Genomic DNA, 72,089 nt, shown 5'->3' with positions numbered 1-72,089 from the left:
AACCGGCTGAATAAAGCACTGGTGTTCGGACCCCGGGGTTAAATCAGCATTACAGATCCTGCATCTCGGCTCCAGACATTTGTGTGGTTTAACCTCATGAAAACGGTACTGGAGGCAACACTGCGGGCAATATTTAGTTTGATCACAATAACTCCGTTTTTTAACCCCCTCAGCAGCGGCCCTCTGTACCTTATGCTCGGAAAAACAGAACGCTGAGAGACAAATCCTTAAGCAATCTTTACATCGGATGGTAGGGGCCAAACCCTTACGACATTGCGGATTGAAACAGACGTTACAGTAACCGTCACATCGGTGCTTAAGCTTATCATTGAAGGCCTTATAACACCAATGACAAACATACGAACAACCCAAAAAAGCCGTCAAACTCTTTATTCCAAAGTAATGACTATCACTTAGGAAGAGAAACAGTGTCTGTGTATGGGTTTCAGGATGTGTCTGAAATTTCACAAATACTTCCTTTACCTCACAACGGTACCACACAACAATTTTTAAAGACAACAACTCCTCAAACTTGGTGATGTCTGAAAAGGCAACCATCTGTTGAGAGTTTAAGCCGGCCCTCTGATGAAGCATTAAAGCTTCTTGCAGAGCTTGGGGTTCAGGCATGTCGGGGGTGAGTAGTTTTATTAAACTGTAAGCAAAACAGAGCTTATTGTCCCCACTGGAACTCACCACTAATTGCCTGAGCTTGGTCCTAATTATGTCGTTCTTCAAGCATTTCGACAGTCTTCTAAGCGCCCCACCCTCAGGGTTACGAACCACATTCATTACCAGAGACAGACTTTCATCAGCTATGATGGCTGCGTTACTTTGCAATATCGCTTCGATTTTAGCCAGACGTCTAAATTATCTCCACTCAGCATTACAGATAGGTTGCTAAACAAATCATCCCCTCTGAGTTCTAACTGTACAACATCTCGAGGTCTGACCCTTTCAGCAACCTGTTCAAGCATTTTCTGCAAGGCCTCGTGTATGTTGACAAATATTTCTGCATAATTGTCACAATTTAAAAGTTCTGCAAAATTAAAACGCTGAATCATTTCAAAATTGTTATAGGCCGGTCTATCTATAATCACGGGATCACTGGTACTCTTGGACACATCATCATTTTGAACAAAGCCTTCACCCCCTACATTCTCACAGAGCATGTCCTCCACAGCCTTATCAGTCTCAGAACCCTCCACATTCCGAACACCCCCACTGCTGACATCTACAAAACCCCCTTTTTGAGGAGGCTCATTTAAAGCCTGTAAAAGTCCTTCAAAGATATCCAACCGGTTAATGTCAAGACCCTCCTCTATAGTGATGGCTGCTTCTGCCGCCATCCTGTGTTCTAATTGTCTCAAATCATTTATAATAGGGGCAGAATTTGGTCGGGGTAGCTCCTCCAAAGCCTCCACCATTTCAAACAAATCGGGGTGAACTAGGGGGTGAACCTCTATAAGCGCTACCGGTGGGAGGTGGTTATTTAGATCATTGAACATCTGTAACAGGTCGGGGTTCACCGGTAAGTCTGTTAATTCACATTCTATCGGTGGTAATTGGGGGTTATTTAAATAATTTATCATTTGTAATAGTTCCAGGTTCATTGGGACATCAGAGGAGTTCACAACAGGGCCGGGGATGTTCTCTCGGGAAGGTCTTTTTGGGGCCCTAGCTTGTTCATAATCCTTTAGTTTGTGAGTTCTTTTACCAAGTCAGGACATTTTTTAATTTATTTTTTATTTTTCCAACAACCCACAATAGTAAGGCGTTTTGTGTCTATTAAAACATTAAATACGGTACAATTCGTTAGTAAGGGTATTAATAAGGATGTTTTGGCTCTCTATCACCAGGTTTTGCCCCACTAACACAAGTCTTTGATTTTGTAACAAAGTATGTAGCAACTCATGCCGACCTTCAGGATGTAGCTCCGGGGGCTGGTGGCCTGGCTCAGCTTCAAAGGATGGTCGCTCCGGTAAATCTCGGTCGAAGGAGGCAGGGAGCGAGCGTACACTCATGGACGGAGACCAAGAAGGCCTTTGCGGTGACACCCTGGCCAAGCGCGGGGTACTGTTCCGCGTTTCTGTAGCCAAGAAACGGGTCTGGGGGGACGATGTTGAAACCAGGCCGTCGTTGGGTGGTGTGTCAGCCCTGACTGACGGCGACCCCTGAGGTTGTTGGATGCCTGTATTTGTTCCGCCCGACAATGCGGCGGGCTGAATCTGGGGTGTTGAATTACCCCCAGAAGGCTGTGGCCTGAGTAGATGTTGGGGGGTCTCCAAGACCACCGTGGGGGATCCTCTCGGTGATCTCACCGGGAAAGATGTTTGATCCCACTTAGACGGGGTAATTGTCCTCAATAGCTCATTCACAGAATGACTATCCCAAGAGTCTTGGGAAGAATAAAAATATACATTACATTTACATCTTTAAACGGCGACAGAAATCAAACTTAAAACAACATGTCCAGGACATTCAAAACCTTTAGCTTTTTTAGACCTTTGAAAATAGCCTTAGACATTCACTACAACGCCTTATTATTTACAGACAATATATTTATTAGGACTTGATAATAAATTTAAAACAGAGAAGCCGCTGTAAATAAACTGTTTCTTAAATGTTTCTTTAAAAACTGTAATATTGTTAATAAAACACACACACACACAACAACATTTCATTTTTAAACGAACCTTCCAAGTGTAAACGCTTCCTGATCCCGGGACTTCCTGTTTCACAAACGTTTTCACGATCTGTTTAAATATTAAATACAATGAACACCTTCAAGCCTTTTCCTACAACCACTTTAAAACAGAAGTATAATAGCGGGAGATAAGCCAAACAACTTACTAAACCCTTTCGGACGGCTTTACTTCCTAACCAGACGGTACGGCAATCGGTCATTTCTAAACACGTTCCCCAGAAACAAGCCTAGACCTGTCCGGACTTCTAAAGATCTTTCCCAGAACCCCCCGCCCTACAGGAAACGGTCACCCATCGCTTAAATATTAGCCCTCAACGGGCAAACAAAGCCCTTTTAAAAACATTAAAGTTTGAAAGATCTTACTTACCTCCACAGAATAATCGTTTCTTATGTTTTTCGGCTGGTTTAGCTTTTTGCACCGCTGTGAAGGTAAGAGACATGTTTAACCTTTAACCACACCGCTTTATAAAAAGCTTTAACCTCTTACAGGCTGCAGATATATACTCACAGCTATCAGATACCGGGGCTGACGGCCTTTCAGATTCTTGAAAGGTTACGGTTCTCGAAGGTAAAACGAAACAAGCCCTCGATGTGGAAGGCCTTTCGTTGTCTCGAACCACGTTTCTTAATACTGTTAGACAGGATAATTTTTTTAAATTAACAAAACTGGACTCAAACATCTTACAGAAACGTTATACAAACAAACAGGGGTTTAGTTCTTACCCGGTCGGCAGACAGCCTGTCTAGGGACAACCACTTCTCTTGGTCGATCCTCGGAGACATTAATCACAGGCCTTTCGATAGTTTCTGTGTAATTAAAGAGACCGGCATTAATATATATTAAAACGTTTTCATAACTCTAATGAGCCGCTTCAAAACCACACACACCCATGCATAAGAACCCATGAGCGCAAACACAAAAATCTTACCGTCGTTGTTCCAGATGATCTCCTCAGCGTTGGGAATTAACTCCTGTTGACTGGCTGAAAAATAATTTTACAGAACTTAAAACAGATGTTATAGCCTTATTTACAATACATGCACACAACATGCTCTGAGTCAATGAAAATAATCTGAAGACTTGCCTAAAAACTCGTTTAAATCGAATCGCTGATGTTGTTTCCGGACATTGTTGATCTTTAGTCTTAAATCGAAAGGTCAGTGTGAGTCTGTCGAGCTGAAGACCAGACCTTCATACTTATACTGATGGCCACATGCCGGATCTGCTTGTAAGGCATTGTTCTGGTCTGGCCTTTGTGCCACCCTGTTACCAATTAACATATCAAAACCAACCAATAAAATGACACTGCATCAAATTTCAAATAGAAACCAAGATGGAGACGATCTCTCTCCTCTCTACTCTAAACTTTTATTAGAACCTTTTGGTCTCTCAAAAAAACATTTTTAAGCATCAAGACCTATAGTCAACAACCACTAAGAATATTTCAGGCCTTTATATGCGCTAAAAAACAACCTGAGCCTAGAAAATAACTATAAAGATCAAAAATAACTAGCGCTTTTACAGTGATTTTTTTATTTATTTTTTATAGCGATGCTTTGTTTGGTATTAAACAAGTCACAAACTACTCAGAACAGCGTTTATCCCCGCAAAAGAGATATTTGGGTTTATTTTACAAAGCTTATAAATTATATAGGTTAAAAGTATTCTGAATGTTTTGATATCACACGCCATACCTACTGTTGTCTTCTACACCTTACGGTAGCAACAAATCTAACTACTGCTTTACTTTAACAATAATAATGACGGCGACCACGATGACAACAAGAACAACAACAACAACATCATCATCATCATCAGATTTTAATTAAAAGTGGCTACACCAGCGTTTACAATTTCAACCTGTCGACGGACGGACGCTCTGAGTGCATCGATTGCGGGCACTCCAATGAAGAAAAGACACCCACCGCCTCCGGGGAACCACGAGGGCAAGCATGACGAAAAGGGCACAGTAGGCTGTTTCCGCCCGGTTTCGAACCGGGGACCTTTCGCGCGTTGGGCGAACGTGATAACCGCTACACTACGGAAACTGACACCGCTGCCTCTTGCTTCAAATGGTTACCGTTAAAGCCTGCTGGTAAAACGGGCTCAGGTGTTTCAGGTCGGCTAGGCTGTGAGATGTCGTCTGAAGTGCGGCGAAAGGATGCCATTTTCACTGACCTGTTTGGCATTGCTAAAGGGCACATCAGGACACTTTGGAAACTCTTTCAAAGGAAGAACGCCCTGAGCTATGACAAGACTTACACTTACCCCAACAAGGTGATGCTCAATGGCTTGTTCAAACAGCTGCTGCTTGTCTTGTGCCACCATCAGACAATCACAGAGCTATTGTGCCTTCTGCACCTTACGGTAGCAACAAATCTAACTACTGCTTTACTTTAACAATAATAATGACGGCGACCACGATGACAACAAGAACAACAACAAGAACAACAACAACAACATCATCATCATCATCAGATTTTAATTAAAAGTGGCTACACCAGCGTTTACAATTTCAACCTGTCGACGGACGGACGCTCTGAGAGCACCGATTTCGGGCACTCCAATGAAGAAAAGCTACCCACCGCCTCCGGGGAACCACGAGGGCAAACAGGATGAAATGGACCGGCCCACAGCAGGCTGTTTCCGCCCGGTTTCGAACCGGGGACCTTTCGCGTGTTAGGCGAACGTGATAACCGCTACACTACGGAAACTGACACCGCCACGTCTTGCTTCAAACGGTTACCGTTGAAGCCTGCTGGTAAAACGGGCTCACGCATTTCAGGTCGGCTAGACTGTGAGATGGCGTCTGAAGTGCCGCGAAAGGATGCCATTTTCACAGACCTGTTTGGCATTGCTAAAGGGCACATCAGGACACTTTGGAAACTCTTTCAAAGGCAGGTCGCCCTGCGCTTTAAAAGGGATCCCAGCTATGTTGGAGTGGAGCTTTTTGCTTTAAGAGAGAAGGAGGGTACGTTGGAACCTTTTGAGACGGTAATTGAATACTCTTATGAGGACTGGTTGAAGGTGATGGCCTGGAGAGATCTGGGGCTTGTGGATAAGACTCTAGAAGGCTTGCAAGAGGGTCCAAGAGAATGCGAAATGGAGTCTCCGACTCAGGGTTTTGAAAGGTGTGAATGGGAAAGCTTGCAGAACTACGGTAGAGTGGTGAAGAGTCTATCTCAAACTACAGATCGTAAGGTTTTGTTTAGCAGTACCCTGATTACAAACCCTATTGAAGGGGGTGTGGAGGATCCAGAAAAACAGGTTACTGAAATTATGTTTGACGCCGTGGACTGGCCGTTCTTGAAAGAGGTCATAAACTGTATAAATGATGGTTTTGACATCTTGACCAAATGTTCGCAACTGGATTTGGTTAGAAGGAGAATATGCTGGATTATGGATTATATATCCCCCTTGAATGACGACGACGATGATAAAACCGACGACGTGTGGGGTTTTGGAGGGGGGTCTGACGGCTCAGGGGCTACTCTCTTCTAAGAGGGCGGTGTGTCGTGACGTAGTGAAGAGATAGGATAAAAGGCGCAACAATTCATTCATGGTTTAAAATTAAAGAGAATGTCTTACCCGAAAGCTGCGGACGTCGACAGGCTCTACAGGCCTCTTCAAACCCGGGATCACCCCTGGTTCTATTCCCCAGATTTTATATACACTCTGGAACCCTCTGACTGCGGTTACCCTCCAAGACCTCAGACCCCGGTCCCTCAGGACGAAACAACATGCGGTGCGATGGATGTCCAAATGAGTCTCGGGGATCCCCAGCCTCTGGAGCTCATGGAGGGCCTCGATTTTGCCGAACTGTCTACCGTCTGTGCGTCTCAGGAGGGGGTCAGTCCAATGGATGTAGAAACACCCCACAAACCACCAGGCGACCCAATGAGCATCGGACTGTCCCAGGGGCGTGATGAAGACGCAGGATTTATGCCCGGGGTATGTGACCAAGTAAGCAGAGTGGTTAAAAGCACCCTGGTGTATATTCTGAGTGCTCTCATCGACCGAGCTCTGAAAGAAGTCTGTCGGGGGTGTGAAGTGAATCACCCCAGTCAGTTGAGACACAGTTGTTTGTTTGAACCAGACCGTTACTATTTCCTGTTCTATTTCAACGTGTTTTACAGAAGACTGAACAAACCGTGGCTGAAACCGGCACTAATCAAGGCGCTGTCTTACTCCCACATACATGTCACTGCGGGACAAGTCCAGAAAATCATAGATGAGATTTTGCTGGAGCTGAAAAAGGAGCCGTTTATAATAGAGAAACTTGGGCAGCTGGTCAATGACCTGGATGAGCCGAGTAGAAAAACCGCTGGCAAGCTAAAAGCTTATTTCTTCAGTAAAGAAGTTAAAGCTGGGGGCAGCGACGAGGAATTCGACATCTACGCCACTGATTCAGACTCTGACCTGAACTAAGGGACTTTGAACATGGGGAATGTTCTGGACTGCTTCTGCAACTGGTTCTGTCATCAACACTCTGTAGCTAACCTGAGAGCGCTATTACACCATGTGCTTGACAGAAAAGTAGCCAACGCGAGCCTTTTCTCTACAGATTTAACCATCGATGAGGATCAACTTTCAAACCTGGAAAAGTGAATGGCTGCTGTAACAAAGACCGGGGGGTACGAACACTGGGATGAAGCGCTCAAGGGGGCCAAGAATGATATTAGGCCATATCATCAACATCTGTATGACCTTTTGCTGAGCATGTTTAATACACCTCTGTTTACTTTTAAAATAGGTCATATTGTTGTTTTATTTACATATGTAACTGAGGTGTGTGCCTACAAGATAAAGAAACAGGTATATTTGTTGATATAGATCAAGTAACCAATCATCTGATTTCTTTTTGTCTGGACCGCAGAAAAAATTGTTGTGTATGTTATACTTTTCTCAAATGTCTAAAAAGGGGTATCTGCTCTCCTGAAGTTGAATAAAAAACCTTGTATAAAAACTTTGCGCATAGTGTGGGTCTGTTTGGTTATTTGACAGAATGACTCGGCAAGCTCCCCAAATGCAGGAACTATACTACAACCCAGCCAAGATTGGGGGTTTGGCGGGTAAGAAGGGTTTTCAAAGAGGACTCGCTGAGGCCGGAGTGAAGGTTAATGATGTGGTTGTTTCAGAATGGTTACGGGAACAAGACGCCTATACCTTACATAAACCTCTCAGGATTAACTTTAAAAGAAACCGCGTATATGCAACTGACATAGACTCACAATGGCAAATGGATCTAGTCGATATGTCAAATTTATCAAAACATAACAATGGTCACAAATTGATGTTGATGTGTATCGATGTGTTATCAAAATATGCCTGGGCTCGCATTCTACATAAAAAAACAGGTCGGGCGGTGACAAGGGCCTTTGAGGATATATTGTCCCAGGGTCGATGTCCTAAAAAACTGCAGACTGATAAAGGAAAAGAGTTTCTCAACAGAGAATTTCAGAATCTACTGAAGAGACACAAAATACATCATTTCACCACCGGTAATGAGCTTAAGGCATTGGTAGTGGAGAGGTTTAACCGCACCATGAAGACCAAAATCTGGAGATATTTTACAGCGGTCAACACGTTCAAGTATTTTGATAAAGTTCAGGATTTTATCGATGCTTACAACCAAGGGTATCACACCAGTATTAAAATGAAGCCTATAGATGTTGATCAAAGTAATTCTTTTAAGGTCTATAAAGAATTATACGGACCATTTATTAAGAAGGGAAAAACTACTTATAAGTTCAACATCGGTGATGTGGTTCGCGTTTCAAAGCTAAGGAGTACTTTTGCCAAAGGTTATGAACAAACATTTTCTGACGAATATTTTACAGTTACCGAACAGTTGGCTTGAGACCCCCCCGTGTACCGGTTAAAAGACTATGACGGGGAGGATATAGAAGGAACGTTTTACGAAGCCGAGTTACAAAAAATGATTGTGGGTAAAGACAGTGTATACAGAGTTGAAAAGATATTAGCTGAAAAAACCCAGAACCGGAAAAAATACGTGTTGGTGAAATGGCTTGGATGGCCTGAAAAGTTCAATAGTTGGTTCCCGGAACAACAGGTTTGCGATATTCAATCCTTATAACAACATGCCCGTGGGTAGGTTGGGGGCATTACTTTCGGTACTCAAGATGGAATCAGGAGGCTTCTACGTGACTCTACCCAGTAACGCCTCTCTCGATATATACCCTAAAAATGAAATATCCAGTTACACGGTACAATTTGGAAAATCTATAGATCTAAGGGGGTCGTGGGAAGTGGGGTTGGCGGAAATACAGTATCCTTACACTTGGGCTGTTTTACAAGATAAGGATGCCACCTTCGCCATTTTTGATGATGTTAAAATCAATGGATATTCACGATACAAGGAGGTTATTATGACAATGTGGATAAAATATTAGATGAGATGCATAAACAGTTCTCAGAAGGCACCCCCAACATCAAGCTATATTACAACCCTATTAAAAACAGAGTGTACAAGGTGTCAAAACCAGGTATTAGCATTCAAACCAGCGGCCAACTGGGGCGTATATTAGGGTTCTATTCTGACACAGAGAGCAGGTTCTCAGAAGTGGTGGGGCGGCTTTTACACTCTTTATGTGTATACGGATATCATAACCCACCAGAGGGTCGGGGATAGTTATGTCCCCCTTTTGAGAAATGTACTTATTAAAGGTAAAAGCAATGACATGGTCACAATTACTTATGACAAGCCACACTACGTACCAGTCTCAAAGACCCACTTTGACAACATCACGATCGAAGTCAAATCGGATCAGAATATCAACGTACCCTTCCGCTTCGGTAAAGTTATTGTCAAACTACATTTTCGACCCCTGAAACAGTGTGTACATTATTAAAATGGCTACCTCGAGGGGTTATGTAGATCCTAGCGCCTATGTGGATTATTACAAGATGCAAGCCGGGAACGGCTTGCCCGGTATTGTAGGAGCCCCCACAATGTATGGCGCCGGTCTAGGAGGACTCTTTCGTGGTCTCTTTAGAATGGCCGTACCCCTGCTTAAGAGAGGCTTTGCTATAGCCAGACCCCACTTGAAATCAGCGGGTAAAAATATTGTTAGTGACGTGTTCACCAATGTTATGAACCGGGCAGCTAGCCATGAGCATCAGGAGGGTTCGGGTCTCATGGTAATGGCGAGGAGGGGGGGTAAAAGAAGAAACAGCATGTGTCCACCAGGGGGCGACGAAGATCCGTGGCTAACAAAAAACGAAGAATCTCTCATTCTCCAACATATCGTGGAAATTTCAGACACGGCCCCTCTGGAGTTTTTTATAGCTGGCAATGGCGAGGATTATATTGATTTGAATAACACATTTATTTTAATGAACTGTAAAGTGACTGATGAGGATGGCGATGCAATCGAGAAGACGGCCAACGCTGGGGTCATCAATTACCCGGTGGCCACCATGTTTTCACAGGTGGATGTGACCCTGGGAGATCGGCTCATTAGTCAAAGCAGCAATACTTACCCCTATAGAGCCATGATGGAGTGTATCCTTAATTATAGTGAGGAGACCCTGAGCAAACAGTTCAGCCCCGGCCTTTTCTTCAAAGACATCCCGGAAGCTATGGACGACAAGGATCCAGAGGGACTCAATAAGGGTTTTCAAAAAAGAACGGCCTCTTCAACAGAAGGGAGGACCTTTGAGCTAATGGGGCATATCCATGCAGACATATTTTTCCAAGAAAAACTCATGCTCAACGGGGTAGACATTAAAATTAAAATGATCCGTAGTAAAAGTGCTTTTTGTCTGATGACCCCTGATACTGAAAAATATAAACTGACCATATTATTGGCCTCGCTGTTTGTGAAGAAAGTGTCTGTCTCCCCGGCGGTTAAACTAGGACACACGCAGGCGTTAATAACGGCAAACGCCAAGTACCCGATCGAAAGAGTCTATATGAAAGTCCACAGTATCCCCGCAGGGACACGGGTGATGAACCAGGAAAATCTGTTTCTAGGACAGCTCCCAAAACAGGTTATTATAGGTCTCGTGGATAATGATGCATTTACCGGGGTTTACAACAAGAACCCCTTTAACTTTAAACATTTTAACGCGGAATTTATAGCGTTGTACGTCGATGGTGTGCAGGTTCCATCCAGACCTTTTCAACCTGACTTTGAAAACGGCAATGCGGTTCGTGAATATTACAGTCTAGTACTGGCTACGGGTCGTCATCTCAAGGATCAAACTCTGCTGATCGATCGCCGGGAATACTGCAGCGGTTACACCCTGAACGGTTTCAACCTGACCCCTGATGAAGAGTGTGGACAACATTTTTCACTGATGAAGACGGGCAATATGCGTTTGGAGATGCGTTTCAAGCAGCCTCTACCACGCACTGTAAATATGGTCGTGTATGCTGTGTTTGACAACATTATTGAGGTGAATCAGAGGAGAAACGTTCTGTATGATTATTATTAAAATGAACACCAGAGAGCTCAACCACATCATGAATGCCCTGGCCGACTCACGGAAACTGTTTCAAGGAGTCTACGCCTGCGATCAGCTGCCTAAATTTAAGATCAAGAATTTACCTGCAATGTACATAATCAACACACACCCTAAAAATATGCCCGGAGAACATTGGCTGGCTATTTATCTAAGGGAGGACCACCGTGGTGAATTTTTTGATTCCTATGGAAACCCCCCGGATTTCAGACCTTTCCCTCGGAAGATCAATAACTTTCTGCTCAACAACTGTCAAGAAACCATTTACAGCGGTCGTCAAGTACAAAGTATTCAGACCTTCACTTGTGGTCAACACTGTGTGTTTTTCTTATATCATAGTTCTAAAGGAAGGTCATACCCCGATATTATGGCCTTGTACAGTGAGGATTTAGGCCAAAATGATAAAAAAGTGGCAGAGTTTGTCAGTACACTGTGGACCCCCCCTTATAACACAATGACTTACGACCCTAGCCAGCCATGTATACAGATGGGGTGTTCTTGTGAGGATTTTAAAAGATGTCATGCGTGTTAAGGTGAAAAAATAATGAAAACAGCCTTTGAATCATTAGTTTTGTTTTTATTCAAAACAATTCTAATACAAAGCAGGGGTTATGTTATAAATAAATGTACAACATTTGAAAATAAAAAAAATTAAATAAAAAATTGTTTGTCGGGTCATTATTTACAGGGGAGACAAATAAAAACATGAGATTAATAAGCTTCCCAACGATGGATTGATCCTGAGGATGGTCGCTCAGCACGGTCAGAGTAATGAGATATCGGAGTCAGATCAGGCTCCACCTCTTTACACAGATGGAATTTTTGTCGCGTTTCCTGGTTAGGAACTGTGGATTGGGGCATGTTCAGACAGGCCATCGCCTGTAGGAAAGCATTCCAGCCTACAGGTCGGCGACTATCGGGTACCTTATTAGTGCTAGTGACACTCTTCAACAAATCAAACATGTGTGAACCTTTGATCAGTTGTCCTTTAAAAACAAATTCACCCTGTTCATTCCAAGCCGTTACCCGCGGTTTCTGAACCATTTTGTGCAGGATATATTCTGCATGTCTTTTGCTTCTGGCCGGCATGTTTCTCAAAACATCCGTTACAACATCTCCCTCTGAACTCTCAACAGGTTCGGTCACCGCAACATCTTTATCAACCGTACCCCCCGCATCAGCCCCAGAACCATTTTCTTGAGAGGCCATGGTTAAAGTTAAAATGTTTTGATCTTTTTCACCCTGTCTAACCAAATGGAGGTAGCGCTGTAACGTGTTGGTATACAACTGGGCTTTGGAATACTGATTTAAATCGGCCCTGGCCTGTATAGCTTTCATTTCAGAGTCCAGGTTGTTTTCGGCCGTTTGTCTAATGGGCTCTGGCCCGACAACATTTTTTCTCAGTTTCTCAAGCTGCTCCTGAGGGATCAAAAACATTTTCTGAGCATATTCCATTATTAACCCACTCTGGAAGCTAGAAGACTGGTTAGGAAAGGCACGGCTATGCTCAACAGCGGTCCTATAAAACCCCCGGTTTGATTAATCTTCTTTCTTTTTCTTTTAATAGAATACTTCTTATTAGCGATGATCTTGATAACCGCTTTTTGTTTTTTGAGTTTAGAATGTTGAGAAGGGGTTAGGGGTATATTACCACGTAAGATGTTAAAAGCTATTTCACACAGGGTCTCGATCAAATCCGAGGGGGCCCCTGCCAGCACAGCTTTCCTATGGCGCGGGCTCCCCTCAAATAACATTTGCAAAAGTGGCAGATTTCTTTTAATCCGAACAGACATTCTTATTTATTTCCTTTTCTTTAGCACATACACTGCCGGCCAATCGGGCGGGCACAAACCTGTTCTGAGGCGAAAGTCTTCTGGGGTTTGTGCTTTTAAGTCTGCAATCAAGTACCCGTAGGGTTTTTTGGTGGCATCCTCAAATGCCTCCAAAAAGAACTTGGTCTGGTTAGGGTACATTTGACGAGCCAAGACGGTGACCTGTAGTTTATCTCTGGGGTTTTTAAAAAGAATTATATAATTGGCATTTAAATTAATAGTGCGGCTTTTTTTACCTTTGAAAAAATAGATTTTGAACTAAATAAATAATACTTAAATTCCTATGATGAGTGTACTTTGTGAAAGCTTTTTCCACTTCACTGTTGTCACCGGCCTGCTCCATCAGGTCATCAAGGATCACTAGATTAGTTTGACCGGGCGGGAACAAGTCATCGTCACACAACAAGGCGGGGAGACCTTGCACAAATTTCAGATTATTTTTTTTCGAAGCCAAATCATCGTAGAGAGGTTGCCAGCAAGAGTAACACCACACTATGTTGTCAAGAGCTTGGGACTTGGTTGCGTCCACATCTTCTATGATGTTCTTTATAAGATAGCTCTTCCCCGAATTGGAGGGACCAGCTATAATACAGGAGAAAGGGTGTTGAAGTCTGTTATCAAAACCACCGCTAATATCCATAAGGCAGAGTGGTATAATCAGTCTTCAACACTCTTTTATTGTACACCACCCTGAATCGTTTGTTTAGTGATCTATTTTCCAACATTTACCCCTTTTTATTGCGATAGATCTGATTTCCGGCTGTAATAATCTCACGAGGAGGCGCGTCTTTCTCGGTTACAAAACTTTCTACCAGGGTCGTCAGAGACTTGATGTTAATGAGCTTGTTGTTACAATGGTTCAGAGTGAAACCCTTAACTTTCATACAGGTCTTACCCGCAGCCGTTCTGTATGCGTAAGTCTTAGGACCCCCTGAAACAAACTCCACTATGTGGTCCTGAGGATCTAGTTCGCTCGTTAACTCCCCAAGGTAGTCCCCGAGGGGAGGGACCCAATCCCCTGGCCTGGTGACAAAGATTACAGAGTCAGTATCATGATAGAGCGTGCGTTCCTGCAACTGATCCATTAAGTTGTACAGTTCAAGCCGGGCGTAAGCCGTGGTAAAAACCGCTATGAAAACATTAACGTTCCCCTGTTTGGTGGGGAAATCTTTAGGGGCCCTCCACTGGACCTGTGCCACGTGGTCATTTAAGAATTGAAAGTGTGATACTGCATGTTGTTTGGAAAACATAAATTCTATAAACTGTTCAGGGGTTTTAATCAAGGTTGTGTTTAGACGGTAATTTCTTTCCCCAAACTTACCCCACAGACTGTTTAAAATCTGTTTGGACATTTGTCTCTTGGCGGGGTTTACAGTTATGTTCCCCGGCTCTAGACGGATCCCTTCCTTTTCAAAATATTGCTGAACGTATCGCTCTTTGGCCGCGGAGTCAACACACCATGAGGGATAGCCCGATGCCTCCTGTTTCCCTTTCAGATGGGTCATAATGTAATCAGCAAAAAGAGTATCAGATTTTTCAGAAAAATGCCAAACCTCATTCACCTTACCGACTCTGTAACCTTTCTACACCGCCTTGTCAAGCTCAATGCTACACCAGACACCCGTCAGCGCTCTCTCTTCATCACTGTGCAGACAAGAGGTAGTTTGATTTTCAGTTTCCACACACGTTCTACACAGAGGGAACATCAATTTTCCCGAACACCTGTAAGGCAACATGGGTAAGAACAGCTCGCGAGGAGGGTACATGGTGACTTTGATCAAACCAAAGTAATGTCCGATTTCGAGAAAGTCACGATAAACAATGGTTGGACGCCCCACCGGGTACATTTTGGTCTTGTTGACATAAGGGTACAGACTGGTGAAATCATAGTAATCTACTCTCTCACCCTCCTTTACCTCATAATGTAAACAGAGGGCGTTGGTACGACCCCCAAATAACGCATCCCGGGGCTCTAGACGTTCAGGAAAGTCCAAGGTTTCCATAAACCGTTGTACCCCCGCTTCCTGTTGCTTCAGGGTCGTCCACTCGTGTTTCCAAATCACCAGCACGTTCAAACCATAGGTGTTTTTTAAAGTTTCAATTCGTTCCTGGAAATCATAGTACATATCACCGCAGAGTTTTTGTGTTACGGGGTTAAAGGTGTTTGGGTCGAAGCACTGAGGACAGCCATGGTAAATACAACCTGCAAACTCATAAGCGGTACGCCGCCCGGACACGTCGCTAAAACCGTCTAAGTAGTAAGGCCCCATTTTGACTTCCCCTTGATTTAAAGCATGTCTGATGAAGATGTTATCCCGGGCACTCAGGTATTCCAGCCACTGTATGGAGACAGTCGAAAAGTTCTTTTGTCTAGCACGATAGTTGTCAGAAGTGGTGACCGCTATAGTGTTTTTCTGCAAGAAATTGGACCGATACATTTTCATGCAGAGAGACGTTATGGTCACACTTTGCAAAGGGTCGAGACCCGATGTGTTGATAACCTCGGCGCAGAAACGCACACAGGCTTCTTTAAGGATCACCACATCATTTTTACAATAAGCGGCCATCTCTTCTCGGAAATCAAAAACACCTCCCTTAACCGTATTGTACCATTTAAAGAATTCCTCCCTCTCATGAGACATCATAGTATCAACCCCATAATAAGAGGCGGGCGGGTAGGACCCTCGATAATTTTGAGTGTCCTTAGTATTAAAAAAATGGCAGAACCAACCTTTCTTCTGAGCCTCAAAACCCAGAGCCTTAGGCAAAGCGCTCAATTTCATGGGGAGGAAATTTAACGAGTCTATGTAACGTTAGTTGAAAGCTTCGTCGGTGAAACACATGATCTTGCTACCCTGAGCTATTATTTTTGGGGTCACCCCATTTTCCACCAGATACTTCATCAAAATGTAAGAATCATAACCCTTAGCATTGTGGGCAATAAATGTGTAATTGAGGTATTTTGGACCGCGATACCGCGTAAAGAAATCCCTGACACAACTCTCACCGCTAGCTGACCACTCACGATCCAACATGTCAATACAGTGTATATAATTAGCAACGTGGACCCCGTTTTCTTGCCGGCATTCAAAAGCAAAAAAGACATACCGGTTGTGCGGCGGCTCCTTTTTAACCGGCTGAATAAAGCACTGGTGTTCGGACCCCGGGGTTAAATCAGCATTACAGATCCTGCATCTCGGCTCCAGACATTTGTGTGGTTTAACCTCATGAAAACGGTACTGGAGGCAACACTGCGGGCAATATTTAGTTTGATCACAATAACTCCGTTTTTTAACCCCCTCAGCAGCGGCCCTCTGTACCTTATGCTCGGAAAAACAGAACGCTGAGAGACAAATCCTTAAGCAATCTTTACATCGGATGGTAGGGGCCAAACCCTTACGACATTGCGGATTGAAACAGACGTTACAGTAACCGTCACAGCGGTGCTTAAGCTTATCATTGAAGGCCTTATAACACCAATGACAAACATACGAACAACCCAAAAAAGCCGTCAAACTCTTTATTCCAAAGTAATGACTATCACTTAGGAAGAGAAACAGTGTCTGTGTATGGGTTTCAGGATGTATCTGAAATTTCACAAATACTTCCTTTACCTCACAACGGTACCACACAACAATTTTTAAAGACAACAACTCCTCAAACTTGGTGATGTCTGAAAAGGTAACCATCTGTTGAGAGTTTAAGCCGGCCCTCTGATGAAGCATTAAAGCCTCTTGCAGAGCTTGGGGTTCAGGCATGTCGGGGGTGAGTAGTTTTATTAAACTGTAAGCAAAACAGAGCTTATTGTCCCCACTGGAACTCACCACTAATTGCCTGAGCTTGGTCCTAATTATGTCGTTCTTCAAGCATTTCGACAGTCTTCTAAGCGCCCCACCCTCAGGGTTACGAACCACATTCATTACCAGAGACAGACTTTCATCAGCTAAGATGGCTGCGTTACTTTGCAATAACGCTTCGATTTTAGCCAGACATCTAAATTATCTCCACTCAGCATTACAGATAGGTTGCTAAACAAATCATCCCCTCTGAGTTCTAACTGTACAACATCTCGAGGTCTGACCCTTTCAGCAACCTGTTCAAGCATTTTCTGCAAGGCCTCGTGTATGTTGACAAATATTTCTGCATAATTGTCACAATTTAAAAGTTCTGCAAAATTAAAACGCTGAATCATTTCAAAATTGTTATAGGCCGGTCTATCTATAATCACGGGATCACTGGTACTCTTGGACACATCATCATTTTGAACAAAGCCTTCACCCCCTACATTCTCACAGAGCATGTCCTCCACAGCCTTATCAGTCTCAGAACCCTCCACATTCCGAACACCCCCACTGCTGACATCTACAAAACCCCCTTTTTGAGGAGGCTCATTTAAAGCCTGTAAAAGTCCTTCAAAGATATCCAACCGGTTAATGTCAAGACCCTCCTCTATAGTGATGGCTGCTTCTGCCGCCATCCTGTGTTCTAATTGTCTCAAATAATTTATAATAGGGGCAGAATTTGGTCGGGGTAGCTCCTCCAAAGCCTCCACCATTTCAAACAAATCGGGGTGAACTAGGGGGTGAACCTCTATAAGCGCTACCGGTGGGAGGTGGTTATTTAGATCATTGACCATCTGTAACAGGTCGGGGTTCACCGGTAAGTCTGTTAATTCACATTCTATCGGTGGTAATTGGGGGTTATTTAAATTATTTATCATTTGTAATAGTTCCAGGTTCATTGGGACATCAGAGGAGTTCACAACAGGGCCGGGGATGTTCTCTCGGGAAGGTCTTTTTGGGGCCCTAGCATGTTCATAATCCTTTAGTTTGTGAGTTCTTTTACCAAGTCAGGACATTTTTTAATTTATTTTTTATTTTTCCAACAACCCACAATAGTAAGGCGTTTTGTGTCTATTAATACATTAAATACGGTACAATTCGTTAGTAAGGGTATTAATAAGGGTGTTTTGGCTCTCTATCACCAGGTTTTGCCCCACTAACACAAGTCTTTGATTTTGTAACTAAGTATGTAGCAACTCATGCCGACCTTCAGGAAGTAGCTCCGGGGGCTGGTGGCCTGGCTCAGCTTCAAAGGATGGTCGCTCCGGTAAATCTCGGTCGAAGGAGGCAGGGAGCGAGCGTATACTCATGGACGGAGACCAAGAAGGCCTTTGCGGTAACACCCTGGCCAAGTGCGGGGTACTGTTCCGCGTTTCTGTAGCCAAGAAACGGGTCTGGGGGGACGATGTTGAAACCAGGCCGTCGTTGGGTGGTGTGTCAGCCCTGACTGACGGCGACCCCTGAGGTTGTTGGATGCCTGTATTTGTTCCGCCCGACAATGCGGCGGGCTGAATCTGGGGTGTTGAATTACCCCCAGAAGGCTGTGGCCTGAGTAGATGTTGGGGGGTCTCCAAGACCACCGTGGGGGATCCTCTCGGTGATCTCACCGGGGAAGATGTTTGATCCCACTTAGACGGGGTAATTGTCCTCAATAGCTCATCCACAGAATGACTATCCCAAGAGTCTTGGGAAGAATAAAAATATACATTACATTTACATCTTTAAACGGAGACAGAAATCAAACTTAAAACAACATGTCCAGCACATTCAAAACCTTTAGCTTTTTTAGACCTTTGAAAATAGCCTTAGACATTCACTACAACGCCTTATTATTTACAGACAATATATTTATTAGGACTTGATAATAAATGTAAAACAGAGAAGCCGCTGTAAATAAACTGTTTCTTAAATGTTTCTTTAAAAACTGTAATATTGTTAATAAAACACACACACACACAACAACATTTCATTTTTAAACGAACCTTCCAAGTGTAAACGCTTCCTGATCCCGGGACTTCCTGTTTCACAAACGTTTTCACGATCTGTTTAAATATTAAATACAATGAACACCTTCAAGCCTTTTCCTACAACCACTTTAAAACAGAAGTATAATAGCGGGAGATAAGCCAAACAACTTACTAAACCCTTTCGGACGGCTTTACTTCCTAACCAGACGGTACGGCAATCGGTCATTTCTAAACACGTTCCCCAGAAACAAGCCTAGATCTGTCCGGACTTCTAAAGATCTTTCCCAGAACCCCCCGCCCTACAGGAAACGGTCACCCATCGCTTAAATATTAGCCCTCAACGGGCAAACAAAGCCCTTTTAAAAACATTAAAGTTTGAAAGATCTTACTTACCTCCACAGAATAATCGTTTCTTATGTTTTTCGGCTGGTTTAGCTTTTTGCACCGCTGTGAAGGTAAGAGACATGTTTAACCTTTAACCACACCGCTTTATAAAAAGCTTTAACCTCTTACAGGCTGCAGACATATACTCACAGCTATCAGATACCGGGGCTGACGGCCTTTCAGATTCTTGAAAGGTTACGGTTCTCGAAGGTAAAACGAAACAAGCCCTCGATGTGGAAGGCCTTTCGTTGTCTCGAACCACGTTTCTTAATACTGTTAGACAGGATAATTTTTTTAAAATTAACAAAACTGGACTCAAACATCTTACAGAAACGTTATACAAACAAACAGGGGTTTAGTTCTTACCCGGTCGGCAGACAGCCTGTCTAGGGACAACCACTTCTCTTGGTTGAGACATTAATCACAGGCCTTTCGATAGTTTCTGTGTAATTAAAGAGACCGGCATTAATATATATTAAAACGTTTTCATAACTCTAATGAGCCGCTTCAAAACCACACACACCCATACATAAGAACCCATGAGCGCAAACACAAAAATCTTACCGTCGTTGTTCCAGATGATCTCCTCAGCGTTTGGAATTAACTCCTGTTGACTGGCTGAAAAATAATTTTACAAAACTTAAAACAGATGTTATAGCCTTATTTACAATACATGCACACAACACGCTCTGAGTCAATGAAAAGAATCTGAAGACTTGCCTAAAAACTCGTTTAAATCGAAGTCGCTGATGTTGTTTCCGGACATTGTTGATCTTTAGTCTTAAATCGAAAGGTCAGTATGAGTCTGTCGAGCTGAAGACCAGACCTTCATACTTATACTGATGGCCACATGCCGGATCTGCTTGTAAGGCATTGTTCTGGTCTGGCCTTTGTGCATCAAGACCTATAGTCAACAAACCACTAAGAATATTGCAGGCCTTTATAAGCGCTAAAAAACAACCTGAGCCAAGAAACTAACTATAAAGATCTAAAATAACTAGCGCTTTTACAGTGATTTTTTTTTTTTTTTTAATAGCGATGCTTTGTTTGGTATTAAACAAGTCACAAACTACTCAGAACAGCGTTTATCCCCGCAAAAGAGATATTTGGGTTTATTTTACAAAGCTTATAAATTATATAGGTTAAAAGTATTCTGAATGTTTTGATACCACATGCCATACGTACTGTTGTCTGAGCCCACCCCCGCCACCCATGGTGTGAGTGATTTAGCCTTGAGTGTTGTGATCTATTTAGCATTGAGTGATCAGTTGTTTTTATTTTTTAAACGATTCCTTATCATCAGGGATTGAGACTGCTAAAATACCTTAAAAGCATATCCTTATCTTAAGTCTAACTCTTATGAGCTTTAAGACCCTAGAATGTATTTAAGTAAAACGACTGAACACATTATGTGAGAGATAAAATATAACCACAGCTTTTTTTTTTTTTTTTTACAAAAACAATTAACCTATACACACAAACACCCACACACACACCCTCTTTTTTAATTTTATTTTTAATTAAATTTGAGGGGAGAGACAGAGCCAGATACAGTGTGGATAACATAAGTACCCTATGCAAAACAGGCATTGTTAGGACCTGGGATCATAACACACAACAGAACTTGTTGATCTTATAAAATGATTGGGCGAGAGAGAGAGAGAGACAGACAGAGACAGTGTGAATATGATAAACGCACTATTCAAAACTGGCATTGTTAAGACCTGGGACCATTACAGACAACAGAACTTGTTGATCTTATAACGGTTTAGATTTACTAAACCATTACATGTATATTTAAAAAAGACCCCCAAACACTACAGGAAGAGCCGACCCATTCACACTCTACAGTTGACCAACAAGAAAAACAAGAACAACAGGTTATGGGCGGCCTTGTTGTTCAGGGTTTTATGGGTGTACACTTTCTGACGGATATGACGTAGGAATAATTAAGGAAATAACTCTACCTAAAATCACGCCTCCCAATTATGACGTAGGAATATTAATAAGCTTAGGGCATACGTCATAACAAAATAGGCCGCGCCCATAAAACCCTACTATCTACTCATAAGAGTAACAGCAATGTCGCCGATCCTGCTACGGTCGTATTGTAACAGCAACAACATGTATCGATTTTAAAACTGTCAGTTCCAGCGCCTCGCAAAGCTACCCTTCTGTGATTGTTTGTTCTCAAGGTCAGGATTTCTTGACACTCCGAGGGATGGCCGGCCGCGTTACAGGGACAGATAACACAGCACTAGCACGCGTGCACCGCGGGTTGTTTCCGCCCGGTTTCGAACCAGGGACCTTTCGCGTGTGAGGCGAACGTGATAGCCACTACACTACGGAAACCGACCTGTCCTGGTGTTTCGAATGGCTCCCATCGAAGCCGGCTGGTAAAACGCGCACAGGCGTTTCCCGTGGGCCAGCCTGTGAGATAAAGGTTTCTATTTTCACTGACCTATTTTGCATTGCTCAAGGACACATCAGGACACTTTGGAAACTCTTTCAAAGGAAGAAAGCCCTGAGCTATGACAAGACTTACACTTACCCCAACAAGGTGATGCTCAATGGCTTGTTCAAACAGCTGCTGCTCGTCTTGTGCCACCATCAGACAATCACAGAGCTATTGTGCCTTCTACACCTTACGGTAGCTTTACTTTAACAATAATAATGACGGCGACCACGACGACAAAAAGAAAAACAAGAACAACAACAACAACAACAACAACAATAACATCATCATCAGATTTTAATTAAAAGTGGCTACACCAGCGTTTACAATTTCAACCTGTCGACGGACGGACGCTCTGAGTCCAACAATTTCGGGAACTCCAATGAAGGAAAGCCACCTACCACCTCCGGGGAACCACGAGGGCAAGCAGGACGAAAAGGGCCGGCCCACAGCAGGCTCTTTCCGCCCGGTTTCAAACCGGGGACCTTTCGTGCGTTAGGCGAACGTGATAGCCACTACACTACGGAAACCAACCCGTCCTGGTGTTTCGAATAACTCCTATCGAAGCCGGCTGGTAAAATGCACACAGGCGTTTCCCGTGGGCCAGCCTGTGAGATAAAGGTTTCTATTTTCACTGACCTATTTTGCATTGCTCAAGGGCACATCAGGACACTTTGGAAACTCTTTCAAAGGAAGAACGCCCTGAGCAATGACAAGACTTACACTTACCCCAACAAGGTGATGCTCAATGGCTTGTTCAAACAGCTGCTGCTCGTCTTGTGCCACCATCAGACAATCACAGAGCTATTGTGCCTTCTGCACCTTACGGTAGCAACAAATCTAACTACTGCTTTACTTTAACATTAATAATGACGGCGACTACGACGACAACAAGAACAACAACAACAACAACAACATCAACAAGAACAACAACAACATCATCATCATCATCATCAGATTTTAATTAAAAGTGGCTACACCAGCGTTTACAATTTCAACCTGTCGACGGACGGACGCTCTGAGTGCACCGATTTCGGGATACTTCGGAAACTCTTTCAAAGGCAGGACGCCCTGCGATCAGACAGTGCCTGCACTTAGCCCAACAAGGTGATGCTGAATGGCTTGTTCAAACGGCTGGTGGTCTTCCGTCACCACCAGACTATCAGAGCTATTTTGTGCCTTCAACTACATAAGAGTAACAGCAATGTCACCGATCCTGCTACGGTCGTATTGCAACAGCAACGACATGTATCGATTTTAAAAGTGTCAGTTCCAGCGCCTCGCAAAGCTACCCTTCTGCGATCATTTGTTCTCAAGGTCAGGATTTCTTGCCACTCCGAGGAAGAGAAAACGACGGCCGGCCATGGGGCAGAGAGATGAGGACGGGTAACACGGCACTGGCACGCGTGCACCGCGGGTTGTTTCCGCCAAGTTTCGAACCGGGGACTTTTCGCGTGTGAGGCGAACATGATAGCCACTACACTACAGAAACCAACCTGTCCTGGGGTTTCGATTGGCTCCCATCGAAGCAGGCTGGTAAAACGCGCACAGGCGTTTCCCGTGGGCCTGCCTGTGAGATAAAGGTTTCTATTTTCACTGACCTATATTGCATTGCTCAAGGGCACATCAGGACACTTTGGAAACTCTTTTAAAGGAAGAATGCCCTGAGCTATGACAAGACTTACACTTACCCCAACAAGGTGATGCTCAATGGCTTGTTCAAACAGCTGCTGCTCGTCTTGTGCCACCATCAGACAATCACAGAGCTATTGTGCCTTCTACACCTTACGGTAGCAACAAATCTAACTACTGCTTTACTTTAACAATAATAATGACGGCGATCACGATGACAACAAGAACAACAACAACAACATCATCATCATCATCATCATCAGATTTTAATTAAAAGTGGCTACACCAGCGTTTACAATTTCAACCTGTCGACGGACGGACGCTCTGAGAGCACCGATTTCGGGCACTCCAATGAAGAAAAGCTACCCACCGCCTCCGGGGAACCACGAGGGCAAACAGGACGAAAAGGGCCGGCCCACAGCAGGCTGTTTCCGCCCGGTTTCGAACCGGGGACCTTTCGCGTGTTAGGCGAACGTGATAACCGCTACACTACGGAAACTGACACCGCCATGTCTTGCTTCAAACGGTTACCGTTGAAGCCTGCTGGTAAAACGGGCTCAGGCATTTCAGGTCGGCTAGACTGTGAGATGGCGTCTGAAGTGCCGCGAAAGGATGCCATTTTCACAGACCTGTTTGGCATTGCTAAAGGGCACATCAGGACACTTCGGAAACTCTTTCAAAGGCAGGACGCCCTGCGCTCTGACAGTGCCTGCACTTAGCCCAACAAGGTGATGCTGAATGGCTTGTTCAAACGGCTGGTGGTCTTCCGTCACCACCAGACTATCAGAGCTATACTGCGCCTTCAACTACATAAGAGTAGATAGTAGGGTTTTTTGGGCGCGGCCTATTTTGTTATGACGTATGCCCTAAGCTTATTAATATTCCTACGTCATAATTGGGGGGCGTGATTTTAGGTAGAGTTATTTCCTTAATTATTCCTACGTCATATCCGTCAGAAAGTGTACACCCATAAAACCCTGAACATCAAGGCCACCCATAAATACCCCCACCCCTCTGAAGGCAACGCCCCGAAACTCTCCTCTCTATTTAAGAACCCGCGCTGCTTTTAGGCAATACCTCTTTAATTCTCAGCATCAGAAACATCCCGCTTCTTCAACATGTCCAGCGACATCAACATGAAACCCCGCAAGAAACAATCCCGGGCAAGGGTTCCTGTACTCACCAATTTGAAGATTGAATGCTCCTGGGTGTTGTTCTGGGGGGCTCGACGGGGTTACCGCTTTAAAAGGGATCCCAGCTATGTTGGAGTGGAGCTTTTTGCTTTGGGAGAGAAGGAGGGTACGTTGGAACCTTTTGAGACGGTAATTGAATACTCTTATGAGGACTGGTTGAAGGTGATGGCCTGGAGAGATCTGGGGCTTGTGGATAAGACTCTAGAAGGCTTGCAAGAGGGTCCAAGAGAATGCGAAATGGAGTCTCCGACTCAGGGTTTTGAAAGGTGTGAATGGGAAAGCTTGCAGAACTACGGTAGAGTGGTGAAGAGTCTATCTCTAACTACAGATCGTAAGGTTTTGTTTAGCAGTACCCTGATTACAAACCCTATTGAAGGGGGTGTGGAGGATCCAGAAAAACAGGTTACTGAAATTATGTTTAACGCCGTGGACTGGCCGTTCTTGAAAGAGGTCATAAACTGTATAAATGATGGTTTTGACATCTTGACCAAATGTTCGCAACTGGATTTGGTTAGAAGGAGAATATGCTGGATTATGGATTATATATCCCCCTTGAATGACGACGACGATGATAAAACAGACGACGTGTGGGGTTTTGGAGGGGGGTCTGACGGCTCAGGGGCTACTCTCTTCTAAGAGGGCGGTGTGTCGTGACGTAGTGAAGAGATAGGATAAAAGGCGCAACAATTCAATCATGGTTGAAAATTAAAGAGAATGTCTTACCTGAAAGCTGCGGACGTCGACAGGCTCTACAGGCCTCTTCAAACCCGGGATCACCCCTGGTTCTATTCCCCAGATTTTGTATACACTCTGGAACCCTTTGACTGCAGTTACTCTCCAAGACCTCAGACCCTGGACTGCTTCTGCAACTGGTTCTGTCATCAACACTCTGCAGCTAACCTGAGAGCGCTATTACACCATGTGCTTGACAGAAAAGTAGCCAACGCGAGCCTTTTCTCTACAGATTTAACCATCGATGAGGATCAACTTTCAAACCTGGAAAAGTTAATGGCTGCTGTAACAAAGACCGGGGGGTACGAACACTGGGATGAAGCGCTCAAGGGGGCCAAGAATGATATTAGGCCATTTCATCAACATCTGTATGACCTTTTACTGAGCATGTTTAATACACCTCTGTTTACTTTTAAAATAGGTCATATTGTTGTTTTATTTACATATGTAACTGAGGTGTGTGCCTACAAGATAAAGAAACAGGTATATTTGTTGATATAGATCAAGTAACCAATCATCTGATTTCTTTTTGTCTGGACCGTAGAAAAAATTGTTGTGTATGTTATACTTTTCTCAAATGTCTAAAAAGGGGTATCTGCTCTCCTGAAGTTGAATAAAAAACCTTGTATAAAAACTTTGCGCATAGTGTGGGTCTGTGTGGTTATTTGACAGAATGACTCGGCAAGCTCCCCAAATGCAGGAACTATACTACAACCCAGCCAAGATTGGGGGTTTGGCGGGTAAGAAGGGTTTTCAAAGAGGACTCGCTGAGGCCGGAGTGAAGGTTAATGATGTGGTTGTTTCAGAATGGTTACGGGAACAAGACGCCTATACCTTACATAAACCTCTCAGGATTAACTTTAAAAGAAACCGCGTATATGCAACTGACATAGACTCACAATGGCAAATGGATCTAGTCGATATGTCAAATTTATCAAAACATAACAATGGTCACAAATTTATGTTGATGTGTATCGATGTGTTATCAAAATATGCCTGGGCTCGCATTCTACATAATAAAACAGGTCGGGCGGTGACAAGGGCCTTTGAGGATATATTGTCCCAGGGTCGATGTCCTAAAAAACTGCAGACTGATAAAGGAAAAGAGTTTCTCAACAGAGAATTTCAGAATCTACTGAAGAGACACAAAATACATCATTTCACCACCGGTAATGAGCTTAAGGCATCGGTAGTGGAGAGGTTTAACCGCACCATAAAGACCAAAATGTGGAGATATTTTACAGCGGTCAACACGTTCAAGTATTTTGATAAAGTTCAGGATTTTATCGATACTTACAACCAAGGGTATCACACCAGTATTAAAATGAAGCCTATAGATGTGGATCAAAGTAATTCTTTTAAGGTCTATAAAAAATTATACGGACCATTTATTAAGAAGGGAAAAACTACTTATAAGTTCAACATCTGTGATGTGGTTCGCGTTTCAAAGCTAAGGAGTACTTTTACAGTTACCAAACAGTTGGCTAGAGACCCCCCCGTGTACCGGTTAAAAGACTATGACGGGGAGAATATAGAAGGAACGTTTTACGAAGCCGAGTTACAAAAAATTATTGTGGGTAAAGACAGTGTATACAGAGTTGAAAAGATATTAGCTGAAAAAACCCAGAACCGGAAAAAATATGTGTTGATGAAATGGCTTGGATGGCCTGAAAAGTTCAATAGTTGGGTCCCGGAACAACAGGTTTGCGATATTCAATCCTTATAACAACATGCCCGCGGGTGTGTTGGGGGCATTACTTTCGATACTCAAGATCGAATCAGGAGGCTTCTACGTGACTCTACCCAGTAACGCCTCTCTCGATATATACCCTAAAAATGAAATATTTGGAATTTGGAAAATCTATAGATCTAAGGGGGTCGTGGGAAGTGGGGTTGGCGGAAATACAGTATCCTTACACTTGGGCTGTTTTACAAGATAAGGATGCCACTTTCGCCATTTTTGATGATGTTAAAAAGAGTCAATGGACATTCACGATACAAGGAGGTTATTATGACAATGTGGATAAAATATTAGATGAGATGCATAAACAGTTCTCAGAAGGCACCCCCAACATCAAGCTATATTACAACCCTATTAAAAACAGAGTGTACAAGGTGTCAAAACCAGGTATTAGCATTCAAACCAGCGGCCAACTGGGGCGTATATTAGGGTTCTATTCTGACACAGAGAGCAGGTTCTCAGAAGTGGTGTGGCTGCTTTTACACTCTTTATGTGTATACGGATATCATAACCCACCAGAGGGTCTGGGATAGTTATGTCCCCCTTTTGAGAAATGTACTTATTAAAGGTAAAAGCAATGACATGGTCACAATTACTTATGACAAACCACACTACGTACCAGTCTCAATGACCCACTTTGACAACATCACGATCGAAGTAAAATCGGATCAGAATATCAACGTACCCTTCCGCTTCGGTAAAGTTAATGTCAAACTACATTTTCGACCCCTGAAACAGTGTGTACATTATTAAAATGGCTACCTCGAGGGGTTATGTAGATCCTAGCGCCTATGTGGATTATTACAAGATGCAAGATGGAACGGCTTGCCCGGTTTTGTAGGAGCCCCCACAATGTATGGCGCCGGTCTAGGAGGACTCTTTCGTGGTCTCTTTAGAATGGCCGTACCCCTGCTTAAGAGAGGCTTTGCTATAGCCAGACCCCACTTGAAATCAGCGGCTAAAAATATTGTTAGTGACGTGTTCACCAATGTTATGAACCGGGCAGCTAGCCATGAGCATCAGGAGGGTTCGGGTCTCATGGTAATGGCGAGGAGGGGGGTAAAAGAAGAAACAGCATGTGTCCACCAGGGCGACGAAGATCCGTGGCTAACAAAAAACGAAGAATCTCTCATTCTCCAACATATCGTGGAAACACTCGGAGAAGGAAGCAGCACAAGAAAAAACCTGCAAAAAGAAAGTCTCAAAGAAAGAAAAATAGAGCCTCAGGATACATCTTTTAAACATGTCTTTTTTCCACAGTCTATCGGAAGTATGCGTCAAATCAGAACTGGATCTGTTTACAGTTCCATACACTCAAACGAGTATAGATAAGATCATATATGTAGAGATTCCCCCTCTATCTGCAATTTCAAACACGGCCCCTCTGGAGTTTTTTATAGCTGGCAATGGCGAGGATTATATTGATTTGAATAACACATTTATTTTAATGAACTGTAAAGTGACTGATTAGGATGGCGATGCAATCGAGAAGACGGCCATCGCTGGGGTCATCAATTACCCGGTGGCCACCATGTTTTCACAGGTGGATGTGACCCTAAGAGATCGGCTCATTAGTCAAAGCAGCAATACTTACCCCTATAGAGCCATGATGGAGTGTAAACTTAATTATAGTGAGGAGACCCTAAGCAAACAGTTCAGCCCCGGCCTTTTCTTCAAAGACATCTCGGAAGCTATGGACGACAAGGATCCAGAGGGACTCAATAAGGGTTTGCAAAAAAGAACGGCCTCTTCAACAGAAGGGAGGACCTTTGAGCTAATGGGGCATATCCATGCAGACATATTTTTCCAAGAAAAACTCATGCTCAACGGGGTAGACATAAAAATTAAAATGATCCGTAGTAAAAGTGCTTTTTGTCTGATGACCCCTGATACGGAAAAATATAAACTGACCATATTATCGGCCTCGCTGTTTGTGAAAAAAGTGTCCGTCTCCCCGGCGGTTAAACTAGGACACGCGCAGGCGTTAATGACGGCAAACGCCGAGTACCCGATCGAAAGAGTCTATATGAAAGTCCACAGTATCCCCGCAGGGACACGGGTGATGAACCAGGAAAATCTGTTTCTAGGACAGCTCCCAAAACAGGTTATTATAGGTCTTGTGGATAATGATGCATTTACCGGGGTTTACAACAAGAACCCCTTTAACTTTAAACATTATAACGTGGAATTTATAGTATTGTACGTCGATGGTGTGCAGGTTCCATCCAGACCTTTTCAACCTGACTTTGAAAACGGCAATGCGGTTCGTGAATATTACAGTCTAGTACTGGCTAAGGGTCGCCATCTCAAGGATCAAACTCTGCTGATCGATCGCCGGGAATACTGCAGCGGTTACACCCTGTACGGTTTCAACCTGGCCCCTGACGAAGAGTGTGGACAACATTTTTCACTGATGAAGACGGGCAATATGCGTTTGGAGATGCGTTTCAAGCAGCCTCTACCACGCACTGTAAATATGGTCGTGTATGCTGTGTTTGACAACATTATTGAGGTGCATCAGAGGAGAAACGTTCTGTATGATTATTATTAAAATGAACACCAGAGAGCTCAACCACATCATGAATGCCCTGGCCGGCTCACGGAAACTGTTTCAAGGAGTCTACGCCTGCGATCAGCTGCCTAAATTTAAGATCAAGAATTTACCTGCAATGTACATAATCAACACACACCCTAAAAATATGCCCGGAGAACATTGGCTGGTTATTTATCTAAGGGAGGACCAACGTGGTGAATTTTTTGATTCCTATGGAAACCCCCCAGATTTCAGACCTTTCCCTCGGAAGATCAATAACTTTCTGCTCAACAACTGTCAAGAAACCATTTACAGCTGTCGTCAAGTACAAAGTCTTCAGACCTTCACTTGTGGTCAACACTGTGTGTTTTTCTTATATAATAGATCTAAAGGAAGGTCATACCCCGATATTATGGCCTTGTACAGTGAGGATTTAGGCCAAAATGATAAAAAAGTGGCAGAGTTTGTCAGGACACTGTGGACCCCCCCTTATAACACAATGACTTACGACCCTAGCCAGACATGTATACAGATGGGGTGTTCTTGTGAGGATTTTAATAGATGTCATGCGTGTTAAGGTGAAAAAATAATGAAAACAGCCTTTTAATCATTAGTTTTGTTTTTATTCAACACAATTCTTATACAAAGCAGGGGTTATGTTATAAATAAATGTACAACATTTGAAAATAAAAAAAATAAAATAAAAAATTGTTTGTCGGGTCATTATTTACAGGGGAGACAAATAAAAACATGAGATTAATAAGCTTCCCAACGATGGATAGATCCTGAGGATGGTCGCTCAGCACGGTCAGAGTAATGAGATATCGGAGTCAGATCAGGCTCCACCTCTTTACACAGACGGATTTTTTGTCGCGTTTCCTGGTTAGGAACTGTGGATTGGGGCATGTTCAGACAGGCCATCGCCTGTAGGAAAGCATTCCAGCCTACAGGTCGGCGACTATCGGGTACCTTATTAGTGCTAGTGACACTCTTCAACAAATCAAACATGTGTGAACCTTTGATCAGTTGTCCTTTAAAAACAAATTCACCCTGTTCATTCCAAGCCGTTACCCGCGGTTTCTGAACCATTTTGTGCAGGATATATTCTGCATGTCTTTTGCTTCTGGCCGGCATGTTTCTCAAAACATCCGTTACAACATCTCCCTCTGAACTCTCTACAGGTTCGGTCACCGCAACATCTTTATCAACCGTTCCCCCCGCATCAGCCCCAGAACCATTTTCTTGAGAGGCCATGGTTAAAGTTAAAATGTTTTGATCTTTTTCACCCTGTCTAACCAGACGGAGGTAGCGCTGTAACGTGTTGGTATACAACTGGGCTTTGGAATACTGATTTAAATCGGCCCTGGCCTGTATAGCTTTCATTTCAGAGTCCAGGTTGTTTTCGGCCGTTTGTCTAATGGGCTCTGGCCCGACAACATTTTTTCTCAGTTTCTCAAGCTGCTCCTGAGGGATCAAAAAAATTTTCTGAGCATATTCCATTATTAACCCACTCTGGAAGCTAGAAGACTGGTTAGGAAAGGCACGGCTATGCTCAACAGCGGTCCTATAAAACCCCCGGTTTGATTAATCTTCTTTCTTTTTCTTTTAATAGAATACTTCTTATTAGCGATGATCTTGATAACCGCTTTTTGTTTTTTGAGTTTAGAATGTTGAGAAGGGGTTAGGGGTATATTACCGCGTAAGATGTTAAAAGCTATTTCACACAGGGTCTCGATCAAATCCGAGGGGGCCCCTGCCAGCACAGCTTTCCTATGGCGCGGGCTCCCCTCAAATAACATTTGCAAAAGCGGCAGATTTCTTTTAATCCGAACAGACATTCTTATTTATTTCCTTTTCTTTAGCACATACACTGCCGGCCAATCGGGCGGGCACAAACCTGTTCTGAGGCGAAAGTCTTCTGGGGTTTGTGCTTTTAAGTCCGCAATCAAGTACCCGTAGGGTTTTTTGGTGGCATCCTCAAATGCCTCCAAAAAGAACTTGGTCTGGTTAGGGTACATTTGACGAGCCAAGACGGTGACCTGTAGTTTATCTCTGGGGTATTTAAAAAGAATTATATAATTGGCATTTAAATTAATAGTGCGGCTTTTTTTACCTTGAAAAAATAGATTTTGAACTAAATAAATAATACTTAAATTCCTATGATGAGTGTACTTTGTGAAAGCTTTTTCCACTTCACTGTTGTCACCGGCCTGCTCCATCAGGTCATCAAGGATCACTAGATTAGTTTGACCGGGCGGGAACAAGTCATCGTCACACAACGAGGCGGGGAGACCTTGCACAAATTTCAGATTATTTTTTTTCGAAGCCAAATCATCGTAGAGAGGTTGCCAGCAAGAGTAACGCCACACTATGTTGTCAAGAGCTTGGGACACGGTTGCGTCCACATCTTCTATGATGTTCTTTATAAGATAGCTCTTCCCCGAATTGGAGGGACCGGCTATAATACAGGAGAAAGGGTGTTGAAGTCTGTTATCAAAACCACCGCTAATATCCATAAGGCAGAGTGGTATAATCAGTCTTCAAGACTCTTTTATTGTACACCACCCTGAACCGTTTGTTTAGTGATCTATTTTCCAACGTGTACCCCTTTTTATTGCGATAGATCTGATTTCCGGCTGTAATAATCTCACGAGGAGGCGCGTCTTTCTCGGTTACAAAACTTTCTACCAGGGTCGTCAGAGACTTGATGTTAATGAGCTTGTTGTTACAATGGTTCAGAGTGAAACCCTTAACTTTCATACAGGTCTTACCCGCAGCCGTTCTGTATGCGTAAGTCTTAGGACCCCCTGAAACAAACTCCACTATGTGGTCCTGAGGATCTAGTTCGCTCGTTAACTCCCCAAGGTAGTCCCCGAGGGGAGGGACCCAATCCCCTGGCCTGGTGACAAAGATTACAGAGTCAGTATCATGATAGAGCGTGCGTTCCTGCAACTGATCCATTAAGTTGTACAGTTCAAGCCGGGCGTAAGCCGTGGTAAAAACCGCTATGAAAACATTAACGTTCCCCTGTTTGGTGGGGAAATCTTTAGGGGCCCTCCACTGGACCTGTGCCACGTGGTCATTTAAGAATTGAAAGTGTGATACTGCATGTTGTTTGGAAAACATAAATTCTATAAACTGTTCAGGGGTTTTAATCAAGGTTGTGTTTAGACGGTAATTTCTTTCCCCAAACTTACCCCACAGACTGTTTAAAATCAGTTTGGACATTTGTCTCTTGGCGGGGTTTACAGTTATGTTCCCCGGCTCTAGACGGATCCCTTCCTTTTCAAAATATTGCTGAACGTATCGCTCTTTGGCCGCGGAGTCAACACACCATGAGGGATAGCCCGATGCCTCCTGTTTCCCTTTCAGATGGGTCATAATGTAATCAGCAAAAAGAGTATCAGGTTTTTCAGAAAAATGCCAAACCTCATACACCTTACCGACTCTGTAACCTTTCTCCACCGCCTTGTCAAGCTCAATGCTACACCAGACACCCGTCAGCGCTCTCTCTTCATCACTGTGCAGACAAGAGGTAGTTTGATTTTCAGTTTCCACACACGTTCTACACAGAGGGAACATCAATTTTCCCGAACACCTGTAAGGCAACACGGGTAAGAACAGCTCGCGAGGAGGGTACATGGTGACTTTGATCAAACCAAAGTAATGTCCGATTTCGAGAAAGTCACGATAAACAATGGTTGGACGCCCCACCGGGTACATTTTGGTCTTGTTGACATAAGGGTACAGACTGGTGAAATCATAGTAATCTACTCTCTCACCCTCCTTTACCTCATAATGTAAACAGAGGGCGTTGGTACGACCCCCAAATAACGCATCCCGGGGCTCTAGACGTTCAGGAAAGTCCAAGGTTTCCATAAACCGTTGTACCCCCGCATCCTGTTGCTTCAGGGTCGTCCACTCGTGTTCCCAAATCACCAGCACGTTCAAACCATAGGTGTTTTTTAAAGTTTCAATTCGTTCCTGGAAATCATAGTACATATCACCGCAGAGTTTTTGTGTTACGGGGTTAAAGGTGTTTGGGTCGAAGCACTGAGGACAGCCATGGTAAATACAACCAGCAAACTCATAAGCGGTACGCCGCCCGGACACGTTGCTAAAACCGTCTAAGTAGTAAGGCCCCATTTTGACTTCCCCTTGATTTAAAGCATGTCTGATGAAGATGTTATCCCGGGCACTCAGGTATTCCAGCCACTGTATGGAGACAGTCGAAAAGTTATTTTGTCTAGCACGATAGTTGTCAGAAGTGGTGACCGCTATAGTGTTTTTCTGCAAGAAATTGGACCGATACATTTTCATGCAGAGAGACGCTATGGTCACACTTTGCAAAGGGTCGAGACCCGATGTGTTGATAACCTCGGCGCAGAAACGCACACAGGCTTCTTTAAGGATCACCACATCATTTTTACAATAAGCGGCCATCTCTTCTCGGAAATCAAAAACACCTCCCTTAACCGTATTGTACCATTTAAAGAATTCCTCCCTCTCATGAGACATCATAGTATCAACCCCATAATAAGAGGCGGGCGGGTAGGACCCTCGATAATTTTGAGTGTCCTTAGTATTAAAAAAATGGCAGAACCAACCTTTCTTCTGAGCCTCAAAACCCAGAGCCTTAGGCAAAGCGCTCAATTTCATGGGGAGGAAATTTAACGAGTCTATGTAACGTTAGTTGAAAGCTTCGTCGGTGAAACACATGATCTTGCTACCCTGAGCTATTATTTTTGGGGTCACCCCATTTTCCACCAGATACTTCATCAAAATGTAAGAATCATAACCCTTAGCATTGTGGGCAATAAATGTGTAATTGAGGTATTTTGGACCGCGATACCGCGTAAAGAAATCCCTGACACAACTCTCACCGCTAGCTGACCACTCACGATCCAACATGTCAATACAGTGTATATAATTAGCAACGTGGACCCCGTTTTCTTGCCGGCATTCAAAAGCAAAAAAGACATACCGGTTGTGCGGCGGCTCCTTTTTAACCGGCTGAATAAAGCACTGGTGTTCGGACCCCGGGGTTAAATCAGCATTACAGATCCTGCATCTCGGCTCCAGACATTTGTGTGGTTTAACCTCATGAAAACGGTACTGGAGGCAACACTGCGGGCAATATTTAGTTTGATCACAATAACTCCGTTTTTTAACCCCCTCAGCAGCGGCCCTCTGTACCTTATGCTCGGAAAAACAGAACGCTGAGAGACAAATCCTTAAGCAATCTTTACATCGGATGGTAGGGGCCAAACCCTTACGACATTGCGGATTGAAACAGACGTTACAGTAACCGTCACAGCGGTGCTTAAGCTTATCATTGAAGGCCTTATAACACCAATGACAAACATACGAACAACCCAAAAAAGCCGTCAAACTCTTTATTCCAAAGTAATGACTATCACTTAGGAAGAGAAACAGTGTCTGTGTATGGGTTTCAGGATGTGTCTGAAATTTCACAAATACTTCCTTTACCTCACAACGGTACCACACAACAATTTTTAAAGACAACAACTCCTCAAACTTGGTGATGTCTGAAAAGGCAACCATCTGTTGAGAGTTTAAGCCGGCCCTCTGATGAAGCATTAAAGCCTCTTGCAGAGCTTGGGGTTCAGGCATGTCGGGGGTGAGTAGTTTTATTAAACTGTAAGCAAAACAGAGCTTATTGTCCCCACTGGAACTCACCACTAATTGCCTGAGCTTGGTCCTAATTATGTCGTTCTTCAAGCATTTCGACAGTCTTCTAAGCGCCCCACCCTCAGGGTTACGAACCACATTCATTACCAGAGACAGACTTTCATCAGCTAAGATGGCTGCGTTACTTTGCAATAACGCTTCGATTTTAGCCAGACATCTAAATTATCTCCACTCAGCATTACAGATAGGTTGCTAAACAAATCATCCCCTCTGAGTTCTAACTGTACAACATCTCGAGGTCTGACCCTTTCAGCAACCTGTTCAAGCATTTTCTGCAAGGCCTCGTGTATGTTGACAAATATTTCTGCATAATTGTCACAATTTAAAAGTTCTGCAAAATTAAAACGCTGAATCATTTCAAAATTGTTATAGGCCGGTCTATCTATAATCACGGGATCACTGGTACTCTTGGACACATCATCATTTTGAACATAGCCTTCACCCCCTACATTCTCACAGAGCATGACCTCCACAGCCTTATCAGTCTCAGAACCCTCCACATTCCGAACACCCCCACTGCTGACATCTACAAAACCCCCTTTTTGAGGAGGCTCATTTAAAGCCTGTAAAAGTCCTTCAAAGATATCCAACCGGTTAATGTCAAGACCCTCCTCTATAGTGATGGCTGCTTCTGCCGCCATCCTGTGTTCTAATTGTCTCAAATCATTTATAATAGGGGCAGAATTTGGTCGGGGTAGCTCCTCCAAAGCCTCCACCATTTCAAACAAATCGGGGTGAACTAGGGGGTGAACCTCTATAAGCGCTACCGGTGGGAGGTGGTTATTTAGATCATTGACCATCTGTAACAGGTCGGGGTTCACCGGTAAGTCTGTTAATTCACATTCTATCGGTGGTAATTGGGGGTTATTTAAATTATTTATCATTTGTAATAGTTCCAGGTTCATTGGGACATCAGAGGAGTTCACAACAGGGCCGGGGATGTTCTCTCGGGAAGGTCTTTTTGGGGCCCTAGCTTGTTCATAATCCTTTAGTTTGTGAGTTCTTTTACCAAGTCAGGACATTTTTTAATTTATTTTTTATTTTTCCAACAACCCACAATAGTAAGGCGTTTTGTGTCTATTAAAACATTAAATACGGTACAATTCGTTAGTAAGGGTATTAATAAGGGTGTTTTGGCTCTCTATCACCAGGTTTTGCCCCACTAACACAAGTCTTTGATTTTGTAACAAAGTATGTAGCAACTCATGCCAACCTTCAGGAAGTAGCTCCGGGGGCTGGTGGCCTGGCTCAGCTTCAAAGGATGGTCGCTCCGGTAAATCTCAGTCGAAGGAGGCAGGGAGCGAGCGTATACTCATGGACGGAGACCAAGAAGGCCTTTGCGGTAACACCCTGGCCAAGCGCAGGGTACTGTTCCGCGTTTCTGTAGCCAAGAAACGGGTCTGGGGGGACGATGTTGAAACCAGGCCGTCGTTGGGTGGTGTGTCAGCCCTGACTGACGGCGACCCCTGAGGTTGTTGGATGCCTGTATTTGTTCCGCCCGACAATGCGGCGGGCTGAATCTGGGGTGTTGAATTACCCCCAGAAGGCTGTGGCCTGAGTAGATGTTGGGGGGTCTCCAAGACCACCGTGGGGGATCCTCTCGGTGATCTCACCGGGGAAGATGTTTGATCCCACTTAGACGGGGTAATTGTCCTCAATAGCTCATCCACAGAATGACTATCCCAAGAGTCTTGGGAAGAATAAAAATATACATTACATTTACATCTTTAAACGGCGACAGAAATCAAACTTAAAACAACATGTCCAGGACATTCAAAACCTTTAGCTTTTTTAGACCTTTGAAAATAGCCTTAGACATTCACTACAACGCCTTATTATTTACAGACAATATATTTATTAGGACTTGATAATAAATGTAAAACAGAGAAGCCGCTGTAAATAAACTGTTTTATTAAATGTTTCTTTAAAAACTGTAATATTGTTAATAAAACACACACACACACAACAACATTTCATTTTTAAACGAACCTTCCAAGTGTAAACGCTTCCTGATCCCGGGACTTCCTGTTTCACAAACGTTTTCACGATCTGTTTAAATATTAAATACAATGAACACCTTCAAGCCTTTTCCTACAACCACTTTAAAACAGAAGTATAATAGCGGGAGATAAGCCAAACAACTTACTAAACCCTTTCGGACGGCTTTACTTCCTAACCAGACGATATGGCAATCGGTCATTTCTAAACACGTTCCCCAGAAACAAGCCTAGACCTGTCCGGACTTCTAAAGATCTTTCCCAGAACCCCCCGCCCTACAGGAAACGGTCACCCATCGCTTAAATATTAGCCCTCAACGGGCAAACAAAGCCCTTTTAAAAACATTAAAGTTTGAAAGATCTTACTTACCTCCACAGAATAATCATTTCTTATGTTTTTCGGCTGGTTTAGCTTTTTGCACCGCTGTGAAGGTAAGAGACATGTTTAACCTTTAACCACACCGCTTTATAAAAAGCTTTAACCTCTTACAGGCTGCAGACATATACTCACAGCTATCAGATACCGGGGCTGAGGGCCATTGAGATTCTTGAAAGGTTACGGTTCTCGAAGGTAAAACGAAACAAGCCCTCGATGTGGAAGGCCTTTCGTTGTCTCGAACCACGTTTCTTAATACTGTTAGACAGGATAATTTTTTTTAAATTAACAAAACTGGACTCAAACATCTTACAGAAACGTTATACAAACAAACAGGGGTTTAGTTCTTACCCGGTCGGCAGACAGCCTGTCTAGGGACAACCACTTCTCTTGGTCGAGACATTAATCATAGGCCTTTCGATAGTTTCTGTGTAATTAAAGAGACCGGCATTAATATATATTAAAACGTTTTCATAACTCTAATGAGCCGCTTCAAAACCACACACACCCATACATAAGAACCCATGAGCGCAAACACAAAAATCTTACCGTCGTTGTTCCAGATGATCTCCTCAGCGTTGGGAATTAACTCCTGTTGACTGGCTGAAAAATAATTTCACAGAACTTAAAACAGATGTTATAGCCTTATTTACAATACATGCACACAACACGCTCTGAGTCAATGAAAATAATCTGAAGACTTGCCTAAAAACTCGTTTAAATCGAAGTCGCTGATGTTGTTTCCGGACATTGTTGATCTTTAGTCTTAAATCGAAAGGTCAGTATGAGTCTGTCGAGCTGAAGACCAGACCTTCATACTTATACTGATGGCCACATGCCGGATCTGCTTGTAAGGCATTGTTCTGGTCTGGCCTTTGTGCATCAAGACCTATAGTCAACAAACCACTAAGAATATTGCAGGCCTTTATAAGCGCTAAAAAACAACCTGAGCCAAGAAACTAACTATAAATATCTAAAATAACTAGCGCTTTTACAGTGATTTTTTTTTTTTTTTTAATAGCGATGCTTTGTTTGGTATTAAACAAGTCACAAACTACTCAGAACAGCGTTTATCCCCGCAAAAGAGATATTTGGGTTTATTTTACAAAGCTTATAAATTATATAGGTTAAAAGTATTCTGAATGTTTTGATACCACATGCCATACGTACTGTTGTCTGAGCCCACCCCCGCCACCCATGGTGTGAGTGATTTAGCCTTGAGTGTTGTGATCTATTTAGCATTGAGTGATCAGTTGTTTTTATTTTTTAAACGATTCCTTATCATCAGGGATTGAGACTGCTAAAATACCTTAAAAGCATATCCTTATCTTAAGTCTAACTCTTATGAGCTTTAAGACCCTAGAATGTATTTAAGTAAAACGACTGAACACATTATGTGAGAGATAAAATATAACCACAGCTTTTTTTTTTTTTTTTTACAAAAACAATTAACCTATACACACAAACACCCACACACACACCCTCTTTTTTAATTTTATTTTTTATTAAATTTGAGGGGAGAGACAGAGCCAGATACAGTGTGGATAACATAAGTACCCTATGCAAAACAGGCATTGTTAGGACCTGGGATCATAACAGACAACAGAACTTGTTGATCTTATAAAATGATTGGGCGAGAGAGAGAGAGAGACAGACAGAGACAGTGTGAATATGATAAACGCACTATTCAAAACTGGCATTGTTAAGACCTGGGACCATTACAGACAACAGAACTTGTTGATCTTATAACGGTTTAGATTTACTAAACCATTACATGTATATTTAAAAAAGACCCCCAACCACTACAGGAAGAGCCGACCCATTCACACTCTACAGTTGACCAACAAGAAAAACAAGAACAACAGGTTATGGGCGGCCTTGTTGTTCAGGGTTTTATGGGTGTACACTTTCTGACGGATATGACGTAGGAATAATTAAGGAAATAACTCTACCTAAAATCACGCCTCCCAATTATGACGTAGGAATATTAATAAGCTTAGGGCATACGTCATAACAAAATAGGCCGCGCCCATAAAACCCTACTATCTACTCATAAGAGTAACAGCAATGTCGCCGATCCTGCTACGGTCGTATTGTAACAGCAACAACATGTATCGATTTTAAAACTGTCAGTTCCAGCGCCTCGCAAAGCTACCCTTCTGTGATTGTTTGTTCTCAAGGTCAGGATTTCTTGACACTCCGAGGGATGGCCGGCCGCGTTACAGGGACAGATAACACGGCACTAGCACGCGTGCACCGCGGGTTGTTTCCGCCCGGTTTCGAACCAGGGACCTTTCGCGTGTGAGGCGAACGTGATAGCCACTACACTACGGAAACCGACCTGTCCTGGTGTTTCGAATGGCTCCCATCGAAGCCGGCTGGTAAAACGCGCACAGGCGTTTCCCGTGGGCCAGCCTGTGAGATAAAGGTTTCTATTTTCACTGACCTATTTTGCATTGCTCAAGGACACATCAGGACACTTTGGAAACTCTTTCAAAGGAAGAACGCCCTGAGCTATGACAAGACTTACACTTACCCCAACAAGGTGATGCTCAATGGCTTGTTCAAACAGCTGCTGCTCGTCTTGTGCCACCATCAGACAATCACAGAGCTATTGTGCCTTCTACACCTTACGGTAGCTTTACTTTAACAATAATAATGACGGCGACCACGACGACAAAAAGAAAAACAAGAACAACAACAACAACAACAACAACAATAACATCATCATCAGATTTTAATTAAAAGTGGCTACACCAGCGTTTACAATTTCAACCTGTCGACGGACGGACGCTCTGAGTCCAACAATTTCGGGAACTCCAATGAAGGAAAGCCACCTACCACCTCCGGGGAACCACGAGGGCAAGCAGGACGAAAAGGGCCGGCCCACAGCAGGCTCTTTCCGCCCGGTTTCAAACCGGGGACCTTTCGTGCGTTAGGCGAACGTGATAGCCACTACACTACGGAAACCAACCCGTCCTGGTGTTTCGAATAACTCCTATCGAAGCCGGCTGGTAAAATGCACACAGGCGTTTCCCGTGGGCCAGCCTGTGAGATAAAGGTTTCTATTTTCACTGACCTATTTTGCATTGCTCAAGGGCACATCAGGACACTTTGGAAACTCTTTCAAAGGAAGAACGCCCTGAGCAATGACAAGACTTACACTTACCCCAACAAGGTGATGCTCAATGGCTTGTTCAAACAGCTGCTGCTCGTCTTGTGCCACCATCAGACAATCACAGAGCTATTGTGCCTTCTACACCTTACGGTAGCAACAAATCTAACTACTGCTTTACTTTAACATTAATAATGACGGCGACTACGACGACAACAAGAACAACAACAACAACAACAACATCAACAAGAACAACAACAACATCATCATCATCATCAGATTTTAATTAAAAGTGGCTACACCAGCGTTTACAATTTCAACCTGTCGACGGACGGACGCTCTGAGTGCACCGATTTCGGGATACTTCGGAAACTCTTTCAAAGGCAGGACGCCCTGCGATCAGACAGTGCCTGCACTTAGCCCAACAAGGTGATGCTGAATGGCTTGTTCAAACGGCTGGTGGTCTTCCGTCACCACCAGACTATCAGAGCTATTTTGTGCCTTCAACTACATAAGAGTAACAGCAATGTCACCGATCCTGCTACGGTCGTATTGCAACAGCAACGACATGTATCGATTTTAAAAGTGTCAGTTCCAGCGCCTCGCAAAGCTACCCTTCTGCGATCATTTGTTCTCAAGGTCAGGATTTCTTGCCACTCCGAGGAAGAGAAAACGACGGCCGGCCATGGGGCAGAGAGATGAGGACGGGTAACACGGCACTGGCACGCGTGCACCGCGGGTTGTTTCCGCCAAGTTTCGAACCAGGGACTTTTCGCGTGTGAGGCGAACATGATAGCCACTACACTACAGAAACCAACCTGTCCTGGGGTTTCGATTGGCTCCCATCGAAGCAGGCTGGTAAAACGCGCACAGGCGTTTCCCGTGGGCCTGCCTGTGAGATAAAGGTTTCTATTTTCACTGACCTATATTGCATTGCTCAAGGGCACATCAGGACACTTTGGAAACTCTTTTAAAGGAAGAATGCCCTGAGCTATGACAAGACTTACACTTACCCCAACAAGGTGATGCTCAATGGCTTGTTCAAACAGCTGCTGCTCGTCTTGTGCCACCATCAGACAATCACAGAGCTATTGTGCCTTCTACACCTTACGGTAGCAACAAATCTAACTACTGCTTTACTTTAACAATAATAATGACGGCGATCACGATGACAACAAGAACAACAACAACAACATCATCATCATCATCATCATCAGATTTTAATTAAAAGTGGCTACACCAGCGTTTACAATTTCAACCTGTCGACGGACGGACGCTCTGAGAGCACCGATTTCGGGCACTCCAATGAAGAAAAGCTACCCACCGCCTCCGGGGAACCACGAGGGCAAACAGGACGAAAAGGGCCGGCCCACAGCAGGCTGTTTCCGCCCGGTTTCGAACCGGGGACCTTTCGCGTGTTAGGCGAACGTGATAACCGCTACACTACGGAAACTGACACCGCCACGTCTTGCTTCAAACGGTTACCGTTGAAGCCTGCTGGTAAAACGGGCTCAGGCATTTCAGGTCGGCTAGACTGTGAGATGGCGTCTGAAGTGCCGCGAAAGGATGCCATTTTCACAGACCTGTTTGGCATTGCTAAAGGGCACATCAGGACACTTCGGAAACTCTTTCAAAGGCAGGACGCCCTGCGCTCTGACAGTGCCTGCACTTAGCCCAACAAGGTGATGCTGAATGGCTTGTTCAAACGGCTGGTGGTCTTCCGTCACCACCAGACTATCAGAGCTATACTGCGCCTTCAACTACATAAGAGTAGATAGTAGGGTTTTTTGGGCGCGGCCTATTTTGTTATGACGTATGCCCTAAGCTTATTAATATTCCTACGTCATAATTGGGGGGCGTGATTTTAGGTAGAGTTATTTCCTTAATTATTCCTACGTCATATCCGTCAGAAAGTGTACACCCATAAAACCCTGAACATCAAGGCCACCCATAAATACCCCCACCCCTCTGAAGGCAACGCCCCGAAACTCTCCTCTCTATTTAAGAACCCGCGCTGCTTTTAGGCAATACCTCTTTAATTCTCAGCATCAGAAACATCCCGCTTCTTCAACATGTCCAGCGACATCAACATGAAACCCCGCAAGAAACAATCCCGGGCAAGGGTTCCTGTACTCACCAATTTGAAGATTGAATGCTCCTGGGTGTTGTTCTGGGGGGCTCGACGGGGTTACCGCTTTAAAAGGGATCCCAGCTATGTTGGAGTGGAGCTTTTTGCTTTGGGAGAGAAGGAGGGTACGTTGGAACCTTTTGAGACGGTAATTGAATACTCTTATGAGGACTGGTTGAAGGTGATGGCCTGGAGAGATCTGGGGCTTGTGGATAAGACTCTAGAAGGCTTGCAAGAGGGTCCAAGAGAATGCGAAATGGAGTCTCCGACTCAGGGTTTTGAAAGGTGTGAATGGGAAAGCTTGCAGAACTACGGTAGAGTGGTGAAGAGTCTATCTCTAACTACAGATCGTAAGGTTTTGTTTAGCAGTACCCTGATTACAAACCCTATTGAAGGGGGTGTGGAGGATCCAGAAAAACAGGTTACTGAAATTATGTTTAACGCCGTGGACTGGCCGTTCTTGAAAGAGGTCATAAACTGTATAAATGATGGTTTTGACATCTTGACCAAATGTTCGCAACTGGATTTGGTTAGAAGGAGAATATGCTGGATTATGGATTATATATCCCCCTTGAATGACGACGACGATGATAAAACAGACGACGTGTGGGGTTTTGGAGGGGGGTCTGACGGCTCAGGGGCTACTCTCTTCTAAGAGGGCGGTGTGTCGTGACGTAGTGAAGAGATAGGATAAAAGGCGCAACAATTCAATCATGGTTGAAAATTAAAGAGAATGTCTTACCTGAAAGCTGCGGACGTCGACAGGCTCTACAGGCCTCTTCAAACCCGGGATCACCCCTGGTTCTATTCCCCAGATTTTGTATACACTCTGGAACCCTTTGACTGCGGTTACTCTCCAAGACCTCAGACCCTGGACTGCTTCTGCAACTGGTTCTGTCATCAACACTCTGCAGCTAACCTGAGAGCGCTATTACACCATGTGCTTGACAGAAAAGTAGCCAACGCGAGCCTTTTCTCTACAGATTTAACCATCGATGAGGATCAACTTTCAAACCTGGAAAAGTTAATGGCTGCTGTAACAAAGACCGGGGGGTACGAACACTGGGATGAAGCGCTCAAGGGGGCCAAGAATGATATTAGGCCATTTCATCAACATCTGTATGACCTTTTACTGAGCATGTTTAATACACCTCTGTTTACTTTTAAAATAGGTCATATTGTTGTTTTATTTACATATGTAACTGAGGTGTGTGCCTAAAAGATAAAGAAACAGGTATATTTGTTGATATAGATCAAGTAACCAATCATCTGATTTCTTTTTGTCTGGACCGTAGAAAAAATTGTTGTGTATGTTATACTTTTCTCAAATGTCTAAAAAGGGGTATCTGCTCTCCTGAAGTTGAATAAAAAACCTTGTATAAAAACTTTGCGCATAGTGTGGGTCTGTGTGGTTATTTGACAGAATGACTCGGCAAGCTCCCCAAATGCAGGAACTATACTACAACCCAGCCAAGATTGGGGGTTTGGCGGGTAAGAAGGGTTTTCAAAGAGGACTCGCTGAGGCCGGAGTGAAGGTTAATGATGTGGTTGTTTCAGAATGGTTACGGGAACAAGACGCCTATACCTTACATAAACCTCTCAGGATTAACTTTAAAAGAAACCGCGTATATGCAACTGACATAGACTCACAATGGCAAATGGATCTAGTCGATATGTCAAATTTATCAAAACATAACAATGGTCACAAATTTATGTTGATGTGTATCGATGTGTTATCAAAATATGCCTGGGCTCGCATTCTACATAATAAAACAGGTCGGGCGGTGACAAGGGCCTTTGAGGATATATTGTCCCAGGGTCGATGTCCTAAAAAACTGCAGACTGATAAAGGAAAAGAGTTTCTCAACAGAGAATTTCAGAATCTACTGAAGAGACACAAAATACATCATTTCACCACCGGTAATGAGCTTAAGGCATCGGTAGTGGAGAGGTTTAACCGCACCATAAAGACCAAAATGTGGAGATATTTTACAGCGGTCAACACGTTCAAGTATTTTGATAAAGTTCAGGATTTTATCGATACTTACAACCAAGGGTATCACACCAGTATTAAAATGAAGCCTATAGATGTGGATCAAAGTAATTCTTTTAAGGTCTATAAAAAATTATACGGACCATTTATTAAGAAGGGAAAAACTACTTATAAGTTCAACATCTGTGATGTGGTTCGCGTTTCAAAGCTAAGGAGTACTTTTACAGTTACCAAACAGTTGGCTAGAGACCCCCCCGTGTACCGGTTAAAAGACTATGACGGGGAGAATATAGAAGGAACGTTTTACGAAGCCGAGTTACAAAAAATTATTGTGGGTAAAGACAGTGTATACAGAGTTGAAAAGATATTAGCTGAAAAAACCCAGAACCGGAAAAAATATGTGTTGATGAAATGGCTTGGATGGCCTGAAAAGTTCAATAGTTGGGTCCCGGAACAACAGGTTTGCGATATTCAATCCTTATAACAACATGCCCGCGGGTGTGTTGGGGGCATTACTTTCGATACTCAAGATCGAATCAGGAGGCTTCTACGTGACTCTACCCAGTAACGCCTCTCTCGATATATACCCTAAAAATGAAATATTTGGAATTTGGAAAATCTATAGATCTAAGGGGGTCGTGGGAAGTGGGGTTGGCGGAAATACAGTATCCTTACACTTGGGCTGTTTTACAAGATAAGGATGCCACTTTCGCCATTTTTGATGATGTTAAAAAGAGTCAATGGACATTCACGATACAAGGAGGTTATTATGACAATGTGGATAAAATATTAGATGAGATGCATAAACAGTTCTCAGAAGGCACCCCCAACATCAAGCTATATTACAACCCTATTAAAAACAGAGTGTACAAGGTGTCAAAACCAGGTATTAGCATTCAAACCAGCGGCCAACTGGGGCGTATATTAGGGTTCTATTCTGACACAGAGAGCAGGTTCTCAGAAGTGGTGTGGCTGCTTTTACACTCTTTATGTGTATACGGATATCATAACCCACCAGAGGGTCTGGGATAGTTATGTCCCCCTTTTGAGAAATGTACTTATTAAAGGTAAAAGCAATGACATGGTCACAATTACTTATGACAAACCACACTACGTACCAGTCTCAATGACCCACTTTGACAACATCACGATCGAAGTAAAATCGGATCAGAATATCAACGTACCCTTCCGCTTCGGTAAAGTTAATGTCAAACTACATTTTCGACCCCTGAAACAGTGTGTACATTATTAAAATGGCTACCTCGAGGGGTTATGTAGATCCTAGCGCCTATGTGGATTATTACAAGATGCAAGATGGAACGGCTTGCCCGGTTTTGTAGGAGCCCCCACAATGTATGGCGCCGGTCTAGGAGGACTCTTTCGTGGTCTCTTTAGAATGGCCGTACCCCTGCTTAAGAGAGGCTTTGCTATAGCCAGACCCCACTTGAAATCAGCGGCTAAAAATATTGTTAGTGACGTGTTCACCAATGTTATGAACCGGGCAGCTAGCCATGAGCATCAGGAGGGTTCGGGTCTCATGGTAATGGCGAGGAGGGGGGGTAAAAGAAGAAACAGCATGTGTCCACCAGGGCGACGAAGATCCGTGGCTAACAAAAAACGAAGAATCTCTCATTCTCCAACATATCGTGGAAACACTCGGAGAAGGAAGCAGCACAAGAAAAAACCTGCAAAAAGAAAGTCTCAAAGAAAGAAAAATAGAGCCTCAGGATACATCTTTTAAACATGTCTTTTTTCCACAGTCTATCGGAAGTATGCGTCAAATCAGAACTGGATCTGTTTACAGTTCCATACACTCAAACGAGTATAGATAAGATCATATATGTAGAGATTCCCCCTCTATCTGCAATTTCAAACACGGCCCCTCTGGAGTTTTTTATAGCTGGCAATGGCGAGGATTATACTGATTTGAATAACACATTTATTTTAATGAACTGTAAAGTGACTGATTAGGATGGCGATGCAATCGAGAAGACGGCCATCGCTGGGGTCATCAATTACCCGGTGGCCACCATGTTTTCACAGGTGGATGTGACCCTAAGAGATCGGCTCATTAGTCAAAGCAGCAATACTTACCCCTATAGAGCCATGATGGAGTGTAAACTTAATTATAGTGAGGAGACCCTAAGCAAACAGTTCAGCCCCGGCCTTTTCTTCAAAGACATCTCGGAAGCTATGGACGACAAGGATCCAGAGGGACTCAATAAGGGTTTGCAAAAAAGAACTGCCTCTTCAACAGAAGGGAGGACCTTTGAGCTAATGGGGCATATCCATGCAGACATATTTTTCCAAGAAAAACTCATGCTCAACGGGGTAGACATAAAAATTAAAATGATCCGTAGTAAAAGTGCTTTTTGTCTGATGACCCCTGATACGGAAAAATATAAACTGACCATATTATCGGCCTCGCTGTTTGTGAAAAAAGTGTCCGTCTCCCCGGCGGTTAAACTAGGACACGCGCAGGCGTTAATGACGGCAAACGCCGAGTACCCGATCGAAAGAGTCTATATGAAAGTCCACAGTATCCCCGCAGGGACACGGGTGATGAACCAGGAAAATCTGTTTCTAGGACAGCTCCCAAAACAGGTTATTATAGGTCTTGTGGATAATGATGCATTTACCGGGGTTTACAACAAGAACCCCTTTAACTTTAAACATTATAACGTGGAATTTATAGTATTGTACGTCGATGGTGTGCAGGTTCCATCCAGACCTTTTCAACCTGACTTTGAAAACGGCAATGCGGTTCGTGAATATTACAGTCTAGTACTGGCTAAGGGTCGCCATCTCAAGGATCAAACTCTGCTGATCGATCGCCGGGAATACTGCAGCGGTTACACCCTGTACGGTTTCAACCTGGCCCCTGACGAAGAGTGTGGACAACATTTTTCACTGATGAAGACGGGCAATATGCGTTTGGAGATGCGTTTCAAGCAGCCTCTACCACGCACTGTAAATATGGTCGTGTATGCTGTGTTTGACAACATTATTGAGGTGCATCAGAGGAGAAACGTTCTGTATGATTATTATTAAAATGAACACCAGAGAGCTCAACCACATCATGAATGCCCTGGCCGGCTCACGGAAACTGTTTCAAGGAGTCTACGCCTGCGATCAGCTGCCTAAATTTAAGATCAAGAATTTACCTGCAATGTACATAATCAACACACACCCTAAAAATATGCCCGGAGAACATTGGCTGGTTATTTATCTAAGGGAGGACCAACGTGGTGAATTTTTTGATTCCTATGGAAACCCCCCAGATTTCAGACCTTTCCCTCGGAAGATCAATAACTTTCTGCTCAACAACTGTCAAGAAACCATTTACAGCTGTCGTCAAGTACAAAGTCTTCAGACCTTCACTTGTGGTCAACACTGTGTGTTTTTCTTATATAATAGATCTAAAGGAAGGTCATACCCCGATATTATGGCCTTGTACAGTGAGGATTTAGGCCAAAATGATAAAAAAGTGGCAGAGTTTGTCAGGACACTGTGGACCCCCCCTTATAACACAATGACTTACGACCCTAGCCAGCCATGTATACAGATGGGGTGTTCTTGTGAGGATTTTAATAGATGTCATGCGTGTTAAGGTGAAAAAATAATGAAAACAGCCTTTTAATCATTAGTTTTGTTTTTATTCAACACAATTCTTATACAAAGCAGGGGTTATGTTATAAATAAATGTACAACATTTGAAAATAAAAAAAATAAAATAAAAAATTGTTTGTCGGGTCATTATTTACAGGGGAGACAAATAAAAACATGAGATTAATAAGCTTCCCAACGATGGATAGATCCTGAGGATGGTCGCTCAGCACGGTCAGAGTAATGAGATATCGGAGTCAGATCAGGCTCCACCTCTTTACACAGACGGATTTTTTGTCGCGTTTCCTGGTTAGGAACTGTGGATTGGGGCATGTTCAGACAGGCCATCGCCTGTAGGAAAGCATTCCAGCCTACAGGTCGGCGACTATCGGGTACCTTATTAGTGCTAGTGACACTCTTCAACAAATCAAACATGTGTGAACCTTTGATCAGTTGTCCTTTAAAAACAAATTCACCCTGTTCATTCCAAGCCGTTACCCGCGGTTTCTGAAGCATTTTGTGCAGGATATATTCTGCATGTCTTTTGCTTCTGGCCGGCATGTTTCTCAAAACATCCGTTACAACATCTCCCTCTGAACTCTCAACAGGTTCGGTCACCGCAACATCTTTATCAACCGTTCCCCCCGCATCAGCCCCAGAACCATTTTCTTGAGAGGCCATGGTTAAAGTTAAAATGTTTTGATCTTTTTCACCCTGTCTAACCAGACGGAGGTAGCGCTGTAACGTGTTGGTATACAACTGGGCTTTGGAATACTGATTTAAATCGGCCCTGGCCTGTATAGCTTTCATTTCAGAGTCCAGGTTGTTTTCGGCCGTTTGTCTAATGGGCTCTGGCCCGACAACATTTTTTCTCAGTTTCTCAAGCTGCTCCTGAGGGATCAAAAAAATTTTCTGAGCATATTCCATTATTAACCCACTCTGGAAGCTAGAAGACTGGTTAGGAAAGGCACGGCTATGCTCAACAGCGGTCCTATAAAACCCCCGGTTTGATTAATCTTCTTTCTTTTTCTTTTAATAGAATACTTCTTATTAGCGATGATCTTGATAACCGCTTTTTGTTTTTTGAGTTTAGAATGTTGAGAAGGGGTTAGGGGTATATTACCGCGTAAGATGTTAAAAGCTATTTCACACAGGGTCTCGATCAAATCCGAGGGGGCCCCTGCCAGCACAGCTTTCCTATGGCGCGGGCTCCCCTCAAATAACATTTGCAAAAGCGGCAGATTTCTTTTAATCCGAACAGACATTCTTATTTATTTCCTTTTCTTTAGCACATACACTGCCGGCCAATCGGGCGGGCACAAACCTGTTCTGAGGCGAAAGTCTTCTGGGGTTTGTGCTTTTAAGTCCGCAATCAAGTACCCGTAGGGTTTTTTGGAGGCATCCTCAAATGCCTCCAAAAAGAACTTGGTCTGGTTAGGGTACATTTGACGAGCCAAGACGGTGACCTGTAGTTTATCTCTGGGGTATTTAAAAATAATTATATAATTGGCATTTAAATTAATAGTGCGGCTTTTTTTACCTTGAAAAAATAGATTTTGAACTAAATAAATAATACTTAAATTCCTATGATGAGTGTACTTTGTGAAAGCTTTTTCCACTTCACTGTTGTCACCGGCCTGCTCCATCAGGTCATCAAGGATCACTAGATTAGTTTGACCGGGCGGGAACAAGTCATCGTCACACAACGAGGCGGGGAGACCTTGCACAAATTTCAGATTTTTTTTCGAAGCCAAATCATCGTAGAGAGGTTGCCAGCAAGAGTAACGCCACACTATGTTGTCAAGAGCTTGGGACACGGTTGCGTCCACATCTTCTATGATGTTCTTTATAAGATAGCTCTTCCCCGAATTGGAGGGACCGGCTATAATACAGGAGAAAGGGTGTTGAAGTCTGTTATCAAAACCACCGCTAATATCCATAAGGCAGAGTGGTATAATCAGTCTTCAAGACTCTTTTATTGTACACCACCCTGAACCGTTTGTTTAGTGATCTATTTTCCAACGTGTACCCCTTTTTATTGCGATAGATCTGATTTCCGGCTGTAATAATCTCACGAGGAGGCGCGTCTTTCTCGGTTACAAAACTTTCTACCAGGGTCGTCAGAGACTTGATGTTAATGAGCTTGTTGTTACAATGTTTCAGAGTGAAACCCTTAACTTTCATACAGGTCTTACCCGCAGCCGTTCTGTATGCGTAAGTCTTAGGACCCCCTGAAACAAACTCCACTATGTGGTCCTGAGGATCTAGTTCGCTCGTTAACTCCCCAAGGTAGTCCCCGAGGGGAGGGACCCAATCCCCTGGCCTGGTGACAAAGATTACAGAGTCAGTATCATGATAGAGCGTGCGTTCCTGCAACTGATCCATTAAGTTGTACAGTTCAAGCCGGGCGTAAGCCGTGGTAAAAACCGCTATGAAAACATTAACGTTCCCCTGTTTGGTGGGGAAATCTTTAGGGGCCCTCCACTGGACCTGTGCCACGTGGTCATTTAAGAATTGAAAGTGTGATACTGCATGTTGTTTGGAAAACATAAATTCTATAAACTGTTCAGGGGTTTTAATCAAGGTTGTGTTTAGACGGTAATTTCTTTCCCCAAACTTACCCCACAGACTGTTTAAAATCAGTTTGGACATTTGTCTCTTGGCGGGGTTTACAGTTATGTTCCCCGGCTCTAGACGGATCCCTTCCTTTTCAAAATATTGCTGAACGTATCGCTCTTTGGCCGCGGAGTCAACACACCATGAGGGATAGCCCGATGCCTCCTGTTTCCCTTTCAGATGGGTCATAATGTAATCAGCAAAAAGAGTATCAGGTTTTTCAGAAAAATGCCAAACCTCATACACCTTACCGACTCTGTAACCTTTCTCCACCGCCTTGTCAAGCTCAATGCTACACCAGACACCCGTCAGCGCTCTCTCTTCATCACTGTGCAGACAAGAGGTAGTTTGATTTTCAGTTTCCACACACGTTCTACACAGAGGGAACATCAATTTTCCCGAACACCTGTAAGGCAACACGGGTAAGAACAGCTCGCGAGGAGGGTACATGGTGACTTTGATCAAACCAAAGTAATGTCCGATTTCGAGAAAGTCACGATAAACAATGGTTGGACGCCCCACCGGGTACATTTTGGTCTTGTTGACATAAGGGTACAGACTGGTGAAATCATAGTAATCTACTCTCTCACCCTCCTTTACCTCATAATGTAAACAGAGGGCGTTGGTACGACCCCCAAATAACGCATCCCGGGGCTCTAGACGTTCAGGAAAGTCCAAGGTTTCCATAAACCGTTGTACCCCCGCATCCTGTTGCTTCAGGGTCGTCCACTCGTGTTCCCAAATCACCAGCACGTTCAAACCATAGGTGTTTTTTAAAGTTTCAATTCGTTCCTGGAAATCATAGTACATATCACCGCAGAGTTTTTGTGTTACGGGGTTAAAGGTGTTTGGGTCGAAGCACTGAGGACAGCCATGGTAAATACAACCAGCAAACTCATAAGCGGTACGCCGCCCGGACACGTTGCTAAAACCGTCTAAGTAGTAAGGCCCCATTTTGACTTCCCCTTGATTTAAAGCATGTCTGATGAAGATGTTATCCCGGGCACTCAGGTATTCCAGCCACTGTATGGAGACAGTCGAAAAGTTCTTTTGTCTAGCACGATAGTTGTCAGAAGTGGTGACCGCTATAGTGTTTTTCTGCAAGAAATTGGACCGATACATTTTCATGCAGAGAGACGCTATGGTCACACTTTGCAAAGGGTCGAGACCCGATGTGTTGATAACCTCGGCGCAGAAACGCACACAGGCTTCTTTAAGGATCACCACATCATTTTTACAATAAGCGGCCATCTCTTCTCGGAAATCAAAAACACCTCCCTTAACCGTATTGTACCATTTAAAGAATTCCTCCCTCTCATGAGACATCATAGTATCAACCCCATAATAAGAGGCGGGCGGGTAGGACCCTCGATAATTTTGAGTGTCCTTAGTATTAAAAAAATGGCAGAACCAACCTTTCTTCTGAGCCTCAAAACCCAGAGCCTTAGGCAAAGCGCTCAATTTCATGGGGAGGAAATTTAACGAGTCTATGTAACGTTAGTTGAAAGCTTCGTCGGTGAAACACATGATCTTGCTACCCTGAGCTATTATTTTTGGGGTCACCCCATTTTCCACCAGATACTTCATCAAAATGTAAGAATCATAACCCTTAGCATTGTGGGCAATAAATGTGTAATTGAGGTATTTTGGACCGCGATACCGCGTAATGATTTCCCTGACACAACTCTCACCGCTAGCTGACCACTCACGATCCAACATGTCAATACAGTGTATATAATTAGCAACGTGGACCCCGTTTTCTTGCCGGCATTCAAAAGCAAAAAAGACATACCGGTTGTGCGGCGGCTCCTTTTTAACCGGCTGAATAAAGCACTGGTGTTCGGACCCCGGGGTTAAATCAGCATTACAGATCCTGCATCTCGGCTCCAGACATTTGTGTGGTTTAACCTCATGAAAACGGTACTGGAGGCAACACTGCGGGCAATATTTAGTTTGATCACAATAACTCAGTTTTTTAACCCCCTCAGCAGCGGCCCTCTGTACCTTATGCTCGGAAAAACAGAACGCAGAGAGACAAATCCTTAAGCAATCTTTTCATCGGATGGTAGGGGCCAAACCCTTACAACATTGGGGATTGAATCAGACGTTACAGTAACCGTCACAGCGGTGCTTAAGCTTATCATTGAAGGCCTTATAACAACAATGACAAACATACGAACAACCCAAAAAAGCCGTCAAACTCTTTATTCCAAAGTAATGACTATCACTTAGGAAGAGAAACAGTGTCTGTGTATGGGTTTCAGGATGTGTCTGAAATTTCACAAATACTTCCTTTACCTCACAATGGTACCACACAACAATTTTTAAAGACAACAACTCCTCAAACTTGGTGATGTCTGAAAAGGCAACCATCTGTTGAGAGTTTAAGCCGGCCCTCTGATGAAGCATTAAAGCCTCTTGCAGAGCTTGGGGTTCAGGCATGTCGGGGGTGAGTAATTTTATTAAACTGTAAGCAAAACAGAGCTTATTGTCCCCACTGGAACTCACCACTAATTGCCTGAGCTTGGTCCTAATTATGTCGTTCTTCAAGCATTTCGACAGACTTCTAAGCACCCCACCCTCAGGGTTACGAACCACATTCATTACCAGAGACAGACTTTCATCAGCTATGATGGCTGCGTTACTTTGCAATAATGCTTCGATTTTAGCCAGACGTCTAAATTATCTCCACTCAGCATTACAGATAGGTTGCTAAACAAATCATCCCCTCTGAGTTCTAACTGTACAACATCTCGAGGTCTGACCCTTTCAGCAACCTGTTCAAGCATTTTGTGCAAGGCCTCGTATATGTTGACAAATATTTCTGCATAATTGTCACAATTTAAAAGTTCTGCAAAATTAAAACGCTGAATCATTTCAAAATTGTTATAGGCCGGTCTATCTATAATCACGGGATCACTGGTACTCTTGGACACATCATCATTTTGAACAAAGCCTTCACCCCCTACATTCTCACAGAGCATGTCCTCCACAGCCTTATCAGTCCCAGAACCCTCCAAATTCCGAACACCCCCACTGCTGACATCTACAAAACCCCCTTTTTGAGGAGGCTCATTTAAAGCCTGTAAAAGTCCTTCAAAGATATCCAACCGGTTAATGTCAAGACCCTCCTCTATAGTGATGGCTGCTTCTGCCGCCATCCTGTGTTCTAATTGTCTCAAATCATTTATAATAGGGGCAGAATTTGGTCGGGGTAGCTCCTCCAAAGCCTCCACCATTTCAAACAAATCGGGGTGAACTAGGGGGTGAACCTCTATAAGCGCTACCGGTGGGAGGTGGTTATTTAGATCATTGACCATCTGTAACAGGTCGGGGTTCACCGGTAAGTCTGTTAATTCACATTCTATCGGTGGTAATTGGGGGTTATTTAAATCATTTATCATTTGTAATAGTTCCAGGTTCATTGGGACATCAGAGGAGTTCACAACAGGGCCGGGGATGTTCTCTCGGGAAGGTCTTTTTGGGGCCCTAGCTTGTTCATAATCCTTTAGTTTGTGAGTTCTTTTACCAAGTCAGGACATTTTTTAATTTATTTTTTATTTTTCCAACAACACACAATAGTAAGGCGTTTTGTGTCTATTAAAACATTAAATACGGTACAATTCGTTAGTAAGGGTATTAATAAGGGTGTTTTGGCTCTCTATCAGCAGGTTTTGCCCCACTAACACAAGTCTTTGATTTTGTAACAAAGTATGTAGCAACTCATGCCGACCTTCAGGAAGAAGCTCCGGGGGCTGGTGGCCTGGCTCAGCTTCAAAGGATGGTCGCTCCGGTAAATCTCGGTCGAAGGAGGTAAGGAGCGAGTGTATACTCATTGACGGAGACCAAGAAGGCCTTTGCGGTGACACCCTGGCCAAGCGCGGGGTACTGTTCCGCGTTTCTGTAGCCAAGAAACGGGTCTGGGGGGACGATGTTGAAACCAGGCCGTCGTTGGGTGGTGTGTCAGCCCTGACTGACGGCGACCCCTGAGGTTGTTGGATGCCTGTATTTGTTCCGCCCGACAATGCGGCGGGCTGAATCTGGGGTGTAGAATTACCCCCAGAAGGCTGTGGCCTGAGTAGATGTTGGGGGGTCTCCAAGACCACCGTGGGGGATCCTCTCGGTGATCTCACCGGGAAAGATGTTTGATCCCACTTAGACGGGGTAATTGTCCTCAATAGCTCATCCACAGAATGACTATCCCAAGAGTCTTGGGAAGAATAAAAATATACATTACATTTACATCTTTAAACGGCGACAGAAATCAAACTTAAAACAACATGTCCAGGACATTCAAAACCTTTAGCTTTTTTAGACCTTTGAAAATAGCCTTAGACATTCACTACAACGCCTTATTATTTACAGACAATATATTTATTAGGACTTGATAATAAATGTAAAACAGAGAAGCCGCTGTAAATAAACTGTTTCTTAAATGTTTCTTTAAAAACTGTAATATTGTTAATAAAACACACACACACACAACAACATTTCATTTTTAAACGAACCTTCCAAGTGTAAACGCTTCCTGATCCCGGGACTTCCTGTTTCACAAACGTTTTCACGATCTGTTTAAATATTAAATACAATGAACACCTTCAAGCCTTTTCCTACAACGACTTTAAAACAGAAGTATAATAGCGGGAGATAAGCCAAACAACTTACTAAACCCTTTCGGACGGCTTTACTTCCTAACCAGACGGTACGGCAATCGGTCATTTCTAAACACGTTCCCCAGAAACAAGCCTAGACCTGTCCGGACTTCTAAAGATCTTTCCCAGAACCCCCCGCCCTACAGGAAACGGTCACCCATCGCTTAAATATTAGCCCTCAACGGGCAAACAAAGCCCTTTTAAAAACATTAAAGTTTGAAAGATCTTACTTACCTCCACAGAATAATCGTTTCTTATGTTTTTCGGCTGGTTTAGCTTTTTGCACCGCTGTGAAGGTAAGAGACATGTTTAACCTTTAACCACACCGCTTTATAAAAAGCTTTAACCTCTTACAGGCTGCAGATATATACTCACAGCTATCAGATACCGGGGCTGACGGCCTTTCAGATTCTTGAAAGGTTACGGTTCTCGAAGGTAAAACGAAACAAGCCCTCGATGTGGAAGGCCTTTCGTTGTCTCGAACCACGTTTCTTAATACTGTTAGACAGGATAATTTTTTTAAATTAACAAAACTGGACTCAAACATCTTACAGAAACGTTATACAAACAAACAGGGGTTTAGTTCTTACCCGGTCGGCAGACAGCCTGTCTAGGGACAACCACTTCTCTTGGTCGATCCTCGGAGACATTAATCACAGGCCTTTCGATAGTTTCTGTGTAATTAAAGAGACCGGCATTAATATATATTAAAACGTTTTCATAACTCTAATGAGCCGCTTCAAAACCACACACACCCATGCATAAGAACCCATGAGCGCAAACACAAAAATCTTACCGTCGTTGTTCCAGATGATCTCCTCAGCGTTGGGAATTAACTCCTGTTGACTGGCTGAAAAATAATTTTACAGAACTTAAAACAGATGTTATAGCCTTATTTACAATACATGCACACAACACGCTCTGAGTCAATGAAAATAATCTGAAGACTTGCCTAAAAACTCGTTTAAATCGAATCGCTGATGTTGTTTCCAGACATTGTTGATCTTTAGTCTTAAATCGAAAGGTCAGTATGAGTCTGTCGAGCTGAAGACCAGACCTTCATACTTATAATGATGGCCACATGCCGGATCTGCTTGTAAGGCATTGTTCTGGTCTGGCCTTTGTGCCACCCTGTTACCAATTAACATATCAAAACCAACCAATAAAATGACACTGCATCAAATTTCAAATAGAAACCAAGATGGAGACGATCTCTCTCCTCTCTACTCTAAACTTTTATTAGAACCTTTTGGTCTCTCAAAAAAACATTTTTAAGCATCAAGACCTATAGTCAACAACCACTAAGAATATTTCAGGCCTTTATAAGCGCTAAAAAACAACCTGAGCCTAGAAAATAACTATAAAGATCAAAAATAACTAGCGCTTTTACAGTGATTTTTTTTTTTTTTTTTATAGCGATGCTTTGTTTGGTATTAAACAAGTCACAAACTACTCAGAACAGCGTTTATCCCCGCAAAAGAGATATTTGGGTTTATTTTACAAAGCTTATAAATTATATAGGTTAAAAGTATTCTGAATGTTTTGATACCACACGCCATACCTATTGTTGTCTGAGCACACCCCCGCCCCCCATGGTGTGAGTGATTTAGCCTTGAGTGTTGTGATCTATTTAGCATTGAGTGATCAGTTGTTTTCATTTTTTAAATGATTCCTTATCATCAGGGATTGAGACTGCTAAAATACCTTAAAAGCATATCCTTATCTTAAGTCTAACTCTTATGAGCTTTAAGACCCTAGAATGTATTTAAGTAAAACGACTGAACACATTATGTGAGAGATAAAACATAACCACAGCTTTTTTTTTTTTTTTTTTACAAAAACAATTAACCTATACACACAAACACCCACACACACACCCTCTTTTTTAATTTAATTTTTAATTAAATTTGAGGAGAGAGACAGAGCCAGATACAGTGTGGATAACATAAGTACCCTATGCAAAACAGGCATTGTTAGGACCTGGGATCATAACAGACAACAGAACTTGTTGAATTTTATAAAATGATTGGGCGAGAGAGAGAGAAAGACAGACAGAGACAGTGTGAATATGATAAACGCACAATTCAAAATTGGCATTGTTAAGACCTGGGACCATTACAGACAACAGAACTTGTTGATCTTATAACGGTTTAGATTTACTAAACCATTAAATGTATATTTAAAAAAGACCCCCAACCACTACAGGAAGAGCCGACCCATTCACACTCTACAGTTGACCAACAAGAACAACAAGAACAACAGGTTATGGGCGGCCTTGTTGTTCAGGGTTTTATGGGTGTACACTTTCTGACGGATATGACGTAGGAATAATTAAGGAAATAACTCTACCTAAAATCACGCCCCCCAATTATGACGTAGGAATATTAATAAGCTTAGGGCATACGTCATAACAAAATAGGCCGCGCCCAAAAAACCCAACTATCTACCCATAAGAGTAACAGCAATGTCGCCGATCCTGCTACGGTCGTATTGTAACAGCAACAACATGTATCGATTTTAAAAGTGTCAGTTCCAGCGCCTCGCAAAGCTACCCTTCTGTGATCGTTTGTTCTCTAGGTCAGGCTTTCTTGACACTCCGAGGAAGAGAAAACCCGTGGCCCGTGGGCCAGCCTGTGAGATAAAGGTTTCTATTTTCACTGACCTATTTTGCATTGCTCAAGGGCAAGAGGATCCAGAAAAACAGGTTACTGAAATGATGTTTGACGCCGTGGACTGGCCGTTCTTGAAAGAGGTCATAAACTGTATAAATGATGGATTTGACATCTTGACCAAATGTTCGCAACTGGATTTGGTTAGAAGGAGAATATGCTGGATTATGGATTATATATCCCCCTTGAATGACGACGACGATGATAAAACAGACGACGTGTGGGGTTTTGGAGGGGGGTCTGACGGCTCAGGGGCTACTCTCTTCTAAGAGGGCGGTGTGTCATGACGTAGTGAAGAGATAGGATAAAAGGCGCAACAATTCAATCATGGTTTAAAATTAAAGAGAATGTCTTACCCGAAAGCTGCGGACGTCGACAGGCTCTACAGGCCTCTTCAAACCCGGGATCACCCCTGGTTCTATTCCCCAGATTTTGTATACACTCTGGAACCCTTTGACTGCGGTTACTCTCCAAGACCTCAGACCCCGGTCCCTCAGGACGAAACAACATGCGGTGCGATGGATGTCCAAATGAGTCTCGGGGATCCCCAGCCTCTGGAGCTCATGGAGGGCCTCGATTTTGCCGAACTGTCTACCGTCTGTGCGTCTCAGGAGGGGGTCAGTCCAATGGATGTAGAAACACCCCACAAACCACCAGGCGAACCAATGAGCATCGGACAGTCCCGGGGGCGTGATGAAGATGAAGGATTTATGCCCGGGGTATGTGACCAAGTAAGCAGAGTGGTTAAAAGCACCCTGGTGTATATTCTGAGTGCTCTCATCGACCGAGCTCTGAAAGAAGTCTGTCGGGGGTGTGAAGTGAATCACCCCAGTCAGTTGAGACACAGTTGTTTGTTTGAACCAGACCGTTACTATTTCCTGTTCTATTTCAACGTGTTTTACAGAAGACTGAACAAACCGTGGCTGAAACCGGCACTAATCAAGGCGCTGTCTTACTCCCACATACATGTCACTGCGGGACAAGTCCAGAAAATCATAGATGAGATTTTGCTGGAGCTGAAAAAGGAGCCGTTTATAATAGAGAAACTTGGGCAGCTGCTCAATGACCTGGATGAGCCGAGTAGAAAAACCGCTGGCAAGCTAAAAGCTTATTTCTTCCGTAAAGAAGTTAAAGCTGGGGACAGCGACGAAGAATTCGACATCTACGCCACTGATTCAGACTCTGACCTGAACTAAGGGACTTTGAACATGGGGAATGTTCTGGACTGCTTCTGCAACTGGTTCTGTCATCAACACTCTGCAGCTAACCTGAGAGCGCTATTACACCATGTGCTTGACAGAAAAGTAGCCAACGCGAGCCTTTTCTCTACAGATTTAACCATCGATGAGGATCAACTTTCAAACCTGGAAAAGTTAATGGCTGCTGTAACAAAGATCGGGGGGTACGAACACTGGGATGAAGCGCTCAAGGGGGCCAAGAATGATATTAGGCCATTTCATCAACATCTGTATGACCTTTTACTGAGCAAGTTTAATACACCTCTGTTTAATTTTAAAATAGGTCATATTGTTGTTTTATTTACATATGTAACTGAGGTGTGTGCCTACAAGATAAAGAAACAGGTATATTTGTTGATATAGATCAAGTAACCAATCATCTGATTTCTTTTTGTCTGGACCGTAGAAAAAATTGTTGTGTATGTTATACTTTTCTCAAATGTCTAAAAAGGGGTATCTGCTCTCCTGAAGTTGAATAAAAAACCTTGTATAAAAACTTTGCGCATAGTGTGGGTCTGTGTGGTTATTTGACAGAATGACTCGGCAAGCTCCCCAAATGCAGGAACTATACTACAACCCAGCCAAGATTGGGGGTTTGGCGGGTAAGAAGGGTTTTCAAAGAGGACTCGCTGAGGCCGGAGTGAAGGTTAATGATGTGGTTGTTTCAGAATGGTTACGGGAACAAGACGCCTATACCTTACATAAACCTCTCAGGATTAACTTTAAAAGAAACCGCGTATATGCAACTGACATAGACTCACAATGGCAAATGGATCTAGTCGATATGTCAAATTTATCAAAACATAACAATGGTCACAAATTGATGTTGATGTGTATCGATGTTTAATCAAAATATGCCTGGGCTCGAATTCTACATAATAAAACAGGTTGAGCGGTGACGAGGGTCTTTGAGGATATATTGTCCCAGGGTCGATGTCCTAAAAAACTGCAGACTGATTAAGGAAAAAAGTTTCTCAACAGAGAATTTCAGAATCTACTGAAGAGACACAAAATACATCATTTCACCACCGGAAATGAGCTTAAAGCATCGGTAGTGGAGAGGTTTAACCGCACCATAAAGACCAAAATGTGGAGATATTTTACAGCGGTCAACACGTTCAAGTATATTGATAAAGTTCAGGATTTTATTGATGCTTACAACCAAGGGTATCACACCAGTATTAAAATGAAGTCTATAGATGTTGATCAAAGTAATTCTTTTCAGGTCTATACAAAATTATACGGACCATTTATTAAGAAGGGAAAAACTACTTATAAGTTCAACATCGGTGATGTGGTTCGCGTTTCAAAGCTAAGGAGTACTTTTGCCAAAGGTTATGAACAAACATTTTCTGACGAATATTTTACAGTTACCGAACAGTTGGCTAGAGCCCCCCCCGTGTACCGGTTAAAAGACTATGACGGGGAGGATATAGAAGGAACGTTTTACGAAGCCGAGTTACAAAAAATTATTGTGGGTAAAGACAGTGTATACAGAGTTGAAAAGATATTAGCTGAAAAAACCCAGAACCGGAAAAAATATGTGTTGGTGAAATGGCTTGGATGGCCTGAAAAGTTCAATAGTTGGGTCCCGGAACAACAGGTTTGCGATATTCAATCCTTATAACAACATGCCCGCGGGTGTGTTGGGGGCATTACTCTCGATACTCAAGATGGAATCAGGAGGCTTCTACGTGACTCTACCCAGTAACGCCTCTCTCGATATATACCCTAAAAATGAAATATCCAGTTACACGGTACAATTTGGAAAATCTATAGATCTAAGAGGGTCGTGGGAAGTGGGGTTGGCGGAAATACAGTATCCTTACACTTGGGCTGTTTTACAAGATAAGGATGCCACCTTCGCCATTTTTGATGATGTTAAAAAGAGTCAATGGACATTCACGATACAAGGAGGTTATTATGACAATGTAGATAAAATATTAGATGAGATGCATAAACAGTTCTCAGAAGGCACCCCCAACATCAAGCTATATTACAACCCTATTAACAACAGAGTGTACAAGGTGTCAAAACCAGGTATTAGCATTCAAACCAGCGGCCAACTGGGGCGTATATTAGGGTTCTATTCTGACACAGAGAGCAGGTTCTCAGAAGTGGTGGGGCGGCTTTTACACTCTTTATGTGTATACGGATATCATAACCCACCAGAGGGTCGGGGATAGTTATGTCCCCCTTTTGAGAAATGTACTTATTAAAGGTAAAAGCAATGACATGGTCACAATTACTTATGACAAGCCACACTACGTACCAGTCTCAAAGACCCACTTTGACAACATCACGATCGAAGTCAAATCGGATCAGAATATCAACGTACCCTTCCGCTTCGGTAAAGTTAAGTTGTCAAACTACATTTTCGACCCCTGAAACAGTGTGTACATTATTAAAATGGCTACCTCGAGGGGTTATGTAGATCCTAGCGCCAATGTGGATTATTACAAGATGGAAGATGGAACGGCTTGCCCGGTTTTGTAGGAGCCCCCACAATGTATGGCGCCGGTCTAGGAGGACTCTTTCGTGGTCTCTTTAGAATGGCCGTACCCCTGCTTAAGAGAGGCTTTGCTATAGCCAGACCCCACTTGAAATCAGCGGCTAAAAATATTGTTAGTGACGTGTTCACCAATGTTATGAACCGGGCAGCTAGCCATGAGCATCAGGAGGGTTCGGGTCTCATGGTAATGGCGAGGAGGGGGGGTAAAAGAAGAAACAGCATGTGTCCACCAGGGCGACGAAGATCCGTGGCTAACAAAAAACGAAGAATCTCTCATTCTCCAACATATCGTGGAAACACTCGGAGAAGGAAGCAGCACAAGAAAAAACCTGCAAAAAGAAAGTCTCAAAGAAAGAAAAATAGAGCCTCAGGATATATCTTTTAAACATGTCTTTTGTCCACAGTCTATTGGAAGAATGCGTCAAATCAGAACTGGATCTGTTTACAGTTCCATACACTCAAACGAGTATAGATAAGAGCATATATGTAGAGATTCCCCCTCTTTCTGCAATTTCAGACATGGCCCCTCTGGAGTTTTTTATAGCTGGCAATGGCGAGGATTATAATGATTTGAATAACACATTTATTTTAATGAACTGTAAAGTGACTAATGAGGATGGCGATGCAATCGAGAAGACGGCCAACGCTGGGGTCATCAATTACCCGGTGGCCACCATGTTTTCACAGGTGGATGTGACCCTGGGAGATCGGCTCATTAGTCAAAGCAGCAATACTTACCCCTATAGAGCCATGATGGAGTGTAAACTTAATTATAGTGAGGAGACCCTAAGCAAACAGTTCAGCCCCGGCCTTTTCTTCAAAGACAACCCGGAAGCTATGGACGACAAGGATCCAGAGGGACTCAATAAGGGTTTGCAAAAAAGAACGGCCTCTTCAACAGAAGGGAGGACCTTTGAGCTAATGGGGCATATCAATGCAGACATATTTTTCCAAGAAAAACTCATGCTCAACGGGGTAGACATTAAAATTAAAATGATCCGTAGTAAAAGTGCTTTTTATCTGATGACCCCTGATACTGAAAAATATAAACTGACCATATTATCGGCCTCGCTGTTTGTGAAAAAAGTGTCCGTCTCCCCGGCGGTTAAACTAGGACACGCGCAGGCGTTAAGTACCCGATCGAAAGAGTCTATATGACTGCAGGGACACGGGTGATGAACCAGGAAAATCTGTTTCTAGGACAGCTCCCAAAACAGGTTATTATTGGTCTCGTGGATAATGATGCATTTACCGGGGTTTACAACAAGAACCCCTTTAACTTTAAACATTATAACGCGGAATTTATAGCGTTGTACGTCGATGGTGTGCAGGTTCCATCCAGACCTTTTCAACCTGACTTTGAAAACGGCAATGCGGTTCGTGAATATTACAGTGTAGTACTGGCTACGGGTCGCCATCTCAAGGATCAAACTCTGCTGATCGATCGCCGGGAATACTGCAGCGGTTACACCCTGTACGGTTTCAACCTGACCCCTGACGAAGAGTGTGGACAACATTTTTCACTGATGAAGACGGGCAATATGCGTTTGGAGATGCGTTTCAAGCAGCCTCTACCACGCACTGTAAATATGGTCGTGTATGCTGTGTTTGACAACATTATTGAGGTGAATCAGAGGAGAAACGTTCTGTATGATTATTATTAAAATGAACACCAGAGAGCTCAACCACATCATGAATGCCCTGGCCGGCTCACGGAAACTGTTTCAAGGAGTCTACGCCTGCGATCAGCTACCTAAATTTAAGATCAAGAATTTACCTGCAATGTACATAATCAACACACACCCTAAAAATATGCCCGGAGAACATTGGCTGGCTATTTATCTAAGGTAGGACCACCGTGGTGAATTTTTTGATTCCTATGGAAACCCCCCGGATTTCAGACCTTTCCCTCGGAAGATCAATAACTTTCTGCTCAACAACTGTCAAGAAACCATTTACAGCGGTCGTCAAGTACAAAGTCTTCAGACCTTCACTTGTGGTCAGCACTGTGTGTTTTTCTTATATCATAGATCTAAAGGAAGGTCATACCCCGATATTATGGCCTTGTACAGTGAGGATTTAGGCCAAAATGATAAAAAAGTGGCAGAGTTTGTCAGTACACTGTGGACCCCCCTTATAACACAATGACTTACGACCCTAGCCAGCCATGTATACAGATGGGGTGTTCTTGTGAGGATTTTAAAAGATGTCATGCGTGTTAAGGTGAAAAAATAATGAAAACAGCCTTTGAATCATTAGTTTTGTTTTTATTCAACACAATTCTTATACAAAGCAGGGGTTATGGTATAAATAAATGTACAACATTTGAAAAAAAAAAAAAAAAAAAAAAAAAATTGTTTGTCGGGTCATTATTTACAGGGGAGACAAATAAAAACATGAGATTAATAAGCTTCCCAACGATGGATAGATCCTGAGGATGGTCGCTCAGCACGGTCAGAGTAATGAGATATCGGAGTCAGATCAGGCTCCACCTCTTTACACAGATGGATTTTTTATCGCGTTTCCTGGTTAGGAACTGTTGATTGGGGCATGTTCAGACAGGCCATCGCCTGTAGGAAAGCATTCCAGCCTACAGGTCGGCGACTATCGGGTACCTTATTAGTGCTAGTGACACTCTTCAACAAATCAAACGTGTGAACCTTTGATCAGTTGTCCCTTAAAAACAAATTCACCCTGTTCATTCCAAGCCGTTACCCGCGGTTTCTGAACCATTTTGTGCAGGATATATTGTGCATGTCTTTTGCTTCTGGCCGGCATGTTTCTCAAAACATCCGTTACAACATCTCCCTCTGAACTCTCAACAGGTTCGGTCACCGCAACATCTTTATCAACCGAACCCCCCGCATCAGCCCCAGAACCATTTTCTTGAGAGGCCATGGTTAAAGTTAAAATGTATTGATCTTTTTCACCCTGTCTAACCAGACGGAGGTAGCACTGTAACATGTTGGTATACAACTGGGCTTTGGAATACTGATTTAAATCGGCCCTGGCCTGTATAGCTTTCATTTCAGAGTCCAGGTTGTTTTCGGCCATTTGTCTAATGGGCTCTGGCCCGACAACATTTTTTCTCAGTTTCTCAAGCTGCTCCTTAGGGATCAAAAACATTTTCTGAGCATATTCCATTATTAACCCACTCTGGAAGCTAGAAGACTGGTTAGGAAAGGCACGGCTATGCTCAACAGCGGTCCTATAAAACCCCCGGTTTGATTAATCTTCTTTCTTTTTCTTTTAATAGAATACTTCTTATTAGCGATGATCTTGATAACCGCTTTTTGTTTTTTGAGTTTAGATTGTTGAGAAGGGGTTAGGGGTATATTACCGCGTAAGATGTTAAAAGCTATTTCACACAGGGTCTCGATCAAATCCGAGGGGGCCCCTGCCAGCACAGCTTTCCTATGGCGCGGGCTCCCCTCAAATAACATTTGCAAAAGTGGCAGATTTCTTTTAATCCGAACAGACATTCTTATTTATTTCCTTTTCTTTAGCACATACACTGCCGGCCAATCGGGCGGGCACAAACCTGTTCTGAGGCGAAAGTCTTCTGGGGTTTGTGCTTTTAAGTCCGCAATCAAGTACCCGTAGGGTTTTTTGGTGGCATCCTCAAATGCCTCCAAAAAGAACTTGGTCTGGTTAGGGTACATTTGACGAGCCAAGACGGTGACCTGTAGTTTATCTCTGGGGTTTTTAAAAAGAGTTATATAATTGGCATATAAATTAATAGTGCGGCTTTTTTTACCTTGAAAAAATAGATTTTGAACTAAATAAATAATACTTAAATTCCTATGATGAGTGTACTTTGTGAAAGCTTTTTCCACTTCACTGTTGTCACCGGCCTGCTCCATCAGGTCATCAAGGATCACTAGATTAGTTTGACCGGGCGGGAACAAGTCATCGTCACACAACGAGGCGGGGAGACCTTGCACAAATTACAGATTATTTTTTTTCGAAGCCAAATCATCGTAGAGAGGTTGCCAGCAAGAGTAACACCACACTATGTTGTCAAGAGCTTGGGACACGGTTGCGTCCACATCTTCTATGATGTTCTTTATAAGATAGCTCTTCCCCGAATTGGAGGGACCGGCTATAATACAGGAGAAAGGGTGTTGAAGTCTGTTATCAAAACCACCACTAATATCCATAAGGCAGAGTGGTATAATCAGTCTTCAAGACTCTTTTATTGTACACCACCCTGAACCGTTTGTTTAGTGATCTATTTTCCAACGTGTACCCCTTTTTATTGCGATAGATATGATTTCCGGCTGTAATAATCTCACGAGGAGGCGCGTCTTTCTCGGTTACAAAACTTTCTACCAGGGTCGTCAGAGACTTGATGTTAATGAGCTTGTTGTTACAATGGTTCAGAGTGAAACCCTTAACTTTCATACAGGTCTTACCCGCAGCCGTTCTGTATGCGTCTTAGGACCCCCTGAAACAAACTCCACTATGTGGTCCTGAGGATCTAGTTCGCTCGTTAACTCCCCAAGGTAGTCCCCGAGGGGAGGGACCCAATCCCCTGGCCTGGTGACAAAGATTACAGAGTCAGTATCATGATAGAGCGTGCGTTCCTGCAACTGATCCATTAAGTTGTACAATTCAAGCCGGGCGTAAGCCGTGGTAAAAACCGCTATGAAAACATTAACGTTCCCCTGTTTGGTGGGGAAATCTTTAGGGGCCCTCCACTGGACCTGTGCCACGTGGTCATTTAAGAATTGAAAGTGTGATTCTGCATGTTGTTTGGAAAACGTAAATTCTATAAACTGTTCAGGGGTTTTAATCAAGGTTGTGTTTAGACGGTAATTTCTTTCCCCAAACTTACCCCACAGACTGTTTAAAATCAGTTTGGACATTTGTCTCTTGGCGGGGTTTACAGTTATGTTCCCCGGCTCTAGACGGATCCCTTCCTTTTCAAAATATTGCTGAACGTATCGCTCTTTGGCCGCGGAGTCAACACACCATGAGGGATAGCCCGATGCCTCCTGTTTCCCTTTCAGATGGGTCATAATGTAATCAGCAAAAAGAGTATCAGATTTTTCAGAAAAATGCCAAACCTCATACACCTTACCGACTCTGTAACCTTTCTACACCGCCTTGTCAAGCTCAATGCTACACCAGACACCCGTCAGCGCTCTATCTTCATCACTGTGCAGACAAGAGGTAGTTTGATTTTCAGTTTCCACACACGTTCTACACAGAGGGAACATCAATTTTCCCGAACACCTGTAAGGCAACACGGGTAAGAACAGCTCGCGAGGAGGGTACATGGTGACTTTGATCAAACCAAAGTAATGTCCAATTTCGAGAAAGTCACGATAAACAATGGTTGGACGCCCCACCGGGTACATTTTGGTCTTGTTGACATAAGGGTACAGACTGGTGAAATCATAGTAATCTACTCTCTCACCCTCCTTTACCTCATAATGTAAACAGAGGGCGTTGGTTCGACCCCCAAATAACGCATCCCGGGGCTCTAGACGTTCAGGAAAGTCCAAGGTTTCCATAAACCGTTGTACCCCCGCTTCCTGTTGCTTCAGGGTCGTCCACTCGTGTTTCCAAATCACCAGCACGTTCAAACCATAGGTGTTTTTTAAAGTATCAATTCGTTCCTGGAAATCATAGTACATATCACCGCAGAGTTTTTGTGTTACGGGGTTAAAGGTGTTTGGGTCGAAGCACTGAGGACAGCCATGGTAAATACAACCTGCAAACTCATAAGCGGTACGCCGCCCGAACACGTCGCTAAAACCGTCTAAGTAGTAAGGCCCCATTTTGACTTCCCCTTGATTTAAAGCATGTCTGATGAAGATGTTATCCCGGGCACTCAGGTATTCCAGCCACTGTATGGAGACAGTCGAAAAGTTCTTTTGTCTAGCACGATAGTTGTCAGAAGTGGTGACCGCTATAGTGTTTTTCTGCAAGAAATTGGACCGATACATTTTCATGCAGAGAGACGTTATGGTCACACTTTGCAAAGGGTCGAGACCCGATGTGTTGATAACCTCGGCGCGGAAACGCACACAGGCTTCTTTAAGGATCACCACATCATTTTTACAATAAGCGGCCATCTCTTCTCGGAAATCAAAAACACCTCCCTTAACCGTATTGTACCATTTAAAGAATTCCTCCCTCTCATGAGACATCATAGTATCAACCCCATAATAAGAGGCGGGCGGGTAGGACCCTCGATAATTTTGAGTGTCCTTAGTATTAAAAAAATGGCAGAACCAACCTTTCTTCTGAGCCTCAAAACCCAGAGCCTTAGGCAAAGCGCTCAATTTCATGGGGAGGAAATTTAACGAGTCTATGTAACGTTAGTTGAAAGCTTCGTCGGTGAAACACATGATCTTGCTACCCTGAGCTATTATTTTTGGGGTCACCCCATTTTCCACCAGATACTTCATCAAAATGTAAGAATCATAACCCTTAGCATTGTGGGCAACAAATGTGTAATTGAGGTATTTTGGACCGCGATACCGCGTAAAGAAATCCCTGACACAACTCTCACCGCTAGCTGACCACTCACGATCCAACATGTCAATACAGTGTATATAATTAGCAACGTGGACCCCGTTTTCTTGCCGGCATTCAAAATCAAAAAAGACATACCGGTTGTGCGGCGGCTCCTTTTTAACCGGCTGAATAAAGCACTGGTGTTCGGACCCCGGGGTTAAATCAGCATTACAGATCCTGCATCTCGGCTCCAGACATTTGTGTGGTTTAACCTCATGAAAACGGTACTGGAGGCAACACTGCGGGCAATATTTAGTTTGATGACAATAACTCAGTTTTTTAACCCCCTCAGCAGCGGCCCTCTGTACCTTATGCTCGGAAAAACAGAACGCTGAGAGACAAATCCTTAAGCAATCTTTACATCGGATGGTAGGGGCCAAACCCTTACGACATTGCGGATTGAAACAGACGTTACAGTAACCGTCACAGCGGTGCTTAAGCTTATCATTGAAGGCCTTATAACACCAATGACAAACATACGAACAACCCAAAAAAGCCGTCAAACTCTTTATTCCAAAGTAATGACTATCACTTAGGAAGAGAAACAGTGTCTGTGTATGGGTTTCAGGATGTATCTGAAATTTCACAAATACTTCCTTTACCTCACAACGGTACCACACAACAATTTTTAAAGACAACAACTCCTCAAACTTGGTGATGTCTGAAAAGGCAACCATCTGTTGAGAGTTTAAGCCGGCCCTCTGATGAAGCATTAAAGCCTCTTGCAGAGCTTGGGGTTCAGGCATGTCGGGGGTGAGTAGTTTTATTAAACTGTAAGCAAAACAGAGCTTATTGTCCCCACTGGAACTCACCACTAATTGCCTGAGCTTGGTCCTAATTATGTCGTTCTTCAAGCATTTCGACAGTCTTCTAAGCGCCCCACCCTCAGGGTTACGAACCACATTCATTACCAGAGACAGACTTTCATCAGCTAAGATGGCTGCGTTACTTTGCAATAACGCTTCGATTTTAGCCAGACATCTAAATTATCTCCACTCAGCATTACAGATAGGTTGCTAAACAAATCATCCCCTCTGATTTCTAACTGTACAACATCTCGAGGTCTGACACTTTCAGCAACCTGTTCAAGCATTTTCTGCAAGGCCTCGTGTATGTTGACAAATATTTCTGCATAATTGTCACAATTTAAAAGTTCTGCAAAATTAAAACGCTGAATCATTTCAAAATTGTTATAGGCCGGTCTATCTATAATCACGGGATCACTGGTACTCTTGGACACATCATCATTTTGAACAAAGCCTTCACCCCCTACATTCTCACAGAGCATGTCCTCCACAGCCTTATCAGTCTCAGAACCCTCCACATTCCGAACACCCCCACTGCTGACATCTACAAAACCCCCTTTTTGAGGAGGCTCATTTAAAGCCTGTAAAAGTCCTTCAAAGATATCCAACCGGTTAATGTCAAGACCCTCCTCTATAGTGATGGCTGCTTCTGCCGCCATCCTGTGTTCTAATTGTCTCAAATCATTTATAATAGGGGCAGAATTTGGTCGGGGTAGCTCCTCCAAAGCCTCCACCATTTCAAACAAATCGGGGTGAACTAGGGGGTGAGCCTCTATAAGCGCTACCGGTGGGAGGTGGTTATTTAGATCATTGACCATCTGTAACAGGTCGGGGTTCACCGGTAAGTGTGTTAATTCACATTCTATCGGTGGTAATTGGGGGTTATTTAAATCATTTATCATTTGTAATAGTTCCAGGTTCATTGGGACATCAGAGGAGTTCACAACAGGGCCGCGGATGTTCTCTCGGGAAGGTCTTTTTGGGGCCCTAGCTTGTTCATAATCCTTTAGTTTGTGAGTTCTTTTACCAAGTCAGGACATTTTTTAATTTATTTTTTATTTTTCCAACAACCCACAATAGTAAGGCGTTTTGTGTCTATTAAAACATTAAATACTGTACAATTCGTTAGTAAGGGTATTAATAAGGGTGTTTTGGCTCTCTATCACCAGGTTTTGCCCCACTAACACAAGTCTTTGATTTTGTAACAAAGTATGTAGCAACTCATGCCGACCTTCAGGAAGTAGCTCCGGGGGCTGGTGGCCTGGCTCAGCTTCAAAGGATGGTCGCTCCGGTAAATCTCGGTCGAAGGAGGCAGGGAGCGAGCGTATACTCATGGACGGAGACCAAGAAGGCCTTTGCGGTGACACCCTGGCCAAGCGCGGGGAACTGTTCCGCGTTTCTGTAGCCAAGAAATGGGTCTGGGGGAACGATGTTGAAACCAGGCCGTCGTTGGGTGGTGTGTCAGCCCTGACTGACGGCGACCCATGAGGTTGTTGGATGCCTGTATTTGTTCCGCCCGACAATGCGGCGGGCTGAATCTGGGGTGTTGAATTACCCCCAGAAGGCTGTGGCCTGAGTAGATGTTGGGGGGTCTCCAAGACCACCGTGGGGGATCCTCTCGGTGATCTCACCGGGGAAGATGTTTGATCCCACTTAGACGGGGTAATTGTTCTCAATAGCTCATCCACAGAATGACTATCCCAATAGTCTTGGGAAGAATAAAAATATACATTACATTTACATCTTTAAACGGCGACAGAAATCAAACTTAAAACAACATGTCCAGGACATTCAAAACCTTTAGCTTTTTTAGACCTTTGAAAATAGCCTTAGACATTCACTACAACGCAATATTATTTACAGACAATATATTTATTAGGACTTGATAATAAATGTAAAACAGAGAAGCCGCTGTAAATAAACTGTTTCTTAAATGTTTCTTTAAAAACTGTAATATTGTTAATAAAACACACACACACACAACAACATTTCATTTTTAAACGAACCTTCCAAGTGTAAACGATTCCTGATCCCGGGACTTCCTGTTTCACAAACGTTTTCACGATCTGTTTAAATATTAAATACAATGAACACCTTCAAGCCTTTTCCTACAACCACTTTAAAACAGAAGTATAATAGCGGGAGATAAGTCAAACAACTTACTAAACCCTTTCGGACGGCTTTACTTCCTAACCAGACGGTACGGCAATCGGTCATTTCTAAACACATTCCCCAGAAACAAGCCTAGACCTGTCCGGACTTCTAAAGATCTTTCCCAGAACCCCCCGCCCTACAGGAAACGGTCACCCATCGCTTAAATATTAGCCCTCAACGGGCAAACAAAGCCCTTTTAAAAACATTAAAGTTTGAAAGATCTTACTTACCTCCACAGAATAATCGTTTCTTATTTTTTTCGGCTGGTTTAGCTTTTTGCACCGCTGTGAAGGTAAGAGACATGTTTAACCTTTAACCACACCGCTTTATAAAAAGCTTTATCCTCTTACAGGCTGCAGACATATACTCACAGCTATCAGATACCGGGGCTGACGGCCTTTCAGATTCTTGAAAGGTTACGGTTCTCGAAGGTAAAACGAAACAAGCCCTCGATGTGGAAGGCCTTTCGTTGTCTCGAACCACG

At 43.4% G+C, this 72,089-nt stretch overlaps 6 non-coding genes across 6 annotated transcripts; all 6 read right to left on the bottom strand.

Moving 5' to 3' along the window:
- Positions 1–4,680: 4,680 nt before the first annotated feature.
- trnav-aac (transfer RNA valine (anticodon AAC)) lies at positions 4,681–4,753 on the bottom strand. The gene has a single exon. It is a non-coding gene; the product is annotated as a tRNA-Val (tRNA).
- Positions 4,754–5,346: 593 nt separating this feature from the next.
- On the bottom strand, positions 5,347–5,419 carry trnav-aac (transfer RNA valine (anticodon AAC)). The gene has a single exon. It is a non-coding gene; the product is annotated as a tRNA-Val (tRNA).
- A 16,077-nt stretch (positions 5,420–21,496) lies between these two features.
- trnav-cac (transfer RNA valine (anticodon CAC)) lies at positions 21,497–21,569 on the bottom strand. The gene has a single exon. It is a non-coding gene; the product is annotated as a tRNA-Val (tRNA).
- Positions 21,570–23,730: 2,161 nt separating this feature from the next.
- Positions 23,731–23,803, bottom strand: trnav-aac (transfer RNA valine (anticodon AAC)). The gene has a single exon. It is a non-coding gene; the product is annotated as a tRNA-Val (tRNA).
- Positions 23,804–39,852: 16,049 nt separating this feature from the next.
- trnav-cac (transfer RNA valine (anticodon CAC)) lies at positions 39,853–39,925 on the bottom strand. Its single transcript has one exon. It is a non-coding gene; the product is annotated as a tRNA-Val (tRNA).
- Positions 39,926–42,083: 2,158 nt separating this feature from the next.
- trnav-aac (transfer RNA valine (anticodon AAC)) lies at positions 42,084–42,156 on the bottom strand. Its single transcript has one exon. It is a non-coding gene; the product is annotated as a tRNA-Val (tRNA).
- Between the last annotated feature and the right edge of the window lie 29,933 nt (positions 42,157–72,089).

The sequence above is a fragment of the Amia ocellicauda genome (genome assembly GCF_036373705.1).
Source record: "Amia ocellicauda isolate fAmiCal2 chromosome 11 unlocalized genomic scaffold, fAmiCal2.hap1 SUPER_11_unloc_1, whole genome shotgun sequence".
Taxonomy (NCBI): domain Eukaryota; kingdom Metazoa; phylum Chordata; class Actinopteri; order Amiiformes; family Amiidae; genus Amia; species Amia ocellicauda.
Note: the sequence above shows the minus strand (reverse complement) of the source record. Positions and strands in the feature narration are given on the sequence as shown.